The sequence below is a fragment of the Corella eumyota genome, chromosome 5 (assembly GCF_963082875.1).
Source record: "Corella eumyota chromosome 5, kaCorEumy4.1, whole genome shotgun sequence".
NCBI classification, from domain to species: Eukaryota; Metazoa; Chordata; class Ascidiacea; order Phlebobranchia; family Corellidae; genus Corella; species Corella eumyota.
The window spans coordinates 9,576,105-9,640,947 of NC_137494.1; the positions used below are offsets into that span (position 1 = coordinate 9,576,105).

The window sequence follows — 64,843 nt, forward strand, 5'->3', positions numbered from 1 at the left end:
TATACATTAATAAGGCTTTAACTTTATCCATATGTTCCCAATTTCAATTTTATAAAATAAAAAAGAATACCATGTTGTTTTGAAAAAAAAGGGATTAATACATCATGAAAGCAGCAGGTCGCATTTGTTAGCTTATAACTGATCTAAGTACAACGCAAACATATAATTGCAGTAGGTACCGTATAGTAAAGTGTAATAAAATGTAAAACTAATTAAAAAGTAAATCCAAATGTTAAAATACACTATGCGCACCGAAAAACGTTACCTAAGACAGGTAGTATAGCGTTCACAGTATATATAATGAAGATACGATAAGGGCACGACTTCCACTAATTGAGCTAGAGCGCTACTGTTTATTACACTTAGAAAACCAGCCTGTCATTGTAGTGTTTAATACCACATTTAAATATAGTTACAACTGTACAAACTTTCCGCTGTGAGAATGGCACACAATCACACATGTGCGAACAGTCATACACCGAAAACGTGACCGACATTTACACAAAGCTGCAATTTAAACCTGTTATTATCTCACAAGCTTTCCACTTTTTACATGGTTTACTAAAACCTGTAATTGAGATGTCCTGATAGAGTCCTTTACGCAATCAGTATAGCCTACACACAGACAAACAGATAAAACCTTGCTAAAATACCTAAAGTTAACGAACTTTACCGTTGTGCAAATTTTAAAACGACTTCTCTGAGTTAAATTGTTACTGGCCCCTGCGCGCTAAACTGACGTCACAAAAATAAGAAAAAGGCATTTGAGTAAGTCGCGCATGATCGATTTCACTACGACGCAGATATAACGTACGACTGATTGTGCTCTTGGTCTATATTTAATTAATTATAAATATAATCGAAATATTATATATTTTGGTCTAAAATTAATAATAGTCTACTTTCTTTTTGGTCTCATAAAATCATTGAACCATTTCGTTTTGTCAGAAGAAAATAACATCTACTTTTTAACTGTAAAGGATCTTAAAAAATATTTGTATTCTAAAATTTTTAGAAGTGTGAAACAGCTACTGGATTTCCCCGATGTGATATCGCAGCTTCCTGTCTTGTGTAAGACTTACTTTTTTCGAATCAAAACCCAATCAACAACTAATAAGAAGACAACACATAGTACAAAACCAATAAAGAAACTTAAAACTGGGTTTGCGTAACAAAACCTAATTTAACTTTTAACATTTCATAAATATCATCAACAGAGCCATAGTTTACCGTTTGTCAATGGTTTTTTAACATAAAGGTTTAAAGTGATTTGTGTGATCAAACGTTTAAACCTACAATATACTAATGAGATATACAGAATGTTTTAAAAATTAACTAGTTTTTAAGTATGTAAAGTTTTAACTAGGGTGTACTGTAAACAATATCAAAACAAACGTTTAAAAAAGTTAAAGGTTTATTGATTGCTATTTTTACACAGCTAAATTTACTTAAAGTGTGGGACTCAGCTTTTTCGTCCTGTTGACATTTTTATAACCAAACACGCATAATGTAATGCTAAAAAGAACTCACCAAGAAACACAAAATTCTTTATAAATCGGCTGTAATTTAAGTTTAAAAAATATTTAAAAAGACTTTTTTAAACACGAATTGACGTTACTCTATTAGATTATGACGTAACAATGCTGCTTTAACATACGCTTTAGCCATGTTTTCTTTCGCGCTTTAAAGTTTTAGTAATAATTTTATTTTAATAAACCTTTATCTTAGTTTAATTTTTCACCAGAATAAACCTAAGCAAAACATGAGATTTTCTTAAAAAACAATCAGGCTATTAAATATTATGCTATAAAAAGCAAACCAAAGAGAGAAATGAACTAAAAGTATGATATTTAAAACGTTTTTTGTCTTGTGGGTACACCTACCTTTAAAAAAAATCGTAGGCGGTATAGTAACTTAGATTATTTGAATGGCAGTCACTTAGTCCCTTGGCTGCTGGAATGAAATGAAAAAGTGGCAATTCAACTGTGAGATATAGGCTTACAGAAACCTAACGATATTTGAACCATCAATGCCAATTCTAAATTTATTGTATAATAAAAAGGGTTAGTATCTGTAAACCTAAAGCGTTTTACCTTATTTCGCTTTTAAAAAAATTGAAACGTTGTGTAATTTGACTGGGGTGTCATAATATACTAGAGTGACAAACAAAACCGTTTTTTCAAAAACAGTTTCAAACTAAGTATTGGGACGTTTCAATGTATCATGCTACTAAAGTTAATAAAATATAAAATATATTTTCACAACAAGATAATATACGTAATATAAAACGAAATTTTTGTGACCCTGAGCCCCACGTTTAATATTTTTTCTCCATTTGCCTATACTTAGGGTATTAGCGGTAATAGTGGCAATAGTTAATGTAGTAATAAGCATTTTATGTACCGAATAGGAGGCAACCATATATGTTTAAAACCTGTAGCGCCCTTGTCTATTCAACTTATTAGGAAAGGAGTTATTTGTTACGCCCACTTTACGGCCTTCTTAAACAAAAAATACAATTGAAGTTTTTTAAAAACAAATAGTACAAACCTTTTGTAAAAAAATGTTAGGCATGTTTGTAATTTTTGTAATTGCAATAAGCAAATCGCAAATCTATTTTAACAAAAAACTTAGGTTACAATAAACATGTTTCTTAAGGGCGGCCTAATTAATACAGTGTCAGATTTTGTAAATTTAATGGACCCGACTTAATGACCTTATAAGTATGCAAGCAACCAAGGATGTCGTGACGTTATAAATATATCTATGGACGTCGAAGTTAAGGAGAATAAACACTGGCTTTCGTTTTGATTTAAGTTAAACCATTAAGACAATACGTTTGAACGTTAAAAATACACCCCTTCTTATAACTTACTTGAATTGAAAATAGCTTACTTGAATTGGAATAAATATAGCTATCGATTTTATTTCAATTCAAGCTTAAAAGGCTTTATTTTTGTATAAAACATAGATTAAAACATAGTCGTCAGCGTGGCGTAAACAAAAAGGACATAAAAAAAACGTTAATTGTTTACTCTTGTGTGTACATTATACTTGAGTTGACGTCGACCATGGATTTTAATTTTTATTTAATTTTCGTAGCACCAGTAAATATTACAAAATTCAAGTTTCAGGCTTAACTTTCAATATATAAACTATATTACGAATAGACATTAGTTCTAAAAATTTTTTACCTAAAATTTAATAAACCCGTGTACTAAATTTTGTTTTTCGTAAAAATGTCTATTCGGGTCAAATGGTTTTTAGTAATACGGGCGGAGACTCTTTCAAAACTGTTTCAGGTAAAACTCAACAAAATTACGAATTTAATGTTGGTTAATAGTTTTATATAAAAACCCCCTTTCCTATCGAATTTTTAAGAAAATCTTGGCTATATAACAGTTGTCGAATACATTTAAACATAGTTTTTATAAAATAATTGAGAATTTTAAAATAATTTACATGCAATTTATTTTTGTATACATTTTTTTCCTTGATGTGGGAAGGTGGAATGCGCGACTTAAAACATAGAGTAACAACTGTTACCCCGACCCAGTCTCGAGTTGCATTTTCAGCAGTTTGGGATATTATATAGATTATAATTGTCTGGTATAGTTATGCTGCTGATACCGTTTATACCGTTTACAACGCCTTACTCAAGGCCGCTGCAACATGAGAGCAGTGGGGATTGAACCTACGACCTCATGGTAGTGTAGCAGGTATTCTTACCGCTACACCACGCTGCCAATGGTCTTATATGTTTTATTGAATTAAAAGTAACCTCATAACACGACTTTGCTACTTTCCTAATACAGCTACGGAAATACTTTCTGTACTGAATCAACCATATCGCTATAAACTAACTAGATTTCTTGTCGCATTTATAGACTTAAAATGTATTTACTATTTTCTACCTAAAATCGATAATCGAATTGTTATCGTGAATCTGATTAAAGATTAAAACTGTACTATAAGCCTTAAAACTTTAAGATTTTGAACCCTTTAGTGTGAAAATGATCGACCTTCCTATTTCCCTATAAAACATTACTACAACTATTTGGTTTTTGTTGTTCATGGTGCCAACTACTCTTTGTTTATTTCCGGTTTTCAGAGTTTTTGTTGATGTTTTTTTCTCTTTTTTTTGTTGGACTTTTTTTGCTTTTTTTTAGGAGGTCTATCGTCTTCGCCTTTTGGCTGAACGCTTCTTGCCCTTTCCCTTACGTCTTGGGGCCTTTCGTCGGCGGTGAGCGCGCTTTGGCGCCTTTCGGCGACGGGATCGTCGACTCTTTCGGGATTTACGTCCCTTTCTTGCCTTCTTCTTCTTTCCCTTCTTGCTCTTTTTTCCCTTCTTCTTCTTACCCTTCTTGCTCTTCTTTCCCTTTCGGCGACGAGAGCGTCGGCCTTTACGTCCCTTCTTCCCCCTTCGTCGACGTTTTTTGCGGGAAATACCTCGGCCTTTTCCAGTCAACTTGTAACGTCCATTTTTGTTTCTGTACAAATGACCACTGGCGGTCATGCGTTTAAGAGCCCGTCCAGCAGCTCTAATGCAGTGCGACTTCTTCACTGTTTCGTGAACGCAAATGTACCTAATAATTGCTTTTCGGGAAGAACCGGACTTGGCTTTAAGACCAACTACGGCTCGCTTAACGAGAACATTGTAACTCGCATGTCTGCCACTTCGTCGGCGGCCAGATGGTTCCGGGACAGCAATGCTTTCTTCCGAAGTAGCAGGCGTCATTTCGTCTGTTTCAGTCATTACCTCCTTTAATATTCAACGACAATCGATTGTGTAACGGAATGTTTACACCTATATAGTATGAACACGGACGTCAACGAAACGTGTATTTTCAAACGACACAATTGTTGATTTTATTTCGTCATAGAAAAAAAATTAAAAAGAAAAATTTTTAAAACCAATTTTTCAATAATTTTTTATGAAGTTTATCTTTTTTTCCAAACAAAAAAATGTGCAAATTTTGTTTGACAGACAAATTTTTCGACCAGCTATAAATAATTTTGAGTATATTAAAACGAATAAATTGCAGCCAGGCACAAAACATTGTAAAATAGTTTAGTTTAACTATGCAGCTCTAAAATTTAATTTTGAAAAAAAACATGATTCAAATTTACAAAACCAAATTAAATGCCTTATCGAAACTTAACATTTAACTTTACTAAAAAATTTTTTGCAATCTATGTATTTTCCAATATGATAAAAAACAAACTTTTTTGAAATTAATAATTTAAATTTTTATTTGTCAATTTATTTGTAGTCCTTGTGACTTCGTCAGGTTTAACATTTTCCACACTGACAATTGAGATCACAATTAAAATAAAAAAGAAAACAAAAAACGATGCAAATTTACAGAAGAAAAGAAAAACAACTAAGTGCTTGCATTCACGATTTTTAAAAACATTTGCCCAAGAAAAAAGTCAGTAAAATTTTTTTAAAGTTAATTGTCTACATACAGTTTACTATTACTGTATAAGTTGTTGATAGGGTTGATTTATGGTCAACAGGATTTTCTTAGTTTATAAATTGTTAAAATAAATTTGAATATAATGGCTTTAACAAAAGCTTAAAAATGTTAAATTAGGATTTTATAAATCTAATTAAACAATAAAATTAAACCAAATTTCGTTAAAATTAAAAAACAAGAAACTCCTACTTATGAATATTTTGTCATCCTTTAAGACGTAGCGTCGTCGCAAGCATAAGAAAACTATTGCAAAAAATCAAATAAAAACAATTACGATCAAATGTCAAAATATTGCGTCAAAGTCAAACAATCAACTAAATATAGATAACTTGTATTTTTAAGCCTTACTACGATGCAAAATTAAGAATAAGGGAACAAAATGAGTATCGCAAAAAATGATTAATTTTTGTAATAATTCTAAAACAATTGTTATTTTATTTTAATTAAATTAAAATGTTGATAAAACAATTTTATTTAAAATTAGTCTAAGCACCTCAACTCATAGTGGTGCATAAATTTTATAATTTTTTTACATAAAACTAAAATTTCAGGTTTGTTTTTAAAATATGCTAAAATATAATAAGACTAAATGTGCCGATAAAACAAAAATATCATACCACGATGGATTTGTTTTTAAGGATTGCTTATTTGATTTTTTTAAAACTGACAAATTTCGAAACAAAAGCTCAATAAAAAAGAAAATTATTAAAATTTTGGCATAAGCATTGTACAACATACAGAGAATCGATTAATATTTGATAAAAGTTAGAATTTATGCTGTGAATTTTACAGCTTCCATTTTTACCATAACAACAAAAATGATTTGGTAAAAATAATGGTTATTGTTAGTCTCTACCGATTTCACCAAAAGAAAAAAATTTGTTTATTTTTAAATCGCTTTGCCAGACCTGCTGGACTTGAACAAATTGAAAATTCACAAAATTTAACAATCAACTGGTTAGCACACACAACACCTACACCTACAATTACACAACTAACAAAAAAACAAACACAGAAAAAGGCACTTCTACAACAGACCAATTCTATTCTAAAGTTACTATACAAAATTTGGTTTTTGATTTGCAATTTATAAGAAGGAATATTAAATTGCATTAAAAATTTAAAATTTAAAAGATAAAAAGTAGTTGAAAGCTCTTGTCCAATTAAAAACCAGTCGAGCGGCGACCCATTCGTATAGAAGTTGATGAAGAATTTCTGTTTTCTGTTGGAATCGATGGTAAACTGTTTACATGGTTCCCAGGGTTGAATAAACTAACAAATTCACTTTGTGGCATAATTACAGGATCTTCAGCTACTTCACTACATTCTAGAATAAAAAAATTGTTTGTTTTCCTCAAAAATTTTATTTCTGTTAGCCACCATGCAAAATTGTTAACTTACAAAAACTTCGACATTTTCATGCATCATTATTAAAACTTATTCCAAATTTCCTGTTTTTTTTTCATTTTAAACATGCTATTAAAATCAACCAATGACCCAACCAAAAAATAAGACAGGCAACGAGTGCAGTTATTTCACTGTACGATTAATTTAGTTAATAAACAAACACACTAGTAGAACAAAACACGATTTTTTTTTGAATTTGGAGTTTAATTTCTATAGGACACATGCCTGGTTAGTTAAATGAAGAAAATTAAAACAAGAATTAAAATTTAATTACTTGAACGTGCCCTGCTCATCTCACAGACCTTGAACTGTATCAGCATAAGTGGGAGGTGGACCTTGTTGTTCCATCTAAAAATAGAAAAATTTTTAACCTAATTAAACAATCAAAATTCTATGTAATCAATACCTCATTTAACACATTAAGTTTGCTAAGTCGATTGCCTGTCTTACAGACTTGCTCTTTATCTTGCATTATAAAGAAGACCGTGATAATTTTCTTGCGCACCACAAACGCCATTTTTTTATTATCAGGGCTTATAAAAGTTTACCAAGCTTTATTATCTATACATTATTGTTAAACCTCTTGTTGCTTTAAGGTTGTGAGCTCGTTAAGAATTTCTTGCTTTTCTTCTTTTAATTTTTCGCGTTCGTTTTCATTGTCTTCAGTAACTTTCTGCAAAAAATTTTCCAAAAAATTAGAAACAGCAATTTTAAAACGTTTTTAAAATTGTAAAAAAATCCCAAAAGGCCTAAATATTACACCATTTAACCATTGTTACCATAATTAAAAGAGGTTGATTATTTGTATTAAACAAATCTAGAATTTGTAAAAAACAAACTAACCATTAATTGGGTGAGTTGAGTTTGTAAACTAACAACAATATCCATCATTCGTGTAATTGGGACACCACGAGACATAAGCTCCACTCCCGAGCTGGGACGAGAAGAATTGGTGCTGTCATCAACTCTGCCTGTTATTTCCAATTTTGGAGGTTCGAACAGAAACGAACTTGGTTGAGTAGGACTCTTAACTGTTGTAAGGTGTTGGGGCGAGGTTTTAACGAGATTATTATTGTATGAAGGAGATTGTTCAACAGTTGCAGGTTCAGTTGCCTCGTAATATTGTTCATTGTCGGAAGTTACACCGTCACTTACTGGTTCAGTATTTTCCAACATATTTTTGACTGGGTCTGCTTCCTGTTGTAGGATGCTTTCCTCTGAAGGTGAAGTAGGAATATCTGACACACAGTTTAGAGTGGAGACTTCGGCCGAATTTGAAATTTCAGAGACTTCAGCAGAAGTTGAACTTTTTTCATCTACAGATGGGTGAACTACAGGAATGGCCCATTTTTCTTGTGAATTATTTTCATTATCAGTGTTGTAACCAGTTTCAAGAACATCAATAGAGAGTCGATTTGAGTCATTATTTTCACGCTCAGCTGAGGACAAAGCCCTTCGTTTCACAAACGAGTTTTCGGGCGTTGTACAATCATTAAGAAGTGCTGTTAACTTGTCCACTAAAAATATAAATAAATTTAATAAAAAACATCGAGGCATTTTGATGATGTTAAAAACTTATAAAACAATTTTTTTTTAAAATATTTACCACAAAGAAGAGAGTGCATGACAAGAGATCTTGCTTCTGGATCAGTATCTATGGAGGACATTTCAAGTACGGATTCCAGTTGATCTTCCTCAATTCCAGACAAAGTGGCCAACAAACTGTGCCTTGTAGTCAGAGAAGCACTAATTTCCTAAAAAAATCATTAACAAAAAAAAAAATCATTGACAACAAATGTCAAGGAAAACTGAAAATATTTGTGAAAGTTTTTTCATTAATGTATTTTTAAAACAATTAAATTAAAAGCTGATTTGACTAACAAACCTCTTGTTTGATTTGTAGTTTCTCAATGATTGACAAAGCTGGAATGTCCTCAGTATTCGGAAGCGGAGATTCAATCTTTAAAACAATCAACAAAATTAGGAAATTCAAAATCAACCTTAAGCTTGTGATATTATAAAAAAAATAAATTAATTTTAAAAAAATGTAAAAATTGTGTCTCTTACTTTCTCTAAATCATATTTTTCTTTGCTTGAAGGCATAAGATCAGATGGTGAAAGTGTTTGCTGAATGCTGAAATAAGATAAAAATATCGTTAAAATTTAAAATAAAGGTCAAAAAATTCTAAACTACAAAACTTAAAATATACAACATACAACAAATAACTTTCAGTTATTAAGTATGACAAAATATGTTAATTTTAACATTTATTTATTGGCCGAGATAACAATACAATTAACTATCTGCTTAAAAATAGAATTACTCGTATTGGTCTCCATTTTCTCTCGAAGAACCAGGAACAGAAAAAGCTTCTCTTCGTTGGGTTTTTATGGTGGCATCCTGTTTTAAAATCATCAATTTTTATTTATTTAATTAAATAAAATGATAAGTAATTGAAAAAATATTTTTTAATGTAAATTACTCTTTTGCTTGCTGCATCATTTGCTTCCGTAATTATTTTAATCCAGTTGTCTTTCGAGTTTCTTGAAACCGTAGAAAACTGAAACATTTTTGGTCCTAGTTTTGAAGTAGACATCACAAAAAAGGCTCTTTTGTCTAAAGTAAAAAATTTATAACATAAATGTTTTACCAGAGAGAGAATTTTTTTATTTAGAAGATTTTTAAAAGTCTTAAGCTTAGAAATTTGTTATAACATTTTGCAAAGAAAATGTTTTCGGTAACATAGTCGAATACAGTTTATTACAGAAATTTTTTAATACAAAATTTACCTGTTGCATCTGGCCTAACAATGAGTTTTTCGAGCTTAATAAAAGGCATGTGAGTCCAGGAACCATTTTTATCGGAACCATGACATTTTAGAATATATCGATCATCTTGTTTTTGCAGTAACACCATTACATGCTCAAACAAAATACAGTGAAGTGCTAAATATTTATTTTTGGTTAATTTACAGCCCATATTTTAAACATGTTATGTAAGTTTTTACCAATAGAAAAATAAAATATTCGTGTTTAATTAAATTTTTTGGATTTTAATATTTTATGGAAAAATAATTACGAATTTCTCTGCGTTTGTCCATTTGTCCAAGCTTCCAAGTAAGAGGGCCTTGATAGATGACAAGATATTTTGTTAAATCAATATTCTTGAATTCATCAACTGATTTACTGTTCAATGTTTTTAATAACGAGCCTCGATCCAAGTTTAATTGAATTTCAACAATTTTCTACATTAAAAAATACAGTTTTTTAGACATACACAATGGTATTTTGTAATTGAAAAATTCCACAATGCATTTAATAACGATTGTCATGCCATTAAGGTTCATTTAAAAACCGCTATTCAATAATTTATAAGCAGCATAAACTAATAATAAATCTTTGTTTTTATTAACATCATTTTATCATTCCATTTTATTTTTTTGTTACATTATTCATATAAACACAAAACAGTTATGCTTTTCTACCAAATTACAAATTTTTAAACTTTTTAAAACACACATGCATATTTTAAAAATTATTCAAATATTTATTCAAACTTTTAAAAATTTTAATGCGAAAGAAGATTTCAAATTTGTTTTTATGTAGCTTTTAATCGTATTTAACTAACTTGTTTATCTTCAGCTTCTTTAACAGTCTGGTTAACGAAAGCTAGAATTTCTCTGCATCGACTGCATGCTTCCTTTACTTTATTATTCTCAGCCTCCATTTTTTCTAAATTAAATAATATTATAAAAAAATATGAATTTAATTTACCAAAACAAAATATATATCGGTAAAAAATTAAACAATTCTAGTAGATAAATATAAAATGTTTTAAGTAAATAGGGTTTCAAAAAAAAATAAAAAAAAACAGATGACAACATAAAAAACACCAACACAAACTACTATTATAATATTTAAACCCCTTCAAAAACAACCAAAAGTAAAAAAAAAATTGGACCACAATAATATTCTGTTTACTGCTATAAACAAAACTTTATGAAAATATTTATTTTGATCTGGTAAATTCAGAGCAAAATAAACTTAAGTGATAATAAAATGCAGTTAAAAAAAAGTTAACCTTTCAACTCCATTTTACCTTCATCTGAAGAATAAAAATTAATCAACTATTAGTAATGACATGTTAAAAATGTTAATGTTTTATTATTAATGTAAAAAAACATATTTTAATAAATTTCATTTTTTTTACACGACATGAAAAAATTTTTAAAAATTTATGCAGGGTATAATTCAAACATTTAGAAAATGATTCCTTAAAAATAAGTGAGATTTTTTTTATTTGTGAATAGCAACCTGTTAATTTGATTCTTGTATTAATTTTATTTAAAAACTTACTTTTTGTGGTTTTAATGATACTTTCCAGTAAAAGAGGATATTTAGTTAACCTCTGAAACTCGATTGGAACAAAATCTTTCAGATGTAACTTTCGACAGATTGGATGTCGTTGAGCTGCAGCCAGTAACTGGCTAAATTTTGGATCTTTTTTACTTCTTTCTTTGATAAAACTGAGCACTTTGGTTTGGTTGCCACAAAATTGAGCACATTCTTCTTTAAAACGATTTCCATTATCACCATCAAACTAAAATATTTTTTATTATTAAAAAATTTGTGTCATCTAAGCACTGGTTTTAAATGATTTTTAATTTATAAGAAATAAATAAAATCTGTAACAAAAAAAATAAGGCAATAGCAATCCTTAATATCTTTAATAAAAAAACTTATTTTTAGTGTTTTATTTACTATCTATAATATAATTTTAACGATAATGACATACCCTAGTAAGCAAAATCTGTCCAATGTATTTAACAATGTATCCATCATTTTCCTTCAACTTTTCCAAAGATCTGAAAAATTCCCGATGTAATTCCAACATGGCACCAAGGTTGGGGAAGATCTGAAAAAGGTCCTCCTCACTAAGGATGTTGTTTCTTTTTAAAGGCTCATAAAACAACTAAAAAAGTAAATGTTTTAGTAAAGTTTTAAAAAGTAACTGCATTTATTAACATATAGTGTCTTATTATATATATGGGTGCTGGCAGCTGGGTATAAAAGTTATAACACTTGACTTTACAACATAAAGAGATTGGTTTAATTTACAATGCAATAACTTTGTAGAGCCCTTGAGTAATGCTTTATAAACAGTATAAATCTATGCAAAGTCAAAAACCAATCTTGAGGTTAATTATTTACCACTATGCCTAATAATATTAAAACTGCCAAAAGCAACTCTAGATCAGACTAAGAAATGTCACTTTATGTTGAAAGATTAATATTAACACAAAACAATGTGTAAAAATGTTTTTATTTAAATAGTTTAACAAGGGCAATTTAAATAATACATTACCATTTGTAAGATTTTCAAATCTCTAACATGATGTTGTTCAGTGGTTATAAGCTCATTAATAACCTCTTGTCGTTTTACTTCTTTTTTGTCAGTCGAACGTTTTACATCATTAGGTACGGTGTCCGACCAATGATGTTCAACCCCATCCACATGGATCTGAAAAATATTTTTTTAATGAAATATCATCATTATTTTTTTACAAAAAACTTTATTTTGTTTGGTGGTAGTCTATTTTCTGTTCAACTGGAAATGCAATAGATATTCGATTAAAATTTTAGAGCACTAGAACTTTGTGGTCCTTACTTATACTTTTAAGTAGTAAATTTTTAGACAGTAATGTACAAGGAAGTTTTCTTAAATATTGTAAAATAAAATAGAGGTGAGGACAAAAGGTAAAAAGAGTTTATTCAAAGTGTAAGGAATCTAAATTTTTATTTTAAAAGTATAATAAAATTTTCACCTCTGGATCATTATTCAGGGCGGCCATAGAGCCAAGAAGTTTTTGATCTTCAATAGTTAAGAATGGACTGTCTGTTATTCCATCCAGGTTATCCATTGATGAACTAAACATAATAAAAAAAAGTTTATCTCACCAACATTTATATAATCTCTGTATTGTAAGGCTTGGTAGACAAAATGTATGTATTTATACATATTATATATATAAATATATATTCAACAGACTCTTTCAATAAAAGTAATTTTTACAGGCATGATAAAGTAGTTGCAAGTGACGACTATATTACAAAATTAAAATAAAGTTAGGCAGGCGATTAACCACTTTTTATAATTTTATGAAAGCTGCCTATTTTTACTTGTGTTCAGTTATAGCTTGTTCTATCTTGTTTTTATCTGGATCACTGTGGCTTTTTGATGGGCCAGATTTTCTTTTCTCCTCATCTTTTAATCTTCTAAAACTTCCACTTCTGCTTGGACGTCTAAACAAAATTCAATAATTGTTAAAATTCAACAGCTCATTTTAAATAAATGTATTAACAAAAATTTGTTTTTTTAATTCTAACAACCAACTTTTTTGCATCTTTTCCAGCACCATCAGTGACCGTCAGATTGTCTGAATCTGCCTGATTACTCTCTGACACACCATCACCAAATTGCTTTAACATATTTGTGACCGTGCCCCCAGTAATAACTCCCACATCACTAGGGGGTTCATAAGTTGATTGAATTACCGGAATAACTATAAATATATTAAAAATATAAGCAAAACAATAAAACACATTAGTGTCAGAAAATACAAACATGCTTAATTTATATATTGAAATTAAAATATTTAAATTATATTGTAAGCTAAAACAATTATTGCCCGAAAATATTCTCCCTTACAAAAAATTAGAATACAATTTTAAACAAGTTTTGTTAAAATAAAACTAGCAGCATGCACTAAAAAGTAAAACATTGTTGCCATATCAAGAAGCATTTAAATAGTTAAATCAGTTGAAAATTTTAGACAATTTAGGTTACACAAAAATCTACTGCTCCACTACAACACTAAGCAACATGACATGCATTTAAAATTATCTTCAAACAACAGAATTATTTTTTTTGAAACTTAAATACAAAAAACATGTTTCAGCAGAAAAAAACTGATCAATAATTGTAATAAGCTTTAGGAAGATTTCAACACTTCAGCAAAGAAATAATGTTGCCACTAATTAAAGAAGTTCGTTATTAAGCCACTAAGACAGCACAACAATCTAAATGATAAATCTTTGTTTTGCCCCACACTAATATAATATGTGAACACACAATTAAGCTGAAAACGGTTACACTCTCAACCTGAAGTGCGTTGTGATCCGTTTAAAGAGGATGGTGAATCAACTTCATCAGTTGGAACACTTTGAGATCGTTGGGCACCATGATTAGGAGATTTTTGAGGCACCGAAACAATTGCACCATCTGAAAATTTTTGTTTCATTGATGCTTTGGATCCTTTTTTTGGCTGGCTAGTAACAAGTGGTGATATTGGGAGATTTGAACTTGACTGTTGATGTTCTAACATTATTGAATTGTCAACTTTTGTTGGTTTTAAAGGGGTTGATGAATATGAAGGGGGCAAGTTCTCCCAGATGGTCTGCTCATTTTTCATCGCTTTATCTCTCTTTTGTTGGTCTTTGAAAGACTTGGCTATATTTAAGTTATGATAAAATTCTTGTAAAAGTCAAAAAACACAATTTCATATTTTGAGAAAATGAAAACTTTTATATAAAGCCAAATAAGTTTTAGTATATATTCTTTTAAAGTTATTCCATACAACTTAAGAAATAACAGTTTCATAAAATGCAGTGCTAACAAGCCAGCAAATTGAATATTTTCTTTGTAAAGTACAATAACAACCTTGCTTAACATCAACTATTTCAATGTGCAGTTATTTTTAATTCTGTGCAAAGATCTAACACATGCACCAACCAGAAATTACAGTAAAAGCTTAAACTTAGAAAAAGTTGATATTCACATAACAGATTGACAACATTTATTCATATTTCAAGTAGAATAAAATTCTACATATTACACAGATTTAGAAACACATACCTTTACCGTTTATTTTTTCAAAAGGATTTAGTTTTAAAAATTAAAACCGAAATTAGTTTAAATATTGTGTTTAAAAAGAATTATATGATAGATCTTAGTGGCTATTTATATATATATATATATATATATGTAGAACATACAGCTAAACAAAACTGCCATTTGTGGTGTGTGGGTAAAAAACAACCGACAAAGACAAAAAAACAACCGACGAAAAAAGCGCAAATTGTGACAACATTACGACAAATGAAATGCAGCACCAACTAGTTTACTATAATGTAAAAATAGTTGTTTGCTGGCTTACAGGGTGCAACAATAAATTACACAGTCTGTTTTATAATTTCACCTAAGTTTATTTTTAATTTTAAGGTTGATTTATTTTGTTGTTTAGTATTGTGTTACATGTAAACGATTTATTATCAAAGTTTGCTAAAGTGACACTATATTAAATAAGTATGCTAAAATGTTAGTATTTCGTAAAGTTGTTTTACAGTGTGCTTTAACATAACAAAAAGGCAGAAAATATATAGCTTTAAAATACTATTAAAAAAAAAATTTGTTTAAATTTACCTATATATGAGTCTAGTGAAGCGTAAACTACTAATGTATTTGTTAACAGAATGCAAAGACCGAAATAACAAAAAAATAGAAGCCAAATAACAAAAGAAAAACTTAAAATAATGACATGCATTATTATAGTTGTGCTAAGAACATGTGTTAATTATTTATTTCAAAAAAACATCAAACATAGCAATATAAATAAACAAACTTACTTGATTCATTGTTTGAACCAGGCTTCTTTTTCTTTGGCATGAAACCAAGTAGTCTTGACGGTTTGTTACTATGATCATCTACGATAGACTCCATACTTCCATACACTTTTGACCCTTTCATTGATGGTTTATCCTGTGAAAATAACAAGTTTTAATCAAGTTCCAATTAAAATATAGTTTAAATACAATTTAAAAGTCTTAAAGTTCATATGAGCTATACATTTTTTGTTTAAACAATTCAAAGACACAAATATCAAAATCTATCCTGTTATTAAATAATAATTTAGTTTTACATTTTTCCTGATTAATAAAAATATATCAAGAAAAAATATTTATTTTTCAAATTTTTTAAAGTAAAATTAAACCTTAGAAGATTTCATAAAATAAGAAGAAACTTTAGTTATCCTGGATTTTCTTTTAGTGCCATTTTGTGTAAGAAAATTCTGCAACAAATCCTGTTTAATAGACCTGAAATAAAAAATAGATATTAAATTTATTTTTAATATTTTTTTATATTTAATGAAACAAAACTCACATTTTTGCTTGGTCCAATTCATCGCCTAATGAAATTTGTCTAAAAATTAAAAAATATATATAATTAAATTTAAAAAATAGGTTTCTTATGAAAATACATTTGCTAAATTAAAAATAAAATACTCAGAAATATGATTTTTTCTTAGTAAAATCCAGCTACAGTAAATGTTTAAATTTTTCTCCAAAATTTTATAATATAAAGAAAAATCTAAAGTATAAAATAATCTTAAAAATCCTGCTTACTGTAGATCCAAAAGAATTGATGATATAATATCTTCCACAACCTTTGCATCATAAGATGTTATCTGGCCGTCAGGTGTGTCGACTGGTAACGAGCGATCACCATACCAATTCGCCAAACCTTGTTCTCGCTTCATTCTGTAATCTTGAAGGTAATTCTGAATCTGCAAAAACAAAAATTGTTATTTTAAAATAAATTATACGATATTATTTAAAGCTGTTGTTGTATATGTTAAGCCAAATAAATTAAAAGCAATAGGTCAATTTTTTCTATTTTTTTATCCTTGATGTGGAAAGGCCAATTTACAACTTAAACATAGTGTAACATTCAGTAAGTCATGAAATAAATTTGGCAGTCGTGAATATTATTTCTGCCAGATAATAAACCAGCTAAATTAATTGGGGTTTCGTAATTTGTAACACTTCGTAATTTGTAACACAATAGGACATGAAAGTACCGGGCATCAAACCTATGATCTAAAGTTGTAAAACAGAGTGTTGTAACCAATACTTTGCTGCTGGCAAACACAACAGCATAGACAACGAATTCCAAAATGAAAATACCATGTAAACGTTATTTCATGAATCATATAAGAAAATAAACATTAAATTACTTCTTTTATTGCCACCTCAACAGCATTGTCGAATAATTGCCTTAAAGGATCTTCAGCTGTACTTTTACTTTGAATCACACTCTCTGTTAATAAAACAAAAAAAGTTATTAAACATTTTAAGAAAATTAAATAGATAAATAAAAATATAAAACATTATTAATATAAGTGAAACGATAACTTAACATTATTAAAACTTAACAAATAAAGCAAAATGGAGGTCACTGTCCAAAAATAACTGAGATTTATGACAAAATAAATCAACATACTTATACTGTTGGTTATCCAATCCTCCACTGAAACTTTTAAAGGCTGTCATACAAAAAATAGTTTAGGTGTTGGTTAATGCAAAAACTATTAGTTATGATTTCTTGCTGAACAACAGTTTCATCAAAGCAATTAAAGCAGTTTAAATTTACATTTTTTTTCTAATAAATTTATTCTTGATGTAAGAAGGCAAACTTTACAATATTTGTTGTCCAACCCAGTCTTGAGTTGTTTTGGGCAGTTAGGGATATTAATAAAAATGTTGACTGATAATTATCTGATGATTTGTTTTAAGCATGACGGAAGTTTGTATTATTATAGTGCCTTAATCAAAGGTGCTATGACATTGAAGCAGTAGAACTGAATCTATGACCTTATGACGTAAAGCCAAGTGTTCTAACAACTACATCAAGCTGCCAGTCATTTATTAGGCACATATTGTAGAGACTCCTGTACCAACTCATTTTTTTGATAACTAAATATATTCTTATGTTGGCATTTTTATGTGTTAAAGTGTGATTTTCTATTTCAAAACATTCTTTATTAAAAAAATTAACACCAATAACATTAAGTTATGCTAAATTAGTTTAATACTAAACAAAAAAATATAAACTTACAGCTTGAGGAGCTAAAAAATTCCTAAAAATAACTTCAGCTTGTTTAAGCAACTCCTTTGAACTAGAAAGTTGTTTGTAATTGTCAACTGCCAAAGTAAATAACTAAAAAAAGATTTGCAAATATGTAATACATTGTTATTGATTTTGACAAATATATTTACTTTTTCCATACCTGAATTTGAATGCAATTTTTTTAAAGGGTACATAATTTTGCTTTTTAAATCAGTATTTAGATTATATTTTAAAAGTTTTAACTAACTAGAAAAGAAGAGTCATGTCCAGACTTTAGCACAAAGTTGATAAAAACAGCAAGATGGGCAGGCCTCAATCTCAGTTTTTCAAAGTCATTAAAAGGACCATGATCTCGAAACTGAATAAAAAAATTTTTTTTTAGATATTTAACGTCAAAAATATTAGAGCTGGTATAAAAAAATAAACATCCAATTAAAGATTTTAAAATATAAGTGTTTTGAGCCTAAATAACTAACACAGGGTTAAAAAACAGCATAGTTAACCTTTTGTGCATTTAAAATAAACACAAATTTATTTTAACAACATATTTACCGCCTCTGCCCCACTAACAAGATCATCATCTTCAAAATTCATAATGGACTCGTTTTGTTGAAGAGGGGTGATTGGTTTGGGTTCTTCTGAGCTCTAAAAATTTAATATTTCAATAAAAACTTTTAACATTTGGTGATTTGAATACAGCATACTGCTTTTATCACAACAAGAATACTTAATAACCATTTAAATGTCAGTTGTCATGTTTTAATTTGTAATTTATACTTAATTATTAGTTAAAATTAATAGATTTACAATGTGGACTACATGTTTTTATAAAAATAATTTAAATATATACTAAACAAATATTATACACTAAATAACTGTCATATCAACGCAATTTGTTTTACTAAATAGACATTTTATCAAAACCACATGCCAGAAAACACCATTTTACCAATGATGGGACATTTTCTATTTAACCCCCAACGACCCTAACATTTTTAAGAAAAAGACCCATTAATTTCTGAAAAAATGTTACCCAGAATTTTGGTAAAATATTGCTATCGAAGTTTAGGTTTTTGGGAAAATGTTAATTCTGTCAATGGTTATCGGTGAAGTAGTGAAAATCATATACTAAACCCTTACAAAGTAAATGCATAATTGAGTTAACTTACTACAGTATTGTTGAACAGTGGAAATTCTCCAAGTAAGTCCATGTCAGAATTTGAGTCAGCACTTATTGAATTATTTACTTGAGCAGACTCCGGCATATCTGAGTTGACTAACTCATTTTTAATTTCACTTGAATTAAGTACACTATCAGTTTGACTTCTTTCTCGAGTTGCTATTGAATCTCCTCGCTAAAATAAAAGTTTATTCAATTATTTTTACCTAAAATGTTGTTTAACTAATTAAAATAATAATTTAAACTGACTAACACTATATTCCTTACATACCATTATAATGTATGTAATATTTCAACTTCTTAAATTATTAATTTATTAATTTTTTTTAATAAATGCTGGTTAGGTCTATAAAAAGAATCATAAAACCTGGCCATAAAAAGAAACAGTTACTAACAACATACTGCAAATATTGTAAATCATTTCACCATAAAATATTTTTTTATAAAAGTTAATAATTAATAATAACAGACCCACACCTAATACTTTTTTCTATATATAAAGACATATACATATATAGATCAAATTTTATCCTCACAATGCCAAACAAATAGCCAATTTTTGTGTTTGCTTACAGCCTACCTGATTTATGTTTAACATTATTTTACAATGTCAATCTTTTTTCAGCTTCCTGTATTATATATATTTAATAAATTGAAACTAGCAAATCTTACAAAAAACATTACCAATAGATTAACATATAACTTTCTAATGAAATCTAAACAAGAAAATATAAAGAAGCCTTTTTTTATAAAAAAATATAAAGAAACTATTTCGCAAACAAAATACTTTAGCTTTACTATGCTATGTTTTATAAATTAACAGTTTCATAGTTTTACAAAGAGTTAAAACAAGTTCGCCCCTAATTCTTTCAAACAAAAGTAAATACCAAAAGTGAGTAATCTGCTATGTATGTATTCAACCAAAACTTGAGTAATAGAACAAAGTTAGTCTAAAGAATTAACAATTGGCTCAAGTAAACATCACAATAAAGTGTGAACTTCCTTAAACTGTGTTTAATTACTACCAAAGCCACAGCCTTACTGTAAAAATTGTGTGTTCATAATTCAAACTTTTTAAAAAACCTAAACAGCATCAAGTCAAAAATGCATCATAATAATAAAGTTATAAAACAGCAAAAATGATGCAAAAATGTTTTAAGTCAACAGAATTTAAAAGTGTTAAATTTAAGCATATTTATAAACTAGTTTTTTTTTGTAAGCCAACAGTTAGGTGATAAAGTTAACAACTCCTACAAAACAATCTATTATTACAATGCATAAAACTTGTCGATTATTAATAAATCATTGTTTTCCCTACCTGACATACAACACAACATAAACAAAGTGTATACACATACAATATTCAACTTTTTTTAAACTATAATAGCTTACTACATTTATTTAACAGATAAAACTAGGCTAGCACTGGAACAAAGTGTTAACAGAATTCCCCTTAAATGCCTAAAAAAGCTTGTATGACAATGTGTCACATCATGTTGATAACTAATAGACACACAGTCACCACTTGCAACTTTTATCATTTTGCCAATCACCAAATATTAGAAGTTATGTACATTTTTTAAGCTTACAGATATGTAACTTTACTGGATTGCTGAAAATATTTATAAAAAATCATTTTTTGTTTATTGACTATCTAATAAGTATAAAACCTAAATCAAACCAACTGAGTCTTAACATTTTTTACATTTTGTGCGTAACTATTTACAAACAAAAGTTTTTATACTTTGTTACCTTTTTAATATAATACAGCATATATTTGAAATATCACATTACTACAATTACTTTACTTACTATTTTACTTTAGTTAACGAAAATATATTTAATTTAAAACTACAAACTGACCCAAAAACAAATTATAAACTATATCACAAAATTTCAAAAAGTATCATGCAAAAAATATAAAGAGGTTTTTCAAAATTTTAAATTAAAAAAATGAAATGGGATTTTAGAGAAAATTTTGTAGACAACAAATTTTTTTTGGTTGAACAAACAAAACCAAAAAGTAAGAGAAAACACATTGCTTCATTATTTAAACCACCCACTGGGCTAGGCCCTGTCTGTAAACACAAATTGCTAAGTGAGGTCCACCCCAAAAAAAATTAAAAAAATTTGTACAAAATAAAAATCTTGTTTCTCTTTTAGAATATTAAATGAAAATCGGTTTCAAAGTTAAACTTTTAAAAAACAAAAATAGCACCTAATATCAAGCTACTGGTCTATTCAAATCTGTGTTATTTATATTATCTCAAAAACAGTTTAAAATTTTTTTAAAAATGAAACCAGACCAAATACAAACAAAAGACAAATACCCAAAATATCCCTGCGTACAAGTACAAGCGCATCACGTATGCTGGTTAAGAACCTTAATTTGTAATAATACCATAACATTAGTGCTTTACCGGTGGATTACATATATACCATTTCAATACATAGACCGTGTAAAGTACATTAAAACGGCTAACATTTGTGCCTATACAAAGCAATAGGCCAGTTCTCTACAAATCTGCAATAGACGATTTAAAATAAACTATACTCACAACTTTGATTAAATTAGTCGTTAAATAAAAATTGAAGTAAATCTTTGCTGTTCTTTTTAGTAAACCAAATTCAAAAAATACAATTTCAGGCTTGCTTTAATTATCTATCATACGTCTTACCTAATATTTTACCAATGGCCGCTGACTATATATAAAAAAACATACACTCTGTAAACATTGCGTACATAAATCACGATGTTTTAAAAATAACCAGCCATGCAAAATTTGGCCAAAGTGGTCGATGTACTTTAAAGTAAATACACGAAACCCTATTTAAAGTGGTCCCCTGCACCGTATTATCTACAATATTTCGTCGGAATTGCGATCATTCTTGACAATGTTAACATGCCATAAATTTATGGAAATTTTGAAATAACGACACCCTTGTGGTAATGTTTTGAATTTAAAACTAACTTATAAACACGATTAAGAAAAATTGTAAGGGTTAAATGAAGGCGCGTGGCAAGCCTTTCGAAAAACAACCACAATAAATTAACTACCCGATTAAGGGTATTTTACGAATAATATACATAACTTACTACGCAGCATAAGCTACCGTAATAATTTATTATAAAAATTTTAAAAAAGAAAAGATTAAAATCAAAAAGTTTTTATTCATTAAATTTGATATGTAAAGTTTTGCCATGCTTAACTGATACTTTTCGTGCAGTGATTTTGCTATTGACCTTATCTAATCACGTTTAATCTAATTTAATTTTTAAAATCTTATTCTGTTGATCTTAAAGATGGGTCTTTATTAAAAAAAAGTCCCCCACGTGTTATAAACAACGCTGTAATTATTCCGCTTTGACAATAAAAAAGAGTAATACACTGCTAACCGTGAACTTAGAATTTGAACAACAAGAACTAGTTGAAATCTAATATTTACCTTAAACCTGATCGCAGCCGAGCGATTTCGTGACAAACCAGATTTGTGTTTTTTGGGAGGTATTAAAGGTGGCTCGCTTCCCCTACGAACCGTGTTTCGAGTTGAATCGAATTCCGAAGTATCTGAACTTTCGTCAAATCGAGTTTCTCTTTCATTAAGTTCAGTTTCAGGGGAGTAAGATAAGGTTGATATGGGCGAAGCGTCTCTTCTCCCACGCCATGACGGGGCACCGCCCGAAAAACTTGTTACTCTGCGGACGTTGGTAACTGTTAATCCCATTCCATTTCTTGTTATTGGTTCAGATAAACTCTTCGAAGATCTTGGAGGGATCGGAGGAGGAGGTGACGTGGTGGATGTTGGTGAATCGAGTACGGAGAAAGGTGAGGTGGAAGAGGGTAAACTAGTAAGTGTTGTAGAAGAGGGTATAGTAACAGGTACTGACTCTAATATTGGAGAGTTCTGGATTTGCTGCATCCAGGGGGCTAATGGCGGGGACTTTTCCCCCGAAGGAGCATCAACATAGAAACAACTTCCTAAACCTGGCGAATTTCCGTTTGAATTGTTTGAAACTAAATTCTTTTCCTTCGAGTTGCCCACGTCGAGAGGAGGCAAGCTCTTGCGATGCAACTTTTTCCGAATTGATTCTAACGCATTACTTTTCTTCGAAAATCGACTGCGCAGGCGCGGCGACTGAGTTGGCGATTTACTGATGACGTCACTAGTGCTAGTGGATCGCACGCGCGTTTCCGAGCCGTTTTCGAACATGGGAAATTCCCCATTTATTCCGTTTAAGGTAGAAATTTGATGTTCCATATTAGTATTTTAAATTAAAAAAAAATGTTTTTTACAAACAAATATGCCTAATACAAAACAGTAAAGTTAAACAATAGTTTGATTATACAAAAATCTTAAATAAAATGTTATAATACTTACGACTCGTTTTTAATACAACGAATTTCAATAAAAATTAATTAAAACTTGAATGATCAAACTTAAACACAAAATATTAACCTTCTTTATTCTAACGGTAACATTATCCAGCCAATCGTTTATATGACATTCTAATTAATTATTAACCAATGTAAAGGTATACATTGTGTCTAGCAATTTATACAATGCAAACAAAACAATTTCATTATAAAGTTTGCATACAAAAAATTTAAAACTAAGCAAAAATGTGTTACCTAATACAATGTAGCAAATATTAAAAATCTTTTAACTTTGTGTATAACTATATGATACTACCTTAACCATCATACTGACGCTTTTTAATATACTAAATAAATAACACTAATTTTATTTTTATTGAAGCTAATTTTTTTGTATATATATTTAGTTTGGGCGACTTTTTCGCCTTCTCTTTAAAGTTTTAACAAATCTTCGCTTTATTAAAAGTTTTGTTTTATTAGTTTTAAAAAAACGAGATTTTTACAGCATAATGAAATATTTTGTAATGTTTGGATCTTAAACGGAAATGATGACGTCATAAATTAGCTTGGACAACAAAATAATTGTTAGTTTAACAATTGTATTAAAATGTGGAATGCTTGTAATGTATTTATAGCCTATTTAATAAATTTTGGTTCATCGAATAAAATTTAGCCCTATAAATAAAAATTTAAATAAAATAAGCAAATATTTGTTTAATTTAAAAAAAGAGATTAAGTTAACTCTAACTTTTTTAAAGCTAAAAAGCACTCTCTTTTGGGAAAAATATTAATAGCTAAACTGCATAGAAAATATTTCAATATGTTTTACATTTTATTCTGAATATACCCAAACGTAAAAATCATTTCCTTAACCTTAAACAAGAAACAATAAGCTTTAAACTTACTAGTAACCACTGAAATTTACTTTATAACGTCGACAAATAATAAAATAATTATGTCTTTAATTTCAGTTTAGAGTAATTTATTACAGATTGATCCTTATTATCGAACTTTAATTCAATTAAGTGACGCGGGTAAAGTTAGGTTTATTAATTACATTTCGTAAGAACAAAATGACGTCAAAAATTAAAACGATATTTTAAACACAAATTGCTGTCCAAAAAGTGATCAATTCTGTACGTTTATTCTTGTTGTTAAAATTACATCTAACCGCTTTTTTTAAATATAACAAATGCGCTTGAAAAAAACTAACTGACTGTATATGAGAATATTATTATTAACTAGTGAAACTTTATCGGGTATACCGGATAATAACGCTCCAGTCTAAATAAAAACCTACGCGGCCTTAGGTTCTACTATTTTAAGGTTAAATTTTGAAATCATAGTTTTATAAAAACTGAATTTATACAATTTTTTTAAACAAAATTTTAAAACAGGCTTGCTTGAGGACTTGAACTAAGAAACGTTTTATTTTTCTACCTACCAATTCTAAAGAAGTGCGGCAAACAATGCATTTAGTCTGTACAATGTAACAAAATATAGGAATAAAATTCCCTACTTAAAATAAATAAGAACCTCCAAAACAGATAAGTGACATGCTTAAGGCGAAATATTTTTTAAACCAGTTGAAAAGTAAGGGTAGATTTACTAATATAAAACCTAAATTATCAATAATAAATAATAACTTAAAAATTGTCTTATTTTGTTAATACCCAAATTTAGAATGCATTTCACACGCTTAGGTGTTAAAGAATATAATAAAAACGATTAAAGTTAAGTTGAATTTTAATTTATCGTTTTTTAATTACATGTCTTAAGTCAGTTTAGAGTTGTCGGATTTTTGTGACGTCACAGGAAAACGCTATGATGTCATAACTACGTGTTGGTCGATAACTAAACTTGACTTTAATAATGAATTAGAAAAAAAAAACTTGACTAACAAATAAATACAATAAAATTATATGTAAATCTAGTCTTAATTTTAATCAAAAATCTGCTAGTTATTGATAACAGCATTAGGGCTGTTTTATTTTCTAACTATATATTTTTAATTGCTTAGGCTGCATTTAAAGTAAATCTACACCATCTCAAAATTTAAATACAATACAAACCAAACAATAGCCAAAAAAACCTTTCCTTGCATGTTTCAACATTGAAAGGTTACCCATATAACACCACGCGCGTGACTACTAAACGAGTTTAATTATCGCAAACAAAATAGTCGTCCGCGGGTAGATTAAACATTACAAAAGGGGTAAATTCCTGTTCGATTTAACAGTCGGAAGGTAAATCACATCTCTACACTGGGTTGATCATTAATAAATGTACGATCTTTGAACATTTTTTATAGTTAGGTCTCACCCCTTAAACAAACGATTATAACATTATAACATTGTATCTTTTATGAAAGGGGTGTGTTGTTAAATAAAAGTCAAAGTTAAGGATTGGTTGACAAAATTTTATAGCAATGTTTCCATAAAATTATACACATTTCAATGATTTAACTATTGTTAGCTAAGTTTTATACTGTTTTACATATTTTAAATACTAACCAAACCAAACTTAAATTTTACTGTGCAACAGCTTTCTGCCACCTTAAAAGGCATATTTTAGACATTTTTACTTGTAAATAAATAAAAAAAGGTCTAATAATATAAATTTTTGCTATATCTTTAACCGCTTGTATTCTATCTTGTCTTTTCTTGCGATTATTGAATTTATTACTTCAAAACAGCCAACATACAAAAATACATCGCTAGCTTTTAACATGTTTGTCTTTCGTCAATTTATTTAGCCTTACATGGTTTGACAAATAGTAATTTATCAATTTTCCGTTATTGTAATGCAAATATATCTACCCACTAAAGAACACTTACATTTATAGCTAAACTAAAAAGATAATTTAATATATATACCTATCTTTACAAAGCTGCCAAACCCGAAAAATAGGGTACGACACACTTTAACGAAATATTACAATAAGCTATAACCTACCCTAAATTCAACAATTTAACAAATGCAACTTTCTTAAAACATCTAAAATATTTGGTGATCTACAGCATGTAATTGATCTAGTCTGACTTGGTAAGTCCGGCAACCTTAAATTGGTCGCATAATAAAACACTTGAAATATTAGAAGGCGGTCTGACGACATAAGTCTGAAGTATTGAACTTATATTTGTTGTTAAAAGCAAGTGTTTTGAAATAGGAGAAAAAATAAGCGCTTTTTTAAACTGTGTAAAACTTAAAAAGGGTTTGAAAAAAAAGTAAAGGGCATAGGCATAGACTAGTTTATATAAGCTATACTATACGTGAATTTCACAAATACACATTTAAAAGAGTTACACCTATAAGGGTCTAATATTAACGTAACACACAATAAATTGTATTACATTCCGAAGCATATTTTATCACTATGCCAGTTTCACAAATAAAATAAGGATATATTTAAGTTAAATTAATAATAAATAACCTGTGCTAACAATGTACATCATTTAACAGTTTAGCTACTAGAAAAATTAAAAAATAATACATCTACCGTTACTTTAAAAAAAAACTGTAAGCATTAAAACACTTTTCAAATCCCCTCATTTAGAGTTATTAAAAGTTTTAACTTAATATTATGAAAAAAGTTGTGTAAATAAATAAAAATTGTCTTACAACCTTATGTGTGTAAACATTGTCAGGTGTTGAGTCCTCCATTTCAATAAGTGGAGGTTGTCCATCCATGTTTTCTACATCTAAAAATGTAAATGAAAAATAAATATTCAATTCAGTTAAAAATAAATATTCAATACAAAAAAAAGCTGTCCAAAATAAAGATTTTTTAGTTAAAATCCCATGTGTGACATGTTTAACCAACAAGCTTTTAACAGTTAGCATTTTTGTATACAGTCATTAAATTGGCATTAAAAGCTAGTCTGCAGTTTAGCTTAATTTCCAAAACAAATGAAATACATCTTTGACTGTTCTGAAACTAAACAAAATTTGCCAGTTGCAAAAACTAAAGACAGATTTTAAAAATTCTACATTTTGAAAAATTGGAAGTCCCATAAAAAATAAAAACTTTTTTGTCTATCATTTGTCAAATTGTATTACATAACAACAGGTAATATTAACATCAATACACTGACAACATTAATATGTATGTAAAAATAATAATATTAACCAACTCACTTTGCAATTGAATGTTATTTGGTGTTGTGGCTTTAAAAACAACCGGCCTCATATTGACATAAGTTTATTTTATATATACATACTCTACATTACACAACTATGCAATTTTCCTTTGTTAAAAAGCTAACTATAACAGGGAATTACTGTTATTAATGTTATTATTATTATTATTAATTTGGGTAAACAAATAAACAACTGCGGTCAAGTAGTCTCATAGTTTTTTCCTTACAACTCCTTCTGTTAGTCAGGCCAGGCTGCCAGGAAGTGAAAACCCTCACTAGTTTCTCTGTACCATTTCCTTTTACAAGGCCTTTCTATGCGCATAACGTTATTGAATAGTGTGTACTATGTTGCCGTAAACGTCACTAATGCTGTCATACTAAAAATTAGGTAATGCCCTAAAAATTCAATAACAAACAATCTAAAAATTATAAAATATATACATTACACATAAAAAATTAAAAAATGAAATAATACTCTTAACTCACTAAAATATTTCAAATAATTTAATTTTGCAAGTTGCAAGTTAAAATGCATTATTATTTGTTGTATTATGTTCTGATAAACTTCCAAAAAAATATTGGTAACCTAGTCCAATTATTTACTAAATCCTGATAAAAGTAGTGGACAATTTTTTAACTAACAATTCTTTAGATATAACCTGTACAATGCTGTCTTAAATCTATACTAACCCAACTAAAAACAGTGAAACTAACACAAGTCGAAACAGATTGGGTTGCTGATAAGGAAATTTATGTTAAACATCAATTTATGAGCTTATACATAGCAACTGACTTTAACCACAACATTAATCCTGGTAAACTTCTTTTAAAACTATATTAATTTATCTAAAAGGGAAAGTAATTTGTTAAAAAGAAAATTTGGCAATCCTAGGCTGATGACTTAATTACTTGTTAAGTTACATTAAAAAATATTATTTAAATGATGTTATTTAATAACCAACTAACTAAACATCGATTCTGAGTTTTAAGACCTGGTCATAAAAAAACACTCACAAATTCTTTACTAAAACAACTAGATTTATAACATAACTGAAGTTTTTTTCAACTACGATCAGAAAGTTGTTTTGCTTTAAAATGTATATAAATTTTTTTATTACAAATTAATAAAAAATAACAAGATGGTATAGAAATACAAACATATTTTAAAATATGATGGTAAAACACTGTTAGCATAACAAGTGTATAAAACAAAGATAGGAGATGCAATATAATACAATTCTTTATAACAAATTTGTTAATGTTTTACTACAATTAAACACCCACTCACTTTCCTGACATTATTAACTTTGGTCGATTGTCCCACCCCATGGGCTACATTTCAATTGCCAAAATAAAATTTTAACTTGCAGACAATATATCTGTAATAAGTTACCCAGTCACCACAAACAGCTGTTTTTATTTATTTTAAAGGGCTTTAAGTTAGACAGGCATACATAAAAAACCACTAAGTTTTGTTATATAAAGATCAAAGCTAGACTAGTTTAATTTAGATCTGAATGGTCAAACATAAGTTTAATAGATAAAGGAGGTAATGCATTTTATTAAAAAATATTTATATTAACTTACTTGTAGTTTCATCTACATCGGTCACAATTAAATTGTTGGAGGATTGTTGAACAATTGATTCCATATTGTTTTTATTCTTTGTACTCTCAACCTAAATTCATCAAAACCAAATTGTGAAAATCAGAATAAACAGTTTTTATATTAAGAATAGAAAATTCTAGCTAACTAATACACTTAATTTAAGGTACAGTAAATCATAAAAGTTAAAATAAACAAATTTCATAGTTATAGTGCAGACCTGAAAAAGTGAACTAATTTTTATGGAAGAGTTTAAATTTAAAGTTTTTGCTAAAAGTTCAACAAATATTTTTATATAAAATACATTCTTTCATTTTACTACTTTCTTTTTTAAAACTTTTCTGTTTTGTAACTCTTTAGCACTCACAGTGGTCAAATTAACATTTTAATTTTAAAATGCTAACTTGCTCCAACTAGCAGCAGAAATTTTATGAAAAAAAATTGACATATTGTTTTTAAACTAAGACCAATTTGATTTAAAGTAAATATGACTAACATTTATTTATTTATCAACAAAGGATGAAATTATACCCAATAAATTAAATGGCATTTTGCTTGAAAAAGTATTTTTATCAACATTAATTTATTATTCATCAAAAATACCTTTTTCTATTTAACAAAAATTATTTACCACTTTCCTGTTAATACCTGTTAGATATATTTAAAACAACTACAAAAGAAACCTTACTAAATTAGTTACAAACAGTTAACCCTAACAAAATTCAACTCGGTTTAACACAAAAATAAAGGGGGGGGGGGCATTTTAATTTATTTTAACAATATTTAAAATAATAATGATTAAATAGATTCCAAATGTGTTAGGGTTTGATTCAGTATACTTTATAGGAGCCCAGTAAAATATCACAGATCATATTTTAAAAATTAACAATCTAGTCAATATTTCTAAAATTAAGTAAATCTATATGTTTATTTAAGTTGACAAACCTTCCAAAGTTGTTTTTCAAGATCTTGTTTTAACTTCTGAGCAGTACCCAGATCCATCAACAATTTTTGGCTTGGATTTTTTGCATATTCTTCTTTTATTCTCTGCAACAAAATTAAACCAATGAAAAAAGTTTTTTTTTGCCAATGCCTTATGCTTATAATATATCATTTTTATACAGCTCATTATCAAGTGAATACTACTTAAAACAATGTGTTAAAGAGTTAGTCTAAATGAACATAACTAAAATAAAATTAACTTATATTTAAAGTTTATAAAATAAATTTTAATAATAAAGTGAGCAGTTTACACTAAAAAGATAAAATAAGTGGTCTTATTGCGTCATAAAATTAATTAATTAGAGGTTACAACAAATTCAAGTCTACACTTTCAAGAAAACCAGCAATTAGGCAGGAATCATCTTATATAAACATTAAGCCTTAAAATTAACACTTAGTTTACAAAATATCAACTAAATGTCAGCATGGAAAATTAATTTGATAAAATTTTGGTAAAAATTGATTTTCTAATTGCAACAGGCTTTTAACAAATCAAAAATCGCAAGATAACATTTAATTAAAACGGTAAAATAACAACAATAGTCACAAAACATTAAATACCTCCACTTCATCTTTTTCTTGCTCTAACATTTTCTTAATTGTATCGACTTTTTGGTCAAAAAATGCATGCTTCTAATTTTATAAAATTGAAGTGTTATAAATTATAAACACATATAAACAAATAAAAAAATGCTTGCTAAATGAAATTAATGCTTTATTTGATTTTTTTAAATCATAATAAAATCAATAGGCTACCATTTTTTTTTAATTTTTGTAAGATGTGTGAAAAATTTTTTAAAACTGCTAAAACCAGAGAAATTAATACAGTATTCAAACCTTATTCTGCTTAGGAGCAAAATTTTGATTATTGTTTGAAGTTGTGTTTTCACTGTTTGTAGGTTGAGGGCTGTTGGTATTTGATGAAATTGGAAGGCCGAGAAGAGTGAGGGCAACGTAACTATCCGCTAAATACACAAAAATATATTAAATCAATTAAGGAAACAAAACCAACATTTAATCCTGATTCTGTTAAGTATTATGCTTAGGTTGATTAAAAAGTTTATGAATTTGGCAAAGAAAATAAACCAAAAATGACAATTGTTTTATTATTTTAGAAAAATATTTAAAGGCCCTAAAAATAACTAAGTCGTTTTATTCAGAATCTTTAAATTAAATTTTAGTTTTGCAAAATAAACCCCCATCTTATACTAGCACACCCTCTGAAAATAAATATTAAAAAAATATGAATAAAGAATAATAAATTTTGTTAAAAAATATATAAATCCAAAAAAATTGTTGAGCATTTGTTTATAAGTATAAAGTTAAATGTTAAAATTTTATTCAATGATACTGTAAAAAGTTTTTTAAACTACACAATATGGTAAAACAAAATATTAAACTAATAAAATTGCAAATTTTTTACCTTTGATCATTTTTACAACTTCAACATGGTTGCAGTTTACTACCTTCTCACCATTAACCTTTATAAACAAAATAATTTTAATAATGAGAACCAGAACTTATGTTTAAAGGCTATTTATTTAAACTATTTTGCTAAAGTATAAACTTATTGTACAATAAATGAGACAAAAGTTCTATTCCTAACATAAAGATAGTTTAACAGGTGAACAATAGTGGGTATCACAAACCAAACTTATGTATAATATTTACCGATGTTATAAATTTAGAGTACAAAGCATTTAATAAAAATACCCATTGGTTAACAAGTACAGGCTACATTTTAAACAATTTTTATTACATATGATAAAGGTATGTCAATCTGTTGATATTATAATCAAGCCTAAAATAGCTGCATACAAGAAAAGCTGTATCACAAACCACTATTAAAAATGGAAATACTTTACTTATTATTGTTTACACTTCTAAGCAAATAAAGGTATATATGTCTACAGCTTCTTTAGTAAAAACTAATATTGAAATCAACACAAGGCAATTGAACCAATAAATAATTTACAAATCGATAATACCTCACAGAGACAGAAAGTCTTGTTCTCTGTTGTAAATAAATATTTGTATTGAGAGTCTATTGTTTAGATAATTTATTAAAGGTCAAAATAATAGATTTCCTTATAAAATCCAGCATGGAATTACGGATCAAATCAATTACCACAAATAATTATCTGTTAATATTAATTTATATAAAACTATTCACACTAATATTTTTTCTGTAAATTAAAATAATATTTAAGGGAAAGTTTTAATGTTGCACTTAAACAATTTAAAAATTAATAGATACTTTTGAGCAAAATTTGAACCAATACAATCTAACTAAAATGAATTTTAAAGCAAATTAATAATAGAAATAAAACTAAGGCAAATAAGTTTAAGCAAATAAAATAAAAATGAATAAAGCTTTATTTTAAAATCAATGTATATATATTAAAGTCTAAATTATGTTATTTAATAAAAGAAGCGACATACAAATTTTATTGTTTAACAAAAAAAAGGTCTACCTTTATTATTCTGTCATCTTGTAAAACTCCAGCCTTTTGAGCGGCACCATCTGAGTTAATATAAAAAATTAAAGACTATCATAGTTTTATTTTTATAATATGTTTATTTCTTTAGTCAAATAACATGCCAATTATGTCACCAACATAATAAATGTGATATTCGTATAATAAAATTATGTTAACATTATATATAAATATACAATATTTAAACAATTTGGGTTTGTTTTAAATTTAGTTGGCAATTTAAAAAAAATTATATAAAATATTAATTAATTAGATTTAAACAAGAATATTAAATTGAAAGGTTTATTAAAAAATAAACTAACATTTCCACATAAATATGTAGAATTAATATAATAAAACTATTAGTTATGCATAAAAACAGAAATATATATGTATATATAGTTTAATATAAATGTATGTTATTTTCGAGGAATTTATCAAAAAATGTGCAAATTTATAAATAAATATATATAAACTTTTGATTAAAAAAATCCTACCAAATTTTTAATAGACAATAAATAATTAAAACATATACCTTCTTTTACAGATTGCACAAATACTGGGTTGTTACCACTAACTGTTAGACCATAACCATTCTCATCACGTTGAACTATTACACATTTCATCACCATACATGGTGTACCTATATTATAACAATCCAATTAAGGTAACATTAAAAAAATAAACAACAAAATGTATCTCTTAAACATGAACACCAGTTTAACAACAAAATTTATAAAAATAAATTTTTAGTAATTTTTGTTACTAACAAACATGTGGATAAAATAATCTGCAAAAAATAAATGCACCCCCAGTATATATACCAATAAATTTTTTATTTTATATATTTATTTGGATTCAAGTAGAACAACTGTGTGATTACACAAAAGACAAATTTTGTCTTTTTTATATGTATTCAACACTGATAAGTAATGCTAAGACTTCACTACAACATAATATCTGTAGTGATAAACAACAGTCATGGTATGACCTTAACCACTGTTACTACCTCTGGTGGCAAAAAAAAAAAACAGAAGTATATACATCCAAATCAAAATTAAAGTGCAAAGCTTGCAATCGAAATTACCTCCAAGATTAGAATTATCCATAACATCTTGCGCATTCTTGTCCATTTTAATTGGCTGTCCAATACTAGCTTTACTTAATCTAAAACAAGAAAATAAAAGCTTATTCTTACTATAAAAAAAACAAAAATTACCAAGTCTGTAAGTAAGTATTTAGCTCTTGTAGCACATTTCAATACATGATTAATAAAAAAAATAGACAATTTTTTTATCCATCAGCCATTTTAATAAATAAAAGAAAAAATAAACCTAGCTTCTATTATATACCTGTTAAGTAGACAAACATAAAGTATACATAGCGCAACATTTATTAATAATTTACCAACCTGTGGTCTTTGTTATGGTCCCTATTTCCTCTTTCTCTCTTACTTCCCAATCTAAACAATACAAATACAAAAGCTGGAGTAAATGGCATTAAAAGGTATTTTGTAACCATTAGCCTTGCATAAAAAAACATATTTATCTTGTTTTTCTATATTAAACTTAATTTCATACAGTTTAATATTTCTATGCAATGTTAATGTTAAAAACTTTTGTTTAATTTATCCAAGTTACAAAAAACTTTGTTTAAAAAGTTAAAATAGAAAAGAGTTTAAAATTTTACGCAAAAATTGTTTTTTATTGTCATCAGAACAAAATTTTGCTATTACAAAAATCAATTATTATTTAGCTATAACTTGAAGAGGCAGTGCAAAAGGTATTTAAAACTAATTTTGTTTTTAACCTTTTTTGGTTTCTAAGATACAACTAATTTATCTCTACACCAAATGGGTTATTAATGTTAAATCACAATTTATTCTTGTTTAGACAACTAAACAATATTCTACCAAATAATAGACATTGAATTCTATTTTGACCCGTCCTCTGAAAACAAGTTTTATATTCTTAAAAAAATATGTCCCATTTATGAAAAAATACCTGTAAACTTGTAAATTACTTTAAAGGAGTTTTTCCTACAATACCTATAAACTAAACACCTTGAGTTTGTATTAATAATGTGGTTTAGTTTTAGTTACAATCCTTGGCTGAACAGTTTTACTTCACAGTTTTCTTATTACTTCTATAGTTGTGTTGTTTTAAAATAAATCTATGCACTAACCCTTAATATGTATATATACTTTAAATTCACTATATACCTGATAATAAGTTATTGTTATTCTATATTGGCAATAATTAATCCATATTACAGTTCATAAATTTCTATTTTATTTTTGTCCTTAATTTTTGGAGGGACTGTAAACTCCAACTGATCCACTTAGTTTACCAGTTTACCTACTCCTTACTAAACCGGCTGTTAAATTAAAAAGGCATATCAATCCATAACAAAATTATACATAAAGGATAATATGTAATTTACCAAAACTTGTAACACTAAATTAATAACAACAAACCTTTCAGCGAAAGACGAAAATCCTGATTGATTATTATCCTTATCCATTCTTGCTAATGATTATAATTTTATAAATCAATAAAACATCCACTAAGATTTTACTTTTAGTTAAACATAGTCAATTCTAATAAATCCTAATTAACCAAAAAAACGATCATTAGTTAGGTAACTTATTTAAAAAAAAAAAAACTTAGGCTAGTAAAAAACCTAAGAATGAAAATAAAGATTTAGAAAAAAAAAATATTTAAAAGGTAACTAGTCTAAACTAGCAAGATGCCATTTAATTACGCAATTTGTAGGTAATCCAGGCTAAATAACTTCCTGAATTAACTATGGCAATTTAAGTTAAAACTCACACTAATAAAAAATACTGCTGTTTAGAGCATAAAAAGATTGTTAAATTTTAAACCTAACCCTAACTAATTTATACCTAACAGACTAAGAGTATGAGCTAATTTCATTTTTTACAAAGTTGATTTGTTCTTTTGCATTTCTTTTAAATTAGGATATATATTAATCTAACTAGACCCTTCAACAGTCCACATTTTTAGATTTATAATTTAAGTTTATTTAAAACTTAGACTAATTTAAATAAATTCTAAAAGTGAAGAAGCATAAATTTTCTTTTTAAATATCCACTTACAGTTACCGACTGACAGACTTTAAAACATTAATTATAGGAGTTTATTATCGTCTTTCTTTTCGTAATATATTAAAAATTAAAAAGTCTAATAACGCGTTAAAATTGATTAAAACAAGCTATAATGTAAAAAGTTTTTAGATAAATATGCAGTTTATTCTATAACAATCTGACTAAATTTCGAACCGACTGACTGATCGCGGTAATTTTTTAGAGTTTTAAAACAAGCTTGAATTTATCCACCATAATTTACCATTTAACATAAATAAGTTACATTTAAAAAGGTTGGTTTCGTTTAATTAGAAACAAACTAAGTCGGGTTGGCCTATCAGCCTATTGGTACTTAATAACTTCATTCGGGTTCATTTCCGTTTTCTTTATTTGAAGATTTACGAGAAAATAAAACTTTCCGATTTCAGTGTTGTCAAACAATTTTTTTGCACAATTTAAAAATGATAAAAAGTTTATAGTAATATTTTATAAAAACAGCATTTTTATTAAAAAATATTTGTTCAGCCCTAAATTTATAAAAAATCAATTAAGCCAAAAAAGTATCGTTCAAGTTTTGTTAAAGCCCTTAACCTGACGTAATGTAAGGGTCGTTGCCTGAACTGGCGAGTGATAAAAACAAATGAATATTTCTAAAAATGCATTTACGGTTTACTATGATCTTGAGTTTTAACTTTTAAAAATACAATTTTAAGTGTTCTAATCATTTATGTATGTGACAGTATAAGACGTTGGTACGTACAATGCAACTAATTAACAAATTTTATTGTAAAAAAATTCAATTAGATTGTATTGTTAAACTGTCTACGAAATCACGATACACATTTGAATTCTTTAATACAAAACAAGTTTTTTAGGCGCAGTTCTCGCTATTTATAAAAAAAAACGCAATGCAGCCATTTTCGTACAAGGCCGTGTATTCAAAAAAGTTTTACTGCGGTGGTGCACCGTTAGCCCCCGAAGGATTAGATCCATATGCTTGCTGGTAACTGGCATAGTAATTTTGGTATTGTGCAGCAGTGGCAGCAGCTACCGCGGCTTGTTGTTGCTGTTGAGCTGCTTGTTGCTGGTAATATTGCGCCCATTGTTGAGTATAATCCGGCTAAAATAAATAATGAAAAAAATTTAGAAAAGAATTGCGTTAAAAGTGATTTACTTATTATTTTACATGATATACAAATCTAAACACAGGACTAAACATTCAGTTACATCATATGGATTTCTAATTTGTGTAAAATATACAAATCTGGTAAACTTGCAAAACTTAACTCTACCAGGTTGCTTTTGCAACCATCTTACTAAATTTTATTGAAAATTTTATTGACAACAAATTTCCATAATTTTTTCAATTTGTCATATGGTTTGATTGCTAAAGAAACAAAATAAAGTTTACACAAATTAAAAATTTTTTTAATGAAAAAAACATCTTAAAATTAGAAAAACAATAAAGTATACCTGTCCTGCTTGGGCATTGTAGGCTTGTTGTTGATATGCTTGCTGAGTTTGCTGATGTTGTTGGGTTGTCTGTTGTTGTAAGGTTTGCTGTGCCTGCACTTGCTGCTGTTGTTGTTGCTGCTGCTGCTGCTGACGTTGAGTATTAGCTTGTGCAGATAGCTGTGCAGTTTGTTGCTGGTAGGCTTGATGGTAGTTGTAACTTGACGCCTAATAGGTATGTATTAAAGAAACTTGCAAATATAAATTATACACTAAATAGTTTACTACTACTAATTTTTTTTCAATTTTTAATTATTCTTGATGTGAAAAGGGCAACTTCATGACCTAAACATTGAGTAACATCAATTAACCCTACCAAGTCTCATGTTGCTTTTGGCAGTTAAGGATATTATTGATAAAAATTGCCCAATAAATATACACTGCTAAATAAGTGTTTGCTTAGCAGAAGTTTATATCGTATACAGTGCCTTACTCCTGAATGCAGCAGGAATCAAACACTGGACCGCATGTAAGAAAAAAAAGTGTTCTGCCAACTACACCACGCTGTTGGCCTTACATTTTCATAAACCTTAAATGTTAAGGTTAGGTGTGTTAAAAAAAAAAGAGTTAAGTGTGTTAAAAAGCTATTAATTTAAAGTAGCATTTTTTGCGAGAAAAATCTTACCTGCTGTCTTTGGCCTTGGTTTCTGTTCTGGCCATAGTTTTGTTGTCTATTGTTCTGTTGTTGTCTACCCTGATTTTGATTTCGATTGCTAAAACAAAAAAAAATTAAAATACAAATTTAATCATAATTTTTATCAAACTATAACACAAGGATTTAAATATAGATTTCCCATTACTATAACAATATAAACTGACTTGTAGTTATTGCCCATATTTCTGTCATAGTTTTTATTGTTTAATCCTCCTCTGTTATTTCGATTCATACCACCTCTATTTTCTCCAGAGTTTTCTGTTCGGTTCCCATATCCTCGATTCCAATTTCCACCTACAGAATATTGTGTTTTTTAAAGAAGTTTTGACAATTAGTAATATAAGCCAGTTGTTATTTTCCTGTGCACCACAAACAGCGTTCTTTTTTATTTTAGTACTCTTAAATTAAACAGACATACCTAAATATATGTTTATATATATATCATCCACTAAGCTCCATTACATAAATATGATACTTTATAACATGAAAAATTTTTGGGTTTGAGCTGCACTGTTGCCACAAGATTTGCTCAAACAAAAAACACATTTCTGCATCACCATTTAGCAGTAAAAACACAAAAAATTTAAACATTAACATAAAATGAAAAAAAAAAATTTTTACTAATAAATAAAAGTAAGGATGTTGTTTAGTTACTCACCTCCTCCTCCTCCTCCTCCTCTATTATTATTATTCCACCCGCTGCCCTGATTCCTTCTGTTACCACCTCCAAATCCACCCCCTCCCCTGTTTCCCCCTCCAAAGTTGTTGTAACCACCCCTGTTACCTCCCCGAAATTGAGGTCTCTGCATCATTCCTCCACGATTATTCCAACTTCCTTGTTGGTCATCAAACCCACCTTAAATTTTAACATAGTAGAATTTAAATTAAATTTTCCTAAATGCCAAAGAAATATATTTTTTATTAAGAGAAAATAAAATTCTACTAATTTGCCTAATTAAACACAGTTTAAAGAATAAAAAATTTTTTTTTTAAAATGGGTAAACTTAATGACAAACAAGAAATATTTTCTAGTTTTTGCAATATATTCTCAATTAATATTTATTTTGTGATTATGTATTTTTTACTTTAACAAACTTTAACTAAACTTGCAGTTTAATTCATATTCAGAATCAAATCCTTTACAATTATCAATAACAATAAACAAAATTAAAAACTAAAAACTAGAATTAGCATAACCTCTAAATCTTTTTTCTGGTGGTGGACCCTTTTTCTTTGCTTCATCTCGATATTGCTCGATTAATTTGCTCGCTTCATCCTTGGGTAGTTCAGCAAAAATCACCTCGTCAAACAAATCACCTTCCTCAGGCATTGTAAAGTTTGCTGCAATAAAATTTTTTTTAGTTAACACTTATGTTCCGTTGCAGGACAAGTGGGCAGTAAATGCTAAAATTTGGATTTTTTCACGAATTAAATAAATCTTTTTTATTTTCTGCCCACTCTTAGTCTTGTATTGCTACAAGAACCACATAAAGTCCCAGTTTTTTGTTTGTTGGTGAGTAAATGAACCCAGACCAGGACTGTGAAAGTGGCTCTGAACAAAATACCTTTCATTTCATAAACGGCCATATCAGGTATTTCTTTTTGTTCATCTTTAATGTGTTTTTCCAACCTGATCCTAAATTCCTCGTCAGCAGGCACAACTACAACTGCCTTGCGCTGGTAACCCTCAAATGCACGCAATTTGCGCCTTTGCGCAGAGGCAAACACGTTTGTCTAATTGCACATAGGTAGTGGTGGTTTCATTAAGATGGCAGAGTAATATGAAAGAGAAATAAAACAAGACATTATGAATGGCTGGTATTTGTTTAAGAATGGCAACACCACACCTACACTTTAATAATATATATAAAAAAAAGGATTTACTTACCTTGTAATCTGTGAAAATAAACGTCATCAAGTAAAACACAATTAACAACACTTTTATTTGCAGACCTTTAATTTAACTTTTAGGTTTATATATATATGGTCTGGCAACAAAATGGCCGCCATGACATAAAGTGTTGTACAAAAATATTTAAAATAAATACCAACACAATAAAATGTGGATATAAATGCCCTTCCTTCCTACCCCAACTATTTTTAGAAAAATATTGTTCTTTTGATTGAACCCAAAATTGTAGGAAAATTATTTCTTAAGAATTCAAAACACCCAAATAACTTGGTAACAAAATTATTAAAAAAAAATTTACAAATATAAATAACAATTAAAAATAGTTTGAATAAAAAACTTACTTAATTTTATTAACTTTACACAGATATAAACACATTCTTTTGTTAAATCAAAAAAACTTGTAATTTAATTAAAATCATGAAGTAAAAAAATAATATTTAAAAAAAAGTAGTTAATCATAGAAAACGAACTGAATATTTTGTATGTTTTAAACAAATGAATATCTTTTAAATATTTTTTAGATATATACATACAATTTACTAGACTGCATATTGCTTTTTGGACAAGTGTTGTTACTTTGATTACAGAAAAACATATTTTTATGCAGTCACAAATTTAATTTAAAATATATTAGTTAAAAAAATATTTAAAATATAGTAAAAAATTTTCTTTGGTATTAACAAAGCATTTCTGTGGCTTATAAGCAACATTTATGTGTAATTATTTCCATTAAAAAAAATTTCTTACAATGGACATTTTATATTCCAAATAATATAAATGATATAACATAAGGTCTCTTTTCCTAAGACAATAATATCTTTAATTGTTCTCAAAGCAGCTGCTTTTTTCAAATTCGGAAACTGTGACAAAAATTTTTGGTTAATGAAATTCGAAAAACTAATTTTACCTGATCGAAAATAAAGTTCCTATTCTTTCTGCTGGAAACTTGAAAGAGTCTGTTGAGACAATTGCTAGCATGTTGCATTAAACTCTCTGGTGTTCTTCCTTCTTCATCTAATCCTGTAACCTACAAAATAAATCGATGTAAAAAGTTTGAATATTCTTTTGTAATGAAATCCATCGTAAATATTAAACTGTCTGCTTTTTTAAAAAAATGTAAGTGTGACTATTTAATGTAATGTTTAAACAAAATAGTAATTAACTTATTTGTTCTACCACATTTCTCTTTGCTATTTAACCATTTTATTAAAATTTAGAAGTTGTTTACTAACTATGATTAATATAAATAAACATTTTTTTTTATCTTTGTTAAGATTGTTAATAATATTCCATGAAATTGAATAAATAAATCTCCTAAAATTTAGGCCATTTGCAAAATTTCCATTTTTTATAAAGCTTTTTATCTGATATTTTATAATTCGATTTAGAATAACATTTAAATTTTAACCGATTTAAATTCCAGCTGACAATATCCTAATATCCAACTTCATATAAAACCAAAACATTTTTATTACTATCATTAATTTAAACAAAAAATTACACTTGCCTTCATTCTAGTTAGAAGATCGTGGATTCCCAAAACTTGATATTTTTTATTTGGATTTTCTTTTACATGCTTGTTTGCCCAGAAGGTTTTTCCTGCACCAGGTAGTCCACACAACATAATAACCTTAAATCAAAAATGTTGCTTGTTACTCAAGTTCTAAAGTACTTGGTTCTACTAGTCAAATGCCTACCACTACCCAATAGGATGCATTTTTATTATCTTGAAATGTTTGCAACTTGCAACTGATATTTCTCTGTGATAAACCACAAATGCAAGGTTTTTTTATGGTCAATGCTTTTAAATCAAGCATACAAACATGTATATGTATATATCTGTATATATATATATATGTATCCCTATACAAGGGCATGGTAAACCATGTATATATCCTAAGCTTTATTATATATAGACTTTTAGGTTTGTGATAAAGGTCATTTTTGTGCCCCATTATGTCGCATTAATTAAATTAATTTAATTAAAAACATCAGTGTCAAGGTAAAATTTTTATAGATGTAAGTAAATATGTTGCAATTAATGAAAAATAACAATTCAACAATTTCATATAGGAACAATGGTTTCTATAGTTGAATAATCTCTTATTTATAGAAGTAAATAACTTTTTTAGCAAAAAATCAGCATATGCACAGTTTATAAACTTAAACAATCAGTTTCTGTTAGTAGAATTAAGTTAAAATATTGAAATACATTAATTATAAAAAAAAATGTGATTAAATATTTACCTCACATTCCTTTCTGCATTTAGGCCTTTCTGCTCCTTTCACTCTTACTTCATGTGGAATAGTAGACAGATAACAAAATTTATTGAATTCTTCAGGATGGGGGAAAAATGGTTCTTCCTGTTATTTATTATTTAAGTTTTTTTTAATATCTATTTAGTGTACTAAATAGGTTTAGTATACTAAATTTTAGTGTACTAAATAGGTGTGTAAAAATTAGGTACATGTAAGAATTAATTTAATATCGATTCCTAAAATTTAAATAAAGTCAATGGAGGTAATTAGTGGTCGTTTTTAATAAAGTTTGCCATAACTTTTTTAATTTAAATTTTACATCAAATATTTTTTGTGCATATAGTGTTTTAATTATGTTACTTCGAAAAAATACCATCTGTACCCGTTTTCCTAAATAATTATTAGACACAAAGTTTGATTACTTTAGTACATCAGTTATGCGGGTTAAACAAGGGCATTTACTTAAAATGAGTTGTGTAATATGTTTAAATCAAAGAATGGAAGTCAATTTGATACATTTTACATAAAACTAATTTCATAAACACTATAAACAAAATCCCTACCAAAAAAGTTAAAAAATAATAAAAAAATTGGATATCTACCTTTAAGCCAAAGTTAAACTCGACCGTCATGTTTCTACATGATACATGTGGAAACAATGCTTTTCCCTCTAACTTTTCTTTTTCCTCGTGAAATGCTGTTCCGAGTAAGACTCCATTTTTTGTGTAAGAAATCTTGAACTTTTCTTGATCAGTGAAGTCCTTAAATTGAATTAGAATTTTAATTATTTTTAAAAGACCACTCCATTATGCATTATAAATCCATTTTAATTGCTGTACTTAAATAGAAATTACAACTAATCTACCTGCACATAGCAACCTTTTTTATTTTTAAGCGTGTGCATTGACAGATATACATACATTTATAGTACATACTTATAGAAATGTATATATATCATCCTCTATGCTAAATTATACATAGATCATGTTTTTTTGTTTTATATATTTAAAAAAATTTTTAAACCAATATGTTTTTCATTATTAAGGTAATGTATAAAACCAATAGTTTACACCTAAAAAGGTATACTTTACAGCAATGTAACATGTAAAGACTTACCAAATAACACCCAATCACATCTCCTTCATTTATGACCTCACCAAAATCAGTACTAGTTGCATTAGTCACTGCTTTCCCGCTTCTACATATACCGTAAGACAAATTACTTTCACCCAACATTAGCGACGTGTCATTGGTCGACCAACCGAGTCTGATCATGTGACGATTTGTTTCTGTTGAAGGAAGGTGTCGTACAGAATGGTCTTCAACTAACTGAAAATATTATTTTTTTAACTTAAAATTATTTAATAATCTCAAATTTTTAAAAACATCTCACTAAATCAATAAATAAATTTAGTTACCGCTTATCTAAATGCAATTGTAAATTTAATTAGTAAATTAAATATTAAAAAATGTGCCAATCTCTGTTTTTTATACTTAAAATCAGCTTGTAATTGTAATAATTAATTTTCTTTGGGATTGTGATCACATGAAAAAATCAGTAACTTTATTGTCACTAAATTACTAAAAGATTGACCCTTTTTGTTAAAAACTTGTTTACATGCTTGTTAAAATATTTAACTGTAACATTTAGTATAAATTAAAAAGGCAAGAAGAATTTTTATTAGCAAAAAAAATGGCTCTAAGTGATTTTGTTACATATTATTTTATAAACACAAACATTTGCATGATCATTTGTGGCCCAATATCTAATTGTTACATATTACAGATCTGCCGATTTAGGACACTTATCATTGCTAATTACCTTCAAAAATTAACAATTTATGATCACTCATCAATATTACATTTAAATTTTTAACTTACTTTACATTCAAAGCAAACAGCTCCTTCTTTAATTCCGTAAGTTGCCCGGGCGCCACCCCACAAGTAAGCAAAACCTTCCAGGGTCAACGTTTGAGCAGTCAAGCGATCGCGATGCAACTGTAATAAAGGAAAATACCATGTTTAATATAAAAAATACTATCTTGGTTTTAATGGCAGGGTAGTGTAGTGGTTAGAACACTTATTTTACTACACGAGGTCTTGATTTTATGCTGTAGCGCCTGTTAAGTAGGCTCTATAAACAGTATAAAATCCTACCAAACCAAAAACCAATCAAGCATAAATATCAAATAATACAATCTATACTATTCCAAACTGACAAAGTCATCTTAAAATTGGGTCTGGGAAACTTATGTTAATCTATGTTTAGGCTATGAAGTTGACATTTCCACACCAAAGATAAATGTAGACAATGAAGGTGTGCAATAGAGAATTGTAGGAACAAATTAAAAAAAGTATTTTTTATGCTAAAATAATAAATTTTTTAAACAAAATTATAAATTACATCAAAAATAAAAAAAATTATACGATTGGATCTACTCTACACCATAACTTAAGTAGGTAAATAAGTTATATATTATACCTTCATGTTAAGATCGCTGTCATATACATCAAGAACAACTAAACTTTCATCAAATTCCTCCACTGGCTCTTCTGGTGGTGGAACGTATCTAAAAAGACGTTAAAGTCAAATTAATTTAGTCCTTAACAACACAAATGTTAAAATTGATAAAATTTAGTTATAAATTTAAAAGCTTTTAAAAGTTTATTGTGAAATTATATATATTGTTTTCTGCATGGTTTAAATTCGTTTCACCATTGGTGTATTTAAGCTTTAACATTATTTATGAATAACAAAATTCTGTTTTTAAGTGCTTTTGGTTGAATTCTTATTAAATTAAACTACAAAGTAGAAATGACTATCAAGTCTAAATAAATAAAATATTTTTTTTGGTCATTTCTGATGGTCCACTCACCTGTCTTCATAACGACTTTTCTTTTCATTAGCATCATCAAATCTTCGTTTGCGAGAATTTTCATTTTTTTCTGATTCAATGTCTTCTAAAAATTTTAAGAGTTCTTATTTTGATGTAGGCATATTTAAATTTAGTAAATATTAACCATAAAAATACTTTTAAAAAAATATATATAATATATATAAACGTTATTTAAAAACCTGAGAATTTTGTTGCAGAATCCTCTTTATTTTCGGCAGTATTATCTTGGTTTTTAGAAGTTTCCTCATTGTTTACTTGTGTTTCATCTTCTGTTTGTGGTATTTTCTCAGCAACATCTTGCATTGCTGATGTTGTTTCTTCTTCAACTTCCTTGTGGTCATTTATAACAGAAGTGTTAGGTTCAGGTGTAGGCTGCTCCAAATCAGTTACAGAACTTTCCTTTGCTGTTTGATCTTCTTCAATTTCTTTTGTTTCAGTTTGCTCAACTATCAATATTTTATACAAAAATATATAAACAGCATTTGTATTTTAAACTTATTGACGAAGTTAATTAAAAAGATTTGAACTAGAACAAAACAGATAACTGTCATATCATGGAAAAACCATTTAGCGTAATGGACATTATTTAATGTAAATAAACATACCAGAAAATCATTTATTTTTTAAAACTTGAATAATCCACTTTAGATTTAACTTTTTTTAAAAAATTCTAATTCCCTTTAATTTATAAAAAATATGTTGACCTAAGTTTCAGTAAAACGATGTTTTTGTTTAATTTAAAAACAAATGTTTAATTTAACATGCATTATTACAATTCTAGTAGTTTATTACCTTGCATTGGTTCAGTTGTATCATCATGTTTATCAGCAGGTTTTTCTACCTAAAAACAATAAGATTAGTCATACAAGTTTGTTCAGCAGAAAATTAGTCGAGGTTCAAAGCACTGGTTATATTTTTTTTCATGCCATTAAAAATTATGACATTTTATAAAAAATAATTGTAAAGCCATTGACACTGATCAAAGTGCTTTTAACTGTTAAAATTGACCGATTATCTTTATTAAAAAAAATTAAGGAGAATGTGAATAGGTACAATGCCAGAAGTTGGAATTTTTTAATAAACAGTCATTTGCTATTGGCCAGTATCTATAGTGACATACACCATACAAAAGACTAACCGTTTTTCTAATAATGTTTTTTACAACCAAAAATACAATGATTGTATCAATCTTTCAAGAAAAAAAAAATTAGCCAGTCCTATTTATAATTATATATAAACTGTTATTTAATCTTTATCCAAAACGAAAATAGGTGAACTGATAACGAAATGGTTAAACCTCTAACAATCAAATCAACATAAACTAATAAAAATTTAACAAAATCTTAAACTGATATTAACCTCCTCATTTGGTTGTTCAATATTCATTATTTTTTCATCGTCGACCACATCTTGTTGATCAGAGGGTTTAGCTGCACTATCAGCTATTTCAGGTACAGCTTCTTGTTCAACACAAGAATCAGGAATATTTTGTTTAATATCGGAAGGCTCCTCAGGTAAATTTTCAACTATCTCTTTATCTGTCAAATAAAATTATCTCAGATTTAATTGACCTTCTTATTTAATCATTCTACAAAATTCAATAATAAAAATATAATTATTTTAATAAAATTTTTAAACACATATAAATATATATACACATACGTATATATAATATAAACAAAAAAGTTCTTGTAAGTTCCATTATAAAATGCAAATTAAAACAAACCTAAAAACTTTTTCATTTGTAGATTAAAGAAAGTCTAATTTATTAAATAACTTATTAAACCCAACTAAAAATTACCTTTTGGTTCATTTTCTTGAGTAACTTCCTCCAAAGACTCACTGCCAATCTAATCAAAAATAAAACAACCTTAAAAAATTGTAATATCATATTTTTTTTAACAAAATTTAAATTTTTTTTTAATATATATACATATATTTAACCCTTACCTCAGTCTCTTTATAACTGTTAATGGTGTCGTCTTTTGCAGTTTCATATCCTTCACTTGGTGCGGTTGTGTTTAAATCATCCGCGATTTCACTAACCAATGATTCGTCAGCAGTATCTGGGCCAGAACTAAACTCGGCTAAAATCACAGTTTTTTTTAAGTTTGGTATATATTTATACAAAATATTAAATGAAAAGTAGAATATATATACTTGAGAAATATAAACCAAATTTAAAAAAAATCTTGTTATTACAATGTTCAGTTTTAGTTTAAAATATTTCAGACTTAATTAAATACGAAAACCTACTATCCAATGCAGATATGAGTAGTCCTACTAAATCTGCTTTCTTCATTCCCCTTTCAATTGAAATTTCTCTTGATTCCAATTCTGCCTTTAGCTCAGCAACTTTCATTTTTTTAGGATTAATTTTACCCATATTGCTATGTTTCCTAAACCCTATTCTTAATTCTAAACAAATACAAACATATGTTACAAAACTTCTTTTAGGATATTTATTCTAACATTGAGTATATTATATATGTGTTGCTAATACAGATTTTTAACATCAATAATATTAAATTGCCATGAGTTCATATATTCCAACAAACGAATGCCAGACACTTCGGCCCCCGGACACTTCGGCCAAAATTTTTTTTTCAAAACAGCGGGGATTATGCATTTTAATTACCGCGATAAATTTTATTTTCGCGTAGTTATATACAGTTTTTTAGACAGTATTTGAAACAAAATAAGCAGTAAATTAATATTTTTTTTTAATAATAATGTGCAAGAACATGTTATCTTTCTTTTGCCGTGTCAATTTTTTAATTTTACAAACTAAAACCTATAAAAAACTAATTTTGAAAGCGCGCGCTTTTAGGTGACGGAGGACAATGCATAATGATATCTCGTATTTTGCCAAAACGTGCCGCCTTTCCAAACAATATTTGAAGAAAATAGAGCGTTAATTTTTTATTTGTTACACTGAGGATTATGCATAAATATGTTATCTTTCTTCTCCCGTGTCAATTTTTTAATTTTACAAACTAAAACCTATAAAAAACTTATTTTGAAAGCGCACGCTTTTAGGTGACACAAGACGATGATGCATTATGATATCACGTGTTTTGCGAAATAGGGCCGTCATTCTAAACGATATTTAAAGAAAATAGATCATTAATTAAAGAAAATAGATCATTAGTCGGCAATGAAATTCCCGTGTATAAAGTCAGCGTAAGACCATATTTTACCGATATTCAAAATAAAATTTTGCATAAAGTAAAGTATATATAAAAGTTTTTATTGGTTGTTATGTTAATGACATATGTTAGTCATAAAATTTTGCAGGGCAAAAGCACCCATCTTTCTTTCGTTTTAAAAAAGGTTATTGAAACAAAAATCTTTAAAAAAATAAATATTCCAAAAACCAACATATGTCATTAACGTAACAACCAATAAAAACTTTTATATATACTGTATTTTATGTAAAATTTTATTTTGAATATCGGTAAAATATGGTCTTACGCTGACTTTATACACGGGAATTTCATCGCCGACTCCCCGCCGTTTTTTTGCAGGACAAATCTTTTGGCAACTCTTTAAACGTTTTATTCTTTGTGTTTTAGTAAATAAATTTATATACATTAACCCCAGCAATAACTAATAACATATTTATGCACATTCCTCAGTGTAAAAAATGATCTATTTTCTTCAAATATCGTTTAGAAAGACGGCCCTATTTCGCAAAACACGTGATATCATAATGCATCATCGTCTTGTGTCACCTAAAAGCGCGCGCTTTCAAAATAAGTTTTTTATAGGTTTTAGTTAGTAAAATTAAAAAATTGACACGGGAAAAGAAAGATAACATATTTATGCATAATCCTCAGTGTAAAAAATTAACGCTCTATTTTCTTCAAATATTGTTTAGAAAGGCAGCACTATTTGGCAAAATACGAGATATCATTATGCATTGTCCTCCGTCACCTGAAAGCGCGCGCTTTCAAAATTAGTTTTTTATAGGTTTTAGTTTGTAAAATTAAAAAATTGACACGGCAAAAGAAAGATAACATGTTCTTGCACATTATTATTAAAAAAAAATATTAATTTACTGCCTATTTTGTTTCAAATACTGTCTAAAAAACTGTATATAACTACGCGAAAATAAAATTTATTGCGGTAATTAAAATGCCAAATCCCCGCTGTCTTGAAAAAAAAATTTTGGCCGAAGTGTCCGGGGGCCGAAGTGTCCGGGGGCCGAAGTGTCCGGGGGCCGAAGTGTCCGGGGGCCGAAGTGTCCGGGGGCCGAAGTGTCCGGGGGCCGAAGTGTCCGGGGGCCGAAGTGTCTGGTTACCCCAACAAACTACCAAAAATAAAATATTTAGCCAATAAACTTATATACCCTTGCAATACTAAATGTTTATAGTTCTACGATATTTTTTTTGACATAAGGTATTTTGCCACTACTATGCAGTTGATCTAATAGTTAAGTAAGGTGTCACTGCATGCAAACACTTTTGTTGTGTATAAATTTCTGCAAGACATTATTTTTTTAATTGCCCAAGCGTATTAGTTACATCTAGCTGTCTAGTCAGCTAGTGATAGCATTAGGAAAAGATTTTACAAACATTTAATTCATTAATCTGATGTTTTACAAGAATTACAAAAAACATAAATTATTCCATAGAATAAAAACTCTTGGTTTGTTGGTATGCATGAATGTGCATATCTTTTATATGCTTGTATGCAACAGTTACATCAAAAACTGCTCTATTTCCACAACTATGACCATTTAAATACACTAGTTAGCAAAAAAATGCCTTTCATTTAACGCATGCAATCCATGCAGTCTATAATATCAAATGTATATAAATTCAAACCTTAATATATATATTTCAAAATTAGAATAAATTTCCACTAAAATTAGAAGGTTGTGGTCAACTGTCAGACTGTGTCAGTGCCAGTGCGTACTGTCTGACTCTGTCTTGTCTGTAGTGTCTTTCTGTCACTGTCAGTAGGTGATAGGATATGTTTGTACGTATGGTCAGTGTCAGACTGTTGTATGTTAAAAACCTGACAACGTTTAAGCTGTAAGTCAGTAAGTGGTCTAGTTAAATGGTGCTAATAGCTGAATAGGTAAATGTAGCTATAAAAAATCAAAACATTATTCTATATTACAAATATGTGCAACTGCAATTCTTTGTTTTTAAATTCTTTATAGCATAGTCAGTAGCACAAAAATAAACCAAAACATTAGTAGAATCAAAATAAAATTCATTTCCACGAGAAGCGAGGGAAGTCATTCAAGCGTTTTCGTCAAATTTTAACCAATCGCAGTTACGTATTTTGGAATAAAAAAAGTTACTGGCATATAACCGAAAACTAGAGACGGGCTTGCGGGTTCGTTTGGCACATGTGCCAAAAAATGTGCCAAACAAAATGTGCTAAAAAATGGCACAAAATATTGGCACAAAAAATGTTCCAAACAAAATGTGCCAAAAAATGGCACAAAATATTGGCACAAATTATGTGCCAATTGAAATGGCACATTTTATGTGCCAAAAATTGGCACATAAAAAAAAATGTGCCAAAGTTGCCAAATAATTTTTTTTTTACATTTATTTTTTCTTGATGTGAGAAAGAAAGCTTAAATACCTAAACATAGAGTAACATCAGTAACCCCGACAAAGTCTCGAGTTAAATTTGCCAGTGTGGAGTATTATAGGTTGTAATTGCCCGATAATAATAAGATGCTGGTTGTGTGTTGGCAGCATGAGTTTATACCGTTTATAGCGTTACCTCATATTGCCAGTGTTACTATAGATATTACATTACATGTAATGTAATTTATATAGTGTCACGCCATTTTATTTATTTATTTGTTTTAATTTTTTTATTATTATTTATTATAATAAATTGATGTTAGTGTTTAAAATCTAATTCGATTATAAATACATATATATCAAGGTAAAAGTGTTTTTAAAAATAAAATAAAAATAAATATTTTTATGCCATGATTAAATCACAAAGACTTTAAAAAGTTGCACTTTTAAATATTTTATTTAAAAAACAATGTGATTTTTGTAGAAAGGTCGGAGACGTTTGTAAATTAAAAAAAACTTACCTCAAAATTAAATTATCACTGCAAATTACAACTTGATTTTTTTATTTTTAGTTTACAGAAAGTTGCTTTTATTATTAATATCCACGACGTGATCTTGCAACAAACTAAAAAGCTTTATATTAAAGTATTTTCTATTGATAGATATTTATACAAACGCAAAAATCAAAATTAAATATTTAAATCGTATAATTTTTCTTAAATATTTTGTTATTACAGTGTTTATTGGTGGCAGAAACTCCAAACACAAATAAAAAAATGTAGTATAGGTAAAACGTAGTATTTTTACTGCAATACGTTTAAATTTGTATATAACTCATTTGTTTTCTAGTAATCTGTATTAATAACCACATTTGCTTTGATATGAAAATGCATTTGTTATTGCGTTTATAAGTAACCTTAAAACATATTATGTTTTGTTGGGTATATGGTACTAATAGTATTTTTTAAAAGGTGCAGTTACTAGATATATGTATTAAACTGTCTTGTTAAATAATTAAATCTACTCTATTAGTGACTTTTAATATAAATTAAAAATGGAACAAATCATGCAATACAAAATCATATACAACAAAGCACACAATAAACAAATTAAATATTAAATAATGGGCAAAAAACTAATTTCGAACCTTATTTTAAACCTCAACTATTTATGAGTTTTTGCGCCCAGCAAACCAAATAAAATTTTTTCTTTATAAAAACGATAAGAAGTAAAAAAAAAATTACGAACAATAGAGATAATAAAAACATCTATATAAAATGAAAATTAATGGACAATCTATGTATGTTTAATTAATGGGCTTACAACTAAAATGCCGACTATAGTTTATGCCAGTGACTATAGTCTTAATAAACTACTTAAAAATATTTTAGACACCTTTTATTGAAATGAAGTTATTTTCCAACTTTGAAAGTTATTTAAGTGAAAAAAACAATCTGAATTTAAATCTTGTTAAAGGTCCAAACATTAAATCTCCTGAAAAACCTTTTGAATCTAAAATATTTTGCAGCTCACTTAAGGTAAATTTCTTTTTTTTTATAATTTTTATCTTTTGTATGGAGAAGTTTGCCTTCACAACCTGAACATAGAGAAACACTGTTTACCCTAACTCAGTTTTGAGATGTTTAAGACTTATATGCATTAAAGGTTTTTTAATGTGATTTTATTAAAGATTACTAGTAGTGGTTTAGACACTAAATATCACCTCATTAGATTTTTGTATGTTTTTTGTAAATTATAATTTTAAAATCTTTTAATAACTCAAAAAAATTAGTAAAAAATTTCGCTTTTTAGAATGTTAAATTATTCGGAAAAGCGTACATAAATTTCTGGAAAAAAAAAACAAAAACGAATACGCATATGGAATTTATTATAAAAAACCCACAATCGTAAATCATAAATATATAAGGGTATACATATATAAAACAAAATCCACATTATATTTTACGATATATTAATGCTTTCAGCAATGTTTAATATTTGTATTAGATTCTATGCAAAATTTTTCATTCAGACCACTGATATTTTGTAATATTCCATTCAGTATTTGTTGGTTAGAACTTTTAAAATTTCAATGACGTTCGTTCCCGTCTGTCAAAGACCTTTTAATAGAATAAAAAGTTCAACTACATTTATTTCTTAATTAAAAAATCGTTAAAAAATATTTTTCACAAATACTTAGTCAGTCTAGTACTAAAATTCTAACAGTGCCTGTCGTGTAACATAAAAAAAGGTTATTACGCAATAAATTCATATAGAATATAAATATTAGTCGCGTTTCTTTTTATTTATTACATCTCTTTAATAGCGATTTTTAAGTGATGATTGACAGTGAATCAATGTATGCACCCCGCAATTATCAATAAAAACTAAATATTTAAAATGATCAACTAGTTATTTTGTAACAAATTTTTGGCTAGGTTTTATTATAGGACTATTAAAACTTATTTACTTAAATTTAAACAATCTAGGTATTTTAATTATAACAACAAAAATAAATTTATAATTAAACTTTTTTGGTATCGCTATAGATAAATCATGTTATCCAAAATTTATAATTTTATGTGATTTTTTAAACGTGATTAATGGTTAAACTTACGATATATAAACTATTATATTTAGAAAAATCTTTACATTATCCTTAAAATTTAAAAACTTAAAAATATATTTTTAACCAGCGGTTTTATTGTATTGCTTTTATATCATACAACAAATTAAACTTTATGCATTAATCACTGATTTTTAAAATATTTAAAAAAAAACAAGAAATTATTTTTAACACGTTTTATAATGATACTTTAAGAATGTATTAAAGCGTATATATTTTAACTTTATTTAAAAACGACCATTTTTTATTGGACCTGTGCATTTAATAATAATTTGACACATTTTTTTCCAAGTATTGCCCTTTTTTTAAATTTGCACAATATTTTTTTTAACACATTTTAAAATTTTTCAGATTCTCCCATCTTCCCATATCGTACATTTTTTTCAAATTGACACATTTTCCAAATTGGCACACTGGCAATTCACACATCTTGTTGGATTATATCAAAACATTTAAAAAGTATATTATTAAAAAAATCTGAAAAAAAATAAAAAACAGTTAATTTTTAAACATTATTTAAACATAGCTTAATTTTGCAAATTTGCACATTTTGAAGAATTAGCTCAATTTTGCAAATTGGCACATTTTTGAGAATAAGCTCGATTTGCAAATTGGCACATAATTCGTACTTTTACCTTAAAACATATAATTATCCTTAACAATCCACAACTTATTGGCAAAAATTAGGAATCAGTTCAATTTTGCAAATTGGCACATTTTTAAAAATAAGCTTAATTTTGCAAATTGGCACATAATTTATACTATTATCTTAAAACATATCATTACCCTTAACATTCCACAACTTATTGGCACATAATTAAGAATCAGTTCAATTTTGCAAATTGGCACATAATTAAGAATTTCGAATTGGCACATTTTTAAAAATAAGCTTAATTTTGCAAATTGGCACATAATTTATACCATTATCTTAAAACATATCATTACCCTTAACAATCCTCAACTTATTGGCACATAATTTTGAATCAGTTCAATTTTGCAAATTGGCACATATTTAAGAATTACGAATTGGCACATTTTTAAAAATAAGCTTAATTTTGCAAATTGGCACATAATTTATTATCTTAAAACATATCATTACCCTTAACAATCCTCAACTTATTGGCACATAATTTTGAATCAGTTCAATTTTGCAAATTGGCACATATTTAAGAATTACGAATTGGCACATTTTTAAAAATAAGCTTAATTTTGCAAATTAGCACATAATTTATTATCTTAAAACATATCATTACCCTTAACAATCCTCAACTTATTGGCACATAATTAAGAATCAGTTCAATTTTGCAAATTGGCACATATTTAAGAATTAGCTCAATTTTATGAATTGGCACATATTTAAAAATAAGCTCAATTTTACAAATTGGCATATAATTTATACCATTATCTTAAAACATATCATTTCCCTTAACAATCCTCAACTTATTGGCACATAATTTTGAATCAGTTCAATTTTGCAAATTGGCACATTTTTAAAAATAAGCTTAATTTTGCAAATTGGCACATAATTTATACCATTATCTTAAAACATATCATTACCCTTAACAATCCTCAACTTATTGGCACATAATTAAGAATCAGTTCAATTTTGCAAATTGGCACATATTTAAGAATTACGAATTGGCACATTTTTAAAAATAAGCTTAATTTTGCAAATTGGCACATAATTTATACCATTATCTTAAAACATATCATTACCCTTAACAATCCTTAACTTATTGGCACATAATTTTGAATCAGTTCAATTTTGCAAATTGGCACATATTTAAGAATTACAAATTGGCACATTTTTAAAAATAAGCTTAATTTTGCAAATTGGCACATAATTTATACCATTATCTTAAAACATATCATTTCCCTTAACAATCCTCAACTTATTGGCACATAATTTTGAATCAGTTCAATTTTGCAAATTGGCACATATTTAAGAATTACGAATTGGCACATTTTTAAAAATAAGCTTAATTTTGCAAATTGGCACATAATTTATACCATTATCTTAAAACATATCATTACCCTTAACAATCCTCAACTTATTGGCACATAATTAAGAATCAGTTCAATTTTGCAAATTGGCACATATTTAAGAATTAGCTCAATTTTATGAATTGGCACATATTTAAAAATAAGCTCAATTTTACAAATTGGCATATAATTTATACCATTATCTTAAAACATATCATTTCCCTTAACAATTCTCAACTTATTGGCACATAATTTTAAATCAGTTCAATTTTGCAAATTGGCACATATTTAAGAATTACGAATTGGCACATTTTTAAAAATAAGCTTAATTTTGCAAATTGACACATAATTTATACCATTATCTTAAAACATGTCATTACCCTTAACAATCCTCAACTTATTGGCACATAATTAAGAATCAGTTCAATTTTGCAAATTGGCACATATTTAAGAATTACGAATTGGCACATTTTTAAAAATAAGCTTAATTTTGCAAATTGGCACATAATTTATACCATTATCTTAAAACATATCATTACCCTTAACAATCCTCAACTTATTGGCACATAATTTTGAATCAGTTCAATTTTGCAAATTGGCACATATTTAAGAATTACGAATTGGCACATTTTTAAAAATAAGCTTAATTTTGCAAATTGGCACATAATTTATTATCTTAAAACATATCATTACCCTTAACATTCCACAACTTATTGGCACATAATTAAGAATCAGTTCAATTTTGCAAATTGGCACATATTTAAGAATTACGAATTGGCACATTTTAAAAAATAAGCTCAATTTTACAAATTGGCATATAATTCATACTATTATCTTAAAACATATCATTTCCCTTAACAATCCTCAACTTATTGACACATAATTTTGAATCAGTTCAATTTTGCAAATTGGCACATATTTAAGAATTACGAATTGGCACATTTTTAAAAATAAGCTTAATTTTGCAAATTGGCACATAATTTATACCATTATCTTAAAACATATCATTACCCTTAACAATCCTCAACTTATTGGCACATAATTTTGAATCAGTTCAATTTTGCAAATTGGCACATATTTAAGAATTACGAATTGGCACATTTTTAAAAATAAGCTTAATTTTGCAAATTGGCACATAATTTATACCATTATCTTAAAACATATCATTACCCTTAACAATCCTCAACTTATTGGCACATAATTTTGAATCAGTTCAATTTTGCAAATTGGCACATATTTAAGAATTACGAATTGGCACATTTTTAAAAATAAGCTTAATTTTGCAAATTGGCACATAATTTATTATCTTAAAACATATCATTACCCTTAACAATCCTCAACTTATTGGCACATAATTAAGAATCAGTTCAATTTTGCAAATTGGCACATATTTAAGAATTAGCTCAATTTTATGAATTGGCACATATTTAAAAATAAGCTCAATTTTACAAATTGGCATATAATTTATACCATTATCTTAAAACATATCATTTCCCTTAACAATCCTCAACTTATTGGCACATAATTTTGAATCAGTTCAATTTTGCAAATTGGCACATATTTAAGAATTACGAATTGGCACATTTTTAAAAATAAGCTTAATTTTGCAAATTGGCACATAATTTATACCATTATCTTAAAACATATCATTACCCTTAACAATCCTCAACTTATTGGCACATAATTAAGAATCAGTTCAATTTTGCAAATTGGCACATATTTAAGAATTACGAATTGGCACATTTTTAAAAATAAGCTTAATTTTGCAAATTGGCACATAATTTATACCATTATCTTAAAACATATCATTACCCTTAACAATCCTCAACTTATTGGCACATAATTAAGAATCAGTTCAATTTTGCAAATTGGCACATATTTAAGAATTACGAATTGGCACATTTTTAAAAATAAGCTTAATTTTGCAAATTGCCACAAAATTTATACCATTATCTTAAAACATATCATTACCCTTAACAATCCTCAACTTATTGGCACATAATTAAAAATCAGTTCAATTTTGCAAATTGGCACATAATTTAAACCATTATCTTGAAACATATTATTACCCTTAACAAGCCACAACTTATTGGCACATAATTAAGAATCAGTTCAATTTTGCAAATTGGCACATATTTAAGAATTAGCTCAATTTTACAAATTGGCACATTTTTAAAAATAAGCTCAAATTTGCAAATTGGCTTATAATGAATACTATTATCTTAAAACATATCATTACCCTTAACAATCCACAACATATTGGCACATAACTAAGAACTAGCTAAATTTTGCAAATTGGCACTTAATTAAGAATCAGTTCAATTTCACGAATTGGCACATAATTTGAACCATTATCTTAAAACATATCATTACCTTTAACAATCCACAACTTATTGGCACATAACTGAGAACTAGCTCAATTTTGCAAATTGGCACATGCATAAGAATTAGCTCACATTTTTTTGGCAATTCGGGCAAAATCTTTATTTTACCTATTTTCATGTAATTGTTATAAAGAGACAAGACACTATCATATTATACCATATAATCAACATACAACATGTCTGCAATGCACTAATGACTAACTGACTATCAGACAGACATAAGCCTTAGCATTAGAATTGATGGAGATGCTAATCGCTTTCCTACACAGGATTGATTGTCTGTTTGTACAACACCAGTGATAATCTAAAACGTTAATTATGGTTCGAAATCTTAGATTTCGAAACATATTGTTATTGTCATTATATTTATTATTATTATGGTTCGAAATCTTAGATTTCGAAACATATTGTTATTGTCATTATTATGGTTCGAAATCTTAGATTTCGAAACATATTGTTATTGTCAGTGTATTTATTATTATTATTGTTTTTATTCTTTCTAGTCAGAATTTTGAAAGACGATAACTTTTGTTCTTTAAATCTAAAAGTTCTAAATTTTTAGTATGTTTGTTATTATCCCAACGAATCGCAAACCTCCTATTTACGACATTTAATTATCACTAATTACTAATTAATATATTTTATTATTAAAATTTAAATGTTAAATTTTCTGAAATTTTAATATGTTGTTGCTATTATTATTATTATTTTGTATGTTGCTGTTTAAAATAAATATTTAACTTTAGCTAATTATCGTTTAATTATTTTGGGTTTATTTATAAAATAATGGATCAGAGTGAGTTTAACGCTTGAATGATTTAATAGCGTTCTGGTCGCCGTCAAATATCGTCTTTTTCGCTGTCTGAGTTGAAGTAAAAAGTATTGGTTGAAAGTATAAATAAAATATGAAAATCTAAGTTAAATGTGTGTAAAAGTTTCTATTCAAAAACGGTATAAAAATTAATTTTTGGTTGTTTATAATAAATATTAATTGCTTGTTTTTTATTAAAAATCAAATCAATATTTGGTTGTTACATTTTTATTGATTTAAAATTATGATACAAATGGTAAATTTTATAAAATCTCCATAATATTGTGCAAAGAACATTTATTCGATAATTATATTATAAAGTTTAATACATAAATTGGAATTTTGTGTTGGTTAAATGAATTTTTATCGCGTTGGTTATGCTTTATTTTTTTCTTTGTTTAATAAGTTTTATCTTTTCTTATTTTTAGGGTCGCCGGACTGGACTAGTTTTATTTCTATTGTTCTAGGGTCTAACTTAATTTTAAGGTCGCGGGTCTGGACTAGTTTTATTATGGTTCGAAATCTTAGATTTCGAAACATATTGTTATTGTCAGTGTATTTATTATTATTATTATTATTATTGTTTTTATTCTTTCTAGTCAGAATTTTGAAAGACGATAACTTTTGTTCTTTAAAAGTAAAAGTTCTAAATTTTTAGTATGTTTGTTATTATCCCAACGAATCGCAAACCTCTTATTTACGACATTTAATTATCACTAATTACTAATTAATATATTTTATTATTAAAATTTAAAGATTAAATTTTCTGAAATTTTAATATGTTGATGTTATTATTATTTTGTATGTTGCTATTTAAAATGAAGATTTAACTCTAGCTAAATATCGTTTAATCATTATTTTAGTTTTTTTTTATAAAATAACGAATCAGTGTGAGTTTAACGCTTGAATAATTTAATAGCGTTCTGGTCGCCGTCAAAAATCGTCCTTTTCGCTGTCCATTAAAGTAAAAAATATTGGTTGAAAATTTAAGTAAAATGTTAAAATATAAGTAAACAATGTGTAAAATTTTTGTTTTAATTGTTTTGTTATTATTATATTTTAATACTTGTTTGATTACTAAAAAATCAAGATCGGTATTTTGCTTTTAAATTTAGTTTACTTTTATATTACAATATCAATGAGTGCGTGTTCGCTTGTTAAAATTAGGTTTAAATATAAAAAAGTTTATATTTAAATTTATAATTTAATTAATAAACCTACTAAATAAATTATATTTATAAAAAAGAATCAAACGATTTCGAACCATATTTTATTTATCAAATAAATCTAGTATTTATTATGGTTCGAAATCTTAGATTTCGAAACATATTGTTATTGTCAGTGTATTTATTATTATTATTATTATTGTTTTTATTCTTTCTAGTCAGAATTTTGAAAGACGATAACTTTTGTTCTTTAAAACTAAAAGTTCTAAAATTTTAGTATGTTTGTTATTATCCCAACGAATCGCAAACCTCCTATTTATGACATTTAATTATCACTAATTACTAATTAATAGGTGTTTGTTTATTAAAATTTAAAGGTTGTTATTAATTTTTTAAATCTTGGTCAATTGTATATTATGATATTACTAACTCAAAAATAAATTAAAATTTTAATTTTTATCACTAATAACTTAATAATAGGTGTTTGTTTATTAAAATTTAAAGAATGTTATTAATTTTTTAAATTTTTGTCAATTGTATATCATGATATTAGTAACTCAAAAACAAATTAAATTTTAATTTTTGTCACTAATTACTAATTAATAGGTGTTTGTTTATTTAAATTTAAAGATTGTTATTGGGTTTTTAAATTTTGGTCGGTTTTATCTTATAATATTTATAATTCGAAAATGAATTAAAAAATAATTCTTGTTTGTTTTTTATATTTGAATGCTGGTTTGTTCATTAAAAAAGTTCGACTTTAAGCATTAAAAATTTGGTATGATGTATTTTATAATATAAGTAATTAAAAAACATATTAGAAAAATAATTTTCGTTTATTTATCATATTTAAATGCTTGTTTATTTAATAAAAATCAATTTTAAGAATTTAAAATTTACTATAATTTATATCCTAATATTACCAACTTAAAACTGGGTTAAATATTAGTTTTTGTTTGTATTATATTTTTAATGCTTGTTTGTTTATTAAAAATCAAAGGTTCGTAATATTCTTAGTTAATGTTTATGCATATCTTTTTTAATTTATAAAAATTTATGTTAAAAAAAATCAAATATTTTCGAACCATATTTTATTTATCAAATAAATCTAGTTATTATTATTATTATTATTATTGTTTTTATTCTTATTTGACGAATTTTGAAAGACGATAACTTTTGTTCTTTAAAAGTAAAAGTTCTAAATTTTTAGTATGTTTGTTATTATCCTAACGAATCGCAAACCTCCTATTTACGACATTTAAATGTCACTAATTACTAATTAACATATTTTATTATTAAAATTTAAAGATTAAATTTTCTGAAATTTTAATATGTTGTAGGTATTATTATTTTGTATGTTGCTGTTTAAAATGAAGATTTAACTCTAGCTAAATATCGTTTAATCATTATTTTAGTTTTTTTATAAAATAACGAATCAGTGTGAGTTTAACGCTTGAATAATTTAATAGCGTTCTGGTCGCCGTCAAAAATCGTCCTTTTCGCTGTCAATTGAAGTAAAAAATATTGGTTGAAAATTTAAGTAAAATGTTAAAGGATAAGTCAAAAATGTGTAAAATTTTTTTTTAATTGTTTTGTTATTATTATATTTTAATACTCGTTTAATTACTAAAAAATTAAGATCGGTATTTTGCTTTTAAATTTAGTTTACTTTTCTATTACAATATCAATGAATGCGTGTTCGTTTGTTAAAATTAGGTTTAAATATAAAAAAGTTCATATTTAAATCTATAATTTAATTAATAAACCTACTAAATAAATTATATTCATAAAAAAGAATCAAACGATTTCGAACCATGTTTTATTTATCAAATAAATCTAGTTATTATTATTATTGTTTTTATTCTTATTTGACAAATTTTGAAAGACGATAACTTTTGTTCTTTAAAAGTAAAAGTTCTAAATTTTTAGTATGTTTGTTATTATCCCAACGAATCGCAAACCTCCTATTTACGACATTTAAATGTCACTAATTACTAATTAATATATTTTATTATTAAAATTTAAAGATTAAATTTTCTGAAATTTTAATATGTTGTTGGTATTATTATTTTGTATGTTGCTATTTAAAATGAAGATTTAACTATAGCTAAATATCATTTAATCATTATTTTAGTTTTTTATAAAATAACGAATCAGTGTGAGTTTAACGCTTGAATAATTTGATAGCGTTCTGGTCGCCGTCAAAAATCGTCCTTTTCGCTGTCCATTAAAGTAAAATATATTGGTTGAAAATTTAAGTAAAATGTTAAAGTATAAGTAGAAAATGTGTAAAATTTTTTTTTTAATTGTTTTGTTATTATTATATTTTAATACTCGTTTGATTACCAAAAATTAAGAACGGTATTTTGCTTTTAAATTTAGTTTACTTTTATATTACAATATCAATGAATGCGTGTTCGTTTGTTAAAATTAGGTTTAAATTTAAAAAAGTTAATATTTAAATTTATAATTTATTTAATAAACCTACTAAATAAATTATATTTATAAAAAAGAATCAAACGATTTCGAACCATATTTTATTTATCAAATAAATCTAGTTATTATTGTTTTTATTCTTATTTGACAAATTTTGAAAGACGATAACTTTTGTTCTTTAAAAGTAAAAGTTCTAAATTTTTAGTATGTTTGTTATTATCCCAACGAATCGCAAACCTCCTATTTACGACATTTAAATGTCACTAATTACTAATTAATATATTTTATTATTAAAATTTAAAGATTAAATTTTCTGAAATTTTAATATGTTGTTGGTATTATTATTTTGTATGTTGCTATTTAAAATGAAGATTTAACTATAGCTAAATATCATTTAATCATTATTTTAGTTTTTTATAAAATAACGAATCAGTGTGAGTTTAACGCTTGAATAATTTGATAGCGTTCTGGTCGCCGTCAAAAATCGTCCTTTTCGCTGTCCATTAAAGTAAAATATATTGGTTGAAAATTTAAGTAAAATGTTAAAGTATAAGTAGAAAATGTGTAAAATTTTTTTTTTAATTGTTTTGTTATTATTATATTTTAATACTCGTTTGATTACCAAAAATTAAGAACGGTATTTTGCTTTTAAATTTAGTTTACTTTTATATTACAATATCAATGAATGCGTGTTCGTTTGTTAAAATTAGGTTTAAATTTAAAAAAGTTAATATTTAAATTTATAATTTATTTAATAAACCTACTAAATAAATTATATTTATAAAAAAGAATCAAACGATTTCGAACCATATTTTATTTATCAAATAAATCTAGTATTACTTTTAATCCTTTACTATCGATTGGCACATTTACGAGCATATTTCGCAGAATGACACATAATTTGTGAAATTTTTTCAGATTGGCACATTCTAGCTTGGCACATTTTTGTGTCATTTTTATGTGCCTATTCTTGGCACATTTTGTTTGGCACATTTTTTGTGCCAATATTTTGTGCCATTTTTTGGCACATTTTTTTGGCACATTTTCTGGTACATGTGCCAAACGAACCCGCAACCCTTATTGGAAAACTATTTACCGAATTAACATTTGGCCAAAAACAATATTGCTGAAATTGCCATTTTACCGGGAAGAAAATAATTTTCGGTGGTTCGGCAGATCATAAACGGATTTAGATATTTTAGGAATAAAATTTTATTTAATTAGATAAAGCCAGTAACAAAATTATTACAAGAATAGTATCACTTAAAGAATTGAACAACTAACGTATTTATATCAACTTAAATGAATAAAAACTTTGACAGAATAGCATCACTGTAGTAACTGCTTCCATAGTAAAAATAATATTAAACTTAGTTAAATAAAAACTGCTATAAGATTCTCCTATCAGACTTATCTCAAGTTGGCCGTAAAATCACAGTCGACGGAATAAGATTGCAACCGACGGAATAAGATTACAACCGACGGAATAAGATTACAAGCGACGGAATAAGATCACAATCGACGGAATAAGATCACAACTGAGGGAATAAGATTGCAACTGACGGAATAAAATCTCAACCGCCGGAATAACATCACAGTCGACGGAATAAGATCACAACAGTCCAAATAAGATCACAACCGACGGAATAAGATCACAAGCGATGAAATAAAATCTCAATGGAAGAAATAAGATTACAATTTAAAAAAATATAAAAAAACGCGAAAATCGCATTGGCTGTTTATATAAGATTACTCTCCGTTAATTTAAAACCAAATACTTAATAAGACAATTTTTATTAACCCCTTACCCAAACCCTCTTCTGGGAAAAGCCTTTTAATTTCAAAAGTAATATTAATCGTCGGCTGTGACCTTATTCCGTCGGTTGTGATCCTATTCCGTCGATTGTGATCCTTTTCTGTCAGTTGAGATCTTATTCCGTCGATTGTGATCTTATTCCGTCGTTCGTGATCTTATTCCGTCGATTGTGATCTTATTCCGTCGGTTGTGATTCTATTCTGTCGATTACGATCTTAATCTTTTAAAATTATTAGTGAAAACCAGATTTTATTCCGATATGGCATTTGTTCATTATACATCTATTTGTCAAATCATTAAAATCAGTATATTATATTATTATCTAGTAGGTTATGTCAAGTAAAGGGTCAGTTACGTCATGTGTAATATTCCTAAAAAAACTTTAATCTGGTAATTTGAGCTTAGTCCTTTTGTGGTCATATTACTTGCATGAGATTCCTACGCATCCCCGTTTTTATCAATAAAAATAATTTTTTGTTTTTCAAAAATACTGGTAAAACTTTAAAACAAAAAAAAACTTTTAGGTAAATAAAAACAATCAATTGAGTGGCAAAGGTTTTACGTCTTCGGCCAAAAATTATTAAACAAACTATTAATTTGTTGGAAAATTTAAGCCAAAAGGGGATGCGTAATTTAAGGGAATAGAAAATAAAGGAACGGAAATTGAAGAAACAGAAAATAAAGAAACCGGAAAATGAAGAACGGAAAATTACGGAACGGAAAATGAAGGAACGGAAATTTAAGTAAAGTGAAAAACGAAAATGCGAAATCTTAAAAAAAAATAAAACGCGAAAGTTCCGTTGACTGTTTATTTGTATTTAAGTCAATATTATTTTAGAAATAGGGTTTGCTGGGGTAATAAAACTTAACTCATTACCGCTCATTATAGTTCCCAAATAAATGACAATAACCCTAGATAAACGAACTACGCTATTTCCGCGTTTTAGTATTTAGGATCCCACCCTCTCCCTTTTTGCTTTCCTTCATTTTCCGGTTCCTTTATTTTACGTTCTTTCATTTTCCAGTTCCCTCATTTTCCGTTCCTTCATTTTCGGGTTCTTTTATTTTCCATTCCTTTAAGATCCATTTTCTCATT

General features: G+C 27.3%; 3 protein-coding genes across 7 annotated transcripts; all 3 read right to left on the reverse strand.

Moving 5' to 3' along the window:
• Positions 1 to 4,093: 4,093 nt before the first annotated feature.
• Positions 4,094 to 4,756, reverse strand: LOC145753106 (uncharacterized). Its single transcript, XM_082569503.1, has one exon. It carries the CDS (start codon positions 4,754 to 4,756, stop codon positions 4,175 to 4,177), a length of 582 nt encoding a protein of 193 aa, XP_082425629.1. The 3' UTR covers positions 4,094 to 4,174.
• Positions 4,757 to 5,005: 249 nt separating this feature from the next.
• On the reverse strand, positions 5,006 to 35,241 carry LOC145752657 (rho guanine nucleotide exchange factor 12-like). 4 transcript variants are annotated; one of them, XM_082568961.1, is made up of 40 exons: positions 35,109 to 35,241; positions 34,044 to 34,094; positions 33,720 to 33,799; positions 33,168 to 33,275; positions 32,630 to 32,679; positions 31,579 to 31,636; positions 30,993 to 31,120; positions 30,717 to 30,788; positions 30,099 to 30,200; positions 29,136 to 29,226; positions 27,034 to 27,110; positions 19,023 to 19,208; positions 18,406 to 18,498; positions 18,101 to 18,211; positions 17,842 to 17,943; positions 17,227 to 17,269; positions 16,961 to 17,043; positions 16,350 to 16,510; positions 16,108 to 16,146; positions 15,938 to 16,040; positions 15,573 to 15,705; positions 14,050 to 14,397; positions 13,282 to 13,450; positions 13,068 to 13,190; positions 12,713 to 12,815; positions 12,253 to 12,408; positions 11,683 to 11,859; positions 11,244 to 11,487; positions 10,516 to 10,619; positions 9,967 to 10,132; positions 9,678 to 9,833; positions 9,371 to 9,504; positions 9,212 to 9,288; positions 8,955 to 9,021; positions 8,773 to 8,847; positions 8,494 to 8,641; positions 7,731 to 8,404; positions 7,468 to 7,560; positions 7,162 to 7,235; positions 5,171 to 6,807 (listed from the first exon to the last, which is right to left on the reverse strand). In XM_082568961.1, exons 1-39 carry the CDS (start codon positions 35,153 to 35,155, stop codon positions 7,182 to 7,184), a joined length of 4,986 nt encoding a protein of 1,661 aa, XP_082425087.1. In that variant the 5' UTR covers positions 35,156 to 35,241; the 3' UTR covers positions 5,171 to 6,807; positions 7,162 to 7,181. The 4 variants fall into 4 exon arrangements, with proteins under 4 accessions (XP_082425090.1, XP_082425089.1, XP_082425087.1 ...); XM_082568962.1 differs by lacking the exon at positions 14,050 to 14,397 and having other exon boundaries at positions 5,177 to 6,807; XM_082568963.1 differs by lacking the exons at positions 29,136 to 29,226; positions 30,099 to 30,200; positions 30,717 to 30,788; ... (5 more) ...; positions 34,044 to 34,094; positions 35,109 to 35,241 and adding an exon at positions 27,547 to 27,675 and having other exon boundaries at positions 5,169 to 6,807.
• An 873-nt stretch (positions 35,242 to 36,114) lies between these two features.
• LOC145753745 (uncharacterized) lies at positions 36,115 to 47,387 on the reverse strand. 2 transcript variants are annotated; one of them, XM_082570186.1, is made up of 21 exons: positions 47,230 to 47,387; positions 46,924 to 47,060; positions 46,775 to 46,823; positions 46,333 to 46,511; positions 45,766 to 45,814; positions 45,153 to 45,419; positions 44,953 to 45,034; positions 44,559 to 44,646; positions 43,958 to 44,074; positions 43,193 to 43,405; positions 42,679 to 42,837; positions 42,065 to 42,181; positions 41,325 to 41,447; positions 40,725 to 40,844; positions 39,471 to 39,639; positions 39,103 to 39,246; positions 38,564 to 38,761; positions 38,070 to 38,199; positions 37,876 to 37,963; positions 37,212 to 37,418; positions 36,115 to 36,858 (listed from the first exon to the last, which is right to left on the reverse strand). In XM_082570186.1, exons 1-21 carry the CDS (start codon positions 47,357 to 47,359, stop codon positions 36,688 to 36,690), a joined length of 2,937 nt encoding a protein of 978 aa, XP_082426312.1. In that variant the 5' UTR covers positions 47,360 to 47,387; the 3' UTR covers positions 36,115 to 36,687. The 2 variants fall into 2 exon arrangements, with proteins under 2 accessions (XP_082426312.1, XP_082426310.1); XM_082570184.1 differs by having other exon boundaries at positions 44,953 to 45,037.
• Positions 47,388 to 64,843: the final 17,456 nt, after the last annotated feature.

Excerpts from the sequence above, each read along its gene's own strand:
- LOC145753106 (XM_082569503.1), bottom strand. The coding sequence starts at position 4,756 with ATGACTGAAACAGACGAAATGACGCCTGCTACTTCGGAAGAAAGCATT.
- LOC145752657 (XM_082568961.1), bottom strand. The coding sequence starts at position 35,155 with ATGGATAAGGATAATAATCAATCAGGATTTTCGTCTTTCGCTGAAAG. Across the intron at positions 16,147-16,349 it reads TCAATTCTTTTGGATCTACA|ACAAATTTCATTAGGCGATG; the intron begins GTAAGCAGGATT and ends TTTAATTTTTAG. Across the intron at positions 11,860-12,252 it reads ATTTGAAAATCTTACAAATG|TTGTTTTATGAGCCTTTAAA; the intron begins GTAATGTATTAT and ends TTACTTTTTTAG.
- LOC145753745 (XM_082570184.1), bottom strand. The coding sequence starts at position 47,359 with ATGGGTAAAATTAATCCTAAAAAAATGAAAGTTGCTGAGCTAAAGGCA. Across the intron at positions 46,512-46,774 it reads TCAAGAAAATGAACCAAAAG|ATAAAGAGATAGTTGAAAAT; the intron begins GTAATTTTTAGT and ends TTTATTTGACAG. Across the intron at positions 45,038-45,152 it reads TTCTGCAACAAAATTCTCAG|AAGACATTGAATCAGAAAAA; the intron begins GTTTTTAAATAA and ends TAAAATTTTTAG.